We start from the raw sequence: 54,570 nt of genomic DNA, 5'->3' as shown, positions 1-54,570 counted from the left end.
ATCAGCTATATATATGATTATGATATGTATCGAAATCTTGCAAATAGATCTCGCCTTGATTCCCACGTCATAAGACTAACACGATACCACTTCATATCTTTATATACGGTAGTTATTTGAAGGCTAAGGTTATCCTTGTTTTGATGATTGTTTTAGCGCATACTCGAAATCTTTCGCTGTCTTCGTACACGTTATTAAAATTCCCCTGAACTCTCTGCCCCAGACAAGTATAGCTCACAGAGACAGGACATTTCGATTTGATCACAGAAAATGTTGTTTAAACGAAATAATACAAAAATAGAAAATAAAAGAGAAATATCAATGCACGAATGTTTACAGCTGGAACAGTACTAGTAATCTCTTATGCATTTGATGACGTATTCACCGCACCATCTGTAAATACAAGATAACGAAGATAAGTATAGAGTCGCCGTGAAGCTTTGCTCGAGGCGTGGAGGGAAGGCGTACAACCCCGAAGGTCTGGTTGAAACATTGCTGCGTCACGAAATTGTCACGAAATTCTCACAGTTATGATAAAATTGTCTCTCAATCCCATGCATTGATAGGTTCCGTAACAACAGCAATGAGTGTTGAGGGCACAACGAGGTTGCTCGAATCCGACTTAAGTGTCAATTGTAATGATTCGAGTCGAGTGGTCAGAGTCGATGTTTTCGAGTAGCGAAAATATACGACTTTCACAATGATTAAGATTATTTTACAAGCAAAAATATAATGCCTTATATACTTTACCGACCATGAGTATTAATATTAATAACGACAACATCGACTCTTATGCGGAGACTTACCAAATTTAAGACAAGGTGAATTGCATCGCTTGTCTTTCTTCTTCCACAGTACAAGCCATTTTAGTATATATTCATAGTCTTCGTTATCTGAAATATATATTCGTCATTTGATCTTGAGTAGGAGTCACCACTTTTCCGCATTGGAATAGCACACCGCGTGCATGATACACATTTGTGACTTTACTAGTCGGTTTTGGCACTTTAACGTCGTGTGAACAATCTTGTGATGTTTCGGAATGATAACACCCATAAACTGGCACACAGCCTACTACCGAACAACAGTCGGACGGCACATAAATCGTGCGATGCTCAGGACCAACATGAAAATTCACTATAGGATCTAAGGAAATACGACACTTACCTTTGAGTTTACTTTTCGCAGACCTTATTACGAAAAAATTGTAGACGATAATAGAAAAAGTTAAAATAAATAAAAACACGAAGACAAGGAGCCCGATCGTGACACCGACAGACTGGTTCCGCATGTCGAAAATATCTGTAAAACAAAAGAAATCATCAGTGAGCGCGGGCGATAGAGATTCAATGACGTCGATCACCAAGTACACCATCTAATCATAGAAGCGATTACAGTGAAGTGAGATGTGTGTGAAGAGGGAAATCGTGCATGACTCATTATTACGGAAGAATAGAGGAAGGAATGACGTAGAAGTTGGACAAGTGTACGGCAGGCAACGAAAATGGTTACGATCACGGAGCAAATCCATCCGTGCCGGTATCGCAATGTCTGGAGTTCCAGGAAGTGCGGGCAAACACAGGATTAAAGTAATTCTGACGTCATACCGACGCCACTGTGATAAATAATGTAGGAAAGAGATGACGGACTGTCAAATTTTGAAGTGTGGCAGAACGTTATTTGCCAGTTTTGCGTCAGTGTTTATGTTTATGATGTCATAGGTTTACTGCGCTGCGCATTTAAATAGTTGTAGTACTCTTCCATCGCGCTACCGTATCGGATCTGATGAGGTCAACAGTCTATTGCGGCGAGCACGCATGAAGATCGCAATGCGGTCGCGATAATCATAACGCGGCGGAAACAGGCTTGCTTAAGTGGCATTATGCCTCAAAAGCGATATTATTCCAAAACTCGCGGCGTGTTGAGTCTCATAAGGGGGGATTCCGTCATAAATACAATAACAATCTGGTCATAAAAATGACCAATAAACAGCAGAGCTGGAGTAAACGTGGATCATATTTTAATACCTTAAGGCAGAGGCGATGATTTACGACCAGTCTCTATTCAAACTTGACTAGATTATGCAACGGTCTTGAAAGAACCCGAAACCCGTTTCCCGCAAAATCAAGCGAATTTCATTCGGTTATGCCCACACGCCCCCATGGCCTAATAAAACAGTAGGCCATGACGAACCGTAATAGTAAAATTTATCATTCAAAAATACGTCGCCGGAAACGCACGTCCACGTAGAAAAAACGGATTTGATAATTTTTCCAGGATTTAACAATGGACTATGGATTTGACTATGGATTTCCTACTATTTTGAAGTCGGATTTGAATTGGACATGGAATTTTTTAATAATTTTCAATATTCTTGCCACTCTTGCACCAACTTCTGGCATTAACGGACGCGCAATTGGATTAGGATACGATATCAAACCAATTCTGAATTTGAACTTGGACTTAAATGTCAAGTCCGATACGCAGGATTTGGATTCGAAAATTTTAAATCAGCTGATCCACGCCGCAGAGACACTGACACCGTAAACCACCCTTGACATCAGCACGCGTAGCGGCAAAATAATCGAACGTGCGAGATGGATGAAACTGTACAAGGAAACGCAGCTGCGTGATACATGCATCAAGCTATCACGCCCGGTTCACCACCGACATCGTACACCGCTACCTGACGCGTCGTCCTTATTCGCCATGTATTCGGGAGCCGGGCTGCTGTCCGATTCCTCAACGCGCGCGCTATCGTCCGGTGTGCTCGTTACAACGAGTAAAACAGGCCGCGCTTTAAACATAGGTGTCGGGGGAGTTACTTCCGTTGTTGCGGTGGACGTGGGATGTTCAGTGTTGGCGTGCGACTGTTTAGTTGACTGGGTTGTACCTGACGGGCTCGTGTGCGGCGAGATAACCACAGTGGCTGTTGAGTTTATGCTTTCGTCCGACTCTGCGGTGACCGTCACGGTGTATCCGTAGCTGGTAGCGTACGGTTGGTAAAATGTTTGTTCGGATTCGGTGGCTCGAAACGAGACGTCTTGTAGAATTTTCCCGTCGGAATCGAAGGACTGGACTTTGTATCGCGAGGCTCCCGGCACGGGCCGCCACTCGATCGATACTATGCCGCCGACTTGCCTGTGCGTCACGGTTGGTGGATCTAGAGCTGAAACGAATCGATCGTTGATTCAGACGCGATCATTTCTACAGCAGACGTATATCTCAGTGGTTCTCGAGCGGGGTACCAATTGAAATGCTCATGGGTGCCGCGAGGTAATGAGGTAAACAGCAGGGTTGCAGTCGATATGTAACAAAAATTTAGGACACTCAACTATTTTGAGTAAGCCTATAACCTAACAGCTAAATTTGGGTAGCTGTTTATAACTGACAAAGGCTCCTCACTAATTATACTCCAATCTTTGTTATAGGCTTCTCTTTTTTATAGGTTTATCCGCGCTCATTGTGGTCACGTGATCCGCGTCTTACAAAGGCCTGGAAGTGGGCCGTGCTACAAGTCGGCAGATCAGGAATCATAATAAGAAATATCGGCCTGGAGTAAATGACCAATGACCATAGTAGTAGTTGATGTTTATGGTATTCATGGTGTTTGTCGACGACTATGGTCATTTACACCAGTCCAATTTTCTTAATTTTTATTCCGTAGCTGCCGACTTGCAGTACGGCCCACTTCCGGGCCTTTTATGAGGCACCGCTTACACGGATGGGACGGCCTTGATAACCTTCATCATTTAGGCAGGAATTCCGGAGTCGACCTCGGTCGGACTCGAACCCGCGACCCATTGGTGTTGCAGATGTGGATAATTACACTATACGCTATCTCGCCACCTACTCCAACTGGTAATGATGCCGTTATGAGGTACAGGGTCAGGTTTATGGATTAAAACGCGAGACAATTCTCGAATTTACCCAAAATCAGTGAATAAGCTATAAGCACCGTGCTATTTCCGTAAAAGTCGACAAAACAGTTAGTTTGATTGTTGGCAGTCATCGAATTCTTACCTATATGGAATGTTTCATTCACGTCTGAACTCATCGCATACTTATTTAGAGACGACACGGTGACGGCATATATGCAGCCGGCGGTAAAGTACGCTTTGCTAACCTGCAAATCGATAACATGAAACGTAAGCATGAAATCAAGCGCTCCAAAATCAGTCAGGCATATGCATTAACGAATTACACACGGCAGTCATTACAAATTGAAGAATAACACTTAGGATTAGTCGTTATTCTAGGAATAAAATTTAAGCTATGAGGAAACCAGAAAACGGGCGAAATTTCGTTGTTCTGTGTCTTGGACAATTGGAAAATATCCATGAATCAAGAAGGATAATTTGCCAACGTGTTCAATGTTCATGCTTGTGAATTGTAACCATCTTTTTTTCGGAGTTGTCTCAATATTATCTTCCCTTTATTGCATAATACTATTTGTGGTTTAAAACATGTATACGAAGCTGTGACGCAAAAAAAAACTTCAATTTGGAAAGCATCACTGTATTTCCTTATTTGGTTTTGAACAATCTCAATATTATCAATAATACTGAATGAAGAATATAATAATATGATAATGACATATCGAGTGTGCTACAGTGGGTTTACACCTCATATAGTTATGTCAAAGGTACCGGTAATGGTGACGCAGAAGTCTTTAGCCGGAAAACAACTTCTTTCGTCTTCATCGAAGAGATTGTGACGACGTAGAATGGACTACCCGTCCACACGACAGCATCCCACGACACCCGCACTTCCCCGGCTTGCACAACCGCACGCACATTCGTGGGGGGAGGTGGCGCCGAAGGGCAGGTTTTCGTAACTCTGCAAATATAATCGCGACCGAATAAGTGAAATGTCAATATATATTCTACTACAATATCGGTGACGGGTAGCATATGTGATTCGCGTGAGGGAATATTTGATTTGAACATCAACATTAGACATACCGGGTTTGTAAGCTATTATTTTCCACATTTGTGTTTCTTATAATTTTATGAAACCGGGCTTGAATTTGGAAAATCTTCTTGAATAAACGTCAATCAATCCTGGCCAGATGGAAATAGGGGGCTTTGTATATAAGTGAACGTATTGGATTCCCGCCACAGGCAGAATGAAACAGCTTCTCGGGGAGAATTTTTAAAATGTAGGTTGCATCCCCGATTTTAATTGTAAACAGTCCGCAACATCTTTCAAAAAGTGAAAGATCATTCTTCGTTATATGCTACAATTAAGGATACAGTCACCGGCTATCAATTACAAACTACATGCCACAGTGACCGAGCCTGCATAGTGAAGACGTATTTCCAGTTCGGAAGCACAATATATAATTTGATACCCAACTTAGAATCATTATACTGTAAGTCCGTATCGGAGATGATAAGGGCTTAGTTTGAAGAGCAACAACCGCAAATTTGAGTACAATACCGACAATTGAGATATCAACCCAATATGACCACGAAATAAAAAGTAGATAGCCGACACCCACAACAATTCACACTATGTCTGCAATTTAAAACTGTCTTGAAAAGAAGCATTGAAGTGTCGGTCAGATAATCTGTACTTCGAGATCTGAAAGTGTTTTTCCAAGTTGGTCATACAGCTGAAATACGAATATGTTGTTAAAGTCTCACGTTTTTTGGACCGTGACAGATCGTGTGCAGGAAAATCCCGCGTTGTCTGAATCCGCTATCCAGCGACAGTGCGGATCCAACATGCATGAATTACAATCGCGATGGTCTTCGCAAAACGACAAAGGTATAGATACCAGCGCGCCCGGCGTCACAGCAACAATCGCTGCCTTAAGACAAAATATAACCAATAAAATTGATGCGAACTTATCCCCTTGCGAACCAAGTCAAATGCTACCTTTTCTTCCACGAGCTTTGCGTTCAGTATGCGGCCTTCGTTCTAAAAATTTAATGAGTATAGGAATCATTACGTCAGAGTGCTCTGCAGCGCATACTAGTGTTAAGAGCAGGAAATAAGAACGAATTGATGGCGTAGGTCGTTGGGCGCGATCGATTTTCAAATCTTATACACCTCAATTAGATAAATATTGATTTATTGGAGTGGTATGTCAAGTTAAAAACATGCCGCTTGCATTATTAACCCTGCTATTAGCCATGCGGGGCATTTCCGCGTGGATGGAAGCAGTCACAATGACAGTCTCTTCGTTGCTATGCGATGTTAGACCACGCGCGTGCTGTATGAACTCTGATACACTGGCTCGCCTGCTATTACAAGCATTGCTCCTATGCTCTGCTCAATGCGCAATTGCACAATGCACTGCACAGTGCACATGCATTGTACACCATAATGATAATGGAGTGTGGCTGAGCGCGTACCAAACTGCGAAAGCGCGTTAAATTACGGAAAATAGCGGAAATCTGCCATACTTACTTCGATTACGCGCTTGTTGAATATCTCAGCGCCAGGCTTATTGTTCGTCACGACGATTTTCTTCATGTGGCCGTCTCCTGCAAGAAATATTTCAAAATTCTAAATCCCATAACACGGAGCTATTATAGTCATCAATATCGTAATGCCGCTAAAGATGACGGCATATTGACGTCAGAAACCGGTTTCAAAGAAATCAGAGACCTGCAAAATAACTTAGCAGACATGTAAGGATTAACGGCGTGATAAAATTCCAAATCGGACACGATATGTCCGCGTATTCGATGTCGTATCGCGCAGAACATCATGTTTTATACACGCTCCGCAGCCTTATTAATGTGCGGATTAGCAATAAAGAACATAATATAGGCCTACCAATATTATGTCAATTGACGAACCATAAATGAGAGCCGTTTAGTATACATAGCCCACCCAGCACGTGTATTGTAATGGCCAATAGACAAAGAGGCTTATTTAAGGGGCAGGTATTTTCAACTTTCGTATTAACAGATTTTTCGTCACGTCATGACGTAATCGATGTGCCTTACATCATTATTAGCAAAATGTGACATACAGTGCCATGTAAATTATGACATGAGTTATGCCTAAAGCGGCAGCCCAGAACTAAAGTTGTGCATTTCCGTTCGGGAAGATGATTCGATTTAATGCATAGTGTAACAAAAATGATGAGTGTATGTATGAAGGAGTTTGGCACTATACAAATGATTCTCTCGGTTATTTTAGTACTTTAAACGTTTGGAATCTTACCGATTTGCATTAAAACGAGTAAAATATTTTGCAACTTCATCACTTTAGCGTTTCCTAAGCACATAAAATCACGCATTCACACATACGGCATAAATGTATTGCAGAATATGCCATTCGCTTAGCGGCACTTCGGAACATGATCGATTGCGCATAGCAGCCATACACTGGTTAGCAAGCTACTCTCTAATGTGTATGCGCTTGTGCTTAGGGTTGTAAACACAGCAAAATTTTGTGGCGGAAGTAAATTGTTAGATGTGTCTGCTATGGAAATGGTTGGTGCTCTTTTCGGAAAAAACATGCAAATATACTTGGCGTTGTATAATTATTTTGTCGCACCTACCACTGACATGAAGGTACGAAATTTGTCTAGTGCACACTGCACATGCACAGACGCGGGTTACTTCATTGCGGTAAAAGTAGTTATCGATTGTATAGCACGTGATTATTACAATTCGTGCAATTGCTATGAGGCTAGACTTTGAGCGTAAGATTCCAGTTTGAACACCGAAGTTCGAACGTTATGACACTTTCCGTGGCATTTGAAATAATTTGAGTCAGTATGGCTATATTCGATACGGTTTGGATTCAAATGAATCGAGGGCTTGGAAATATTGAATCTGCATTATTAGAGTCGCGAGCGCGTCATGAACGAAGATGACAGCGTCTGTATTTACGTCCCCTGCATGTGCAATTGTGCATTGTGCCTTTTGCGGAAGCTGGCCTGACAGTTTCAGAATTTTTCCGTGAAAACCAGAGCGTCGCTCTCTATGTGCCAATTATTTGCAGGCGTGATAATTGTGCCTAAATTCCGGGAAACACTATACAAGGAGGCACCATGCAGTCCGAGCTTCAGATCCGCGTATATCTAACACGCATGCGAACCGAGAACTTCCTTGAAATAGCATGGCCTAGTAGGCCATGGAAATAGTCAATCAAGTCGATGGAGGCAAAACCGTTTGATGCATGTTATTTACATCAAGCTCAGATCGTTGGTCAGGTTTAAAGTCACGTCCAATGACGCGGCTTTAGCGCAAGCGGTAATAGTTGGCGCATGAAACACACAATACCACAACAAACAGGTCAAAAGTTGAGGTATTAGTTCTACCGTAGGATTGTGAATGCATGTCACGAGATTTTCTCTCAACGATGACATAATCGCTCGTGCGCACCGCGTAACTTTAATGTTACGCTGCATAATGTAAAATGAGACAACGCGTCGGAAAATCCTGACGTCTGACGCCTGCGCTTCGATCGGTATGCCGCTATTCCCAGGCGAAATGATGAATAACGAAATCGGCATTGTAGTATAACACAACGTATATAGCACTCAAACGCAGAGATCGCGAAAATGTAAACAATCTTCTCTTCGTGTTCATATGTTCACTGACTTGCGCGTTATTCATAAGTTTATACACAGAATTCATCCTATGTTATACAGGGGGTTGCAGTTGCAAGCAGCAAATTAAATTGTATACAATGGCTTACGACGATATAGGACTTTCGATCCAAGATGACCAACTTTGCTCCTGTCACGTTATATCAATCGGAACAAGTCAGAAAAATGATGAAAGATAAGTACTTTACGGACCGCTAAAAACGCAGTAATGAACTGGCGTGTGAGACGTGGTGCGAACGTCACGTTGGACTTCAGGTGATGTCTCAACGCCCGGAATGAATTTGATGCGCGTTAAGCATGCAGGTAACTAAGATTCGCGAGTACACAGTATGCGCCAACTAATCTATTTCATGAATTCTGCGCAGGCGTAAGTCCATTCCTGATCTAACCCGACTTCGTCAAAATCCATTAACGATTTAGCGTCAATCGACCCCGTTGTCAGTGTATAGTTAAGTGACTATACAGACCTTATTAAGAAATTGGCATTCGATAGACAATTGGTATAGCGTCTTCTATACTAAGGCGTACCAGGCCTATTGCAGATGCGATTGTGTATGCCAGCGATGATGTCGGCGTGCCAGGTCAATGCAGATGCGATTGTGCAATGTACAGGGCAGCGATGGTATAGTGCACACCGGGCTTATTGCAGATGCGATTGTTCAAGCCAGCGGAGCTAGGCTTGTTGGAGACGCGATAAATCAGGCCATAGCGACGACTGCCGAAGTGCCAATAGCCCGGCAATCAATGACCTAATTTCGAAATCATCTCTGCGGGAGATCGCGCCTGGCAACATTATGCACAGACGAATCTCGCTAATTGGAAACACGCTTGTCGCTAATTGGCCCTCCGCAATACTGATAATACGACTTACTGAATTGCAACCGAATATTGGCGTGAGAATGGTCATTTCAAAAGGACGGGGTTTTACGTTTCAAAAGGGTGGGAGTTTCGACCCCCGAACATCCCCCCTGGCTACGGGCCTGTCCACAGTCATCCATAAATTGGAAATTAGGGACTTGGTCTTGAACAGAAACCGGTACCCTGTCATATCATATTCCGATCCGCATATCCCGGGCGTTTCCAAATTCCTGTCGCACTAATTCATAAGACAAGTTAAATGCATCCCACAAGAGGTGGTCAGTATCGAAGTACTTGTACTTTTCGAATCACTCGAATAGGTTTTTTCCTACTTTTACTTCACAGGTGGCGATGTGGCGAGATAACGTGTAGTGGTATAATTCACAGCTACAACACCAGGTCGTAGGTTCGAGTCCGGTCGAGGTCGACTCCAGTATTCTACCTAACTGTTGGAGGTTCATCTAGGCTCCTCCTCGCCATATCATCTGTGTCAGCGGTGTCTTATAAAAAGCCTAAAAGTGGGCCGTGCTACAAGTCGGCAGCTACGGAATAAGAACAAATAAAATTGGCCTGGTTTAAATGATCATAATAGTCGACAAACACGATGAATACCACAAACAAACTTCACAGGTATATAGCATGTTTTCGCGCACAACCTGGCCCAAAATACTTGATTAGAATGTCGATATACTTTTCTCTACTAGTTACTGACGATTGCCCCGACGAGTGTCAGCCGAAAATATTCGGGTTTATTTCAATATGAATATATCATTCAATTGCTAATCAGAATAGTAGAATATTTGCCTGTAATACTTCGACTTCACTGCTCCTATACTTGTACTTGAGTAGTAATTTACGACGCTACCACTATACTTTTACTTCTACGACCATGACTACTTTGACCGACCAGTCGGCTACCACCTCTGTATCCCAAACGCATTCACATCGAATGAAATAGAGGAAAACTAGCAATCAAACTTCACTAGAATTCAAGCAAAACGGCGTACTTGATAGCAGAATAACAGTCGTGCTGGCGCCGACATCGCTCGCAAATATGAACTCGTAATTCACATCTTCCTCTCCAACGTAGATGGCTTTTTTGTCGATCGGCTTAACCGCGCCACGTATCAGAGTCTTCGTGGTGACAAACACTTCGAATCCGTTTCCCAGAGAGTACGGAATCGAGGTAGGACACTGAAAATGATGAAAATCGATGAGACTTTGTCAAACAACCGACCTTTCTTCGCCAGAGATTCGAGTCTCCTTTGAAAATCACAAGTTCTAAACATCGATCACACGCGTCATGTATCGCGCGCGATTGCCTGCAGACCATAAGGAAGTTTCTCTTGGGAAATTACCGCACGCGCATTCTGCTTTATGCGACCATAAGTAATCATGTTACAGACAACCATTCCATCCATAGTCCAAACTTTCATGCTAACACACATTTCAAATTTGCTCATCAACTGCACAGGCGCATTAGCACATATAATACATTAACAGCATTGGTCAAATAATTCTGCTTTTACAATATCGAAATCTTCATTGACAAATACGAACGACAATTTTACGCCTCATATTCCAATGTCACACTCAATGGTCCGAACAGTATATGTGTAAGGGAGCTACGAACGTAACAAATTTTCAGATACATATGGATTGGCATGACAGAATTTCTTACCTGCCCCGGGTAAAACGGCGGGTCGCCGCCTCTGTACTTCAGTGGGACGTCGGGATTATTTTTGTTGTAATAATGAGTGCTGTTGTCGTTGAAAGCCGAGCCGTCGAAATACTCGTCTATTTTCCTTATGTCATAACGGGCGACGGCGTAACTTGATAAGCCCCAGTTTCTGAACAGGGCAGCATGGTGAAAAATCGCCAGTTTTGATTTGATTAAGGATAGCTCAACCTTTATCGGTATGGTTAATAATGTTTTCCATGACGGAATCGATTGCGTAACCGCTTAGTTTCGCGCATTTGAAACAGGAAATTGCTCCAATTATCCACGCCACATGTTGGCGGATTAACGACACGCACAACTTTTCACCTAATCGCTAATTTCATCAGGTTAAAACAGAATCTCACTGCATCAACCTAATATACAAATCAAAACAGTGCAGGTGTTATCAAATGGCAATGTCATAAAAACAATTTGTTGCCGCCAAGTTGAAAGCTACAAAAGATCCGAATTACCGGGGAATCCCCAATAGGGGAATTTATTCGTCCAGAGTACATGCTGAGTTGCTGACATCTGGCAAACGGGTTTTAGAACCATAATGACCATATTGTACTAATAGAAATATTTCTTGTCGAGATATCAAAAATGAGATCGTAACTGTTTAAAAGACAAATGACATTCCACTTTATTAAATTAAATCATATTTTTCACCGTACCTATAGGCTATTCTACAACTAATTATTACTAATCTTACCTGTTCGGTCGAAACAAGGCGTATATCGTGTTGGCGTTCTGGAATGTCGTGACTGAAAATAGAACGTGGAACTCATCAGTCTAACTAGGCTTGTAAAAGGTCAAGTCGGTTAGATCTGATATATGTCACACCGCGCTGACACTCAATTAGAGATAATTCCAAGCTTGCGAAGTTTTGTTTCGGAAAGTTCGCCGTGCTTTAATTACACGGAAACACACTTTGTTTTAGATGGAAGCATTGCAATTGTACGAAACGAAACGTTCCAGTGAGTAAGTACAGCCTTGGTATGTTGGATCGGATTACATTGCAGACTTGTTGCATCGATCACCGACTTCGTTATCGCCTTATCGTCGATAGTTACCTTAATTTTGTCAAAATGTCTCGTGATTTACCTGGGAGATAGGTTATCTAATGATATATCGAGCTTTATGCTGAGAAGATCAATGGATGGATCAGAGAAAACTTGGCGAGGCATGTCACATATAACCACATGAAGTTGGTCGGACCTGATACAAGATGGCCACGTAACTGTAGCGACTACTGACGTACCGGTAGTTAGAACTTGCCCCAATTTTCGAAATAACAGCAAATGTCAGAGCATCGAGCGCAAGAAATTACTCCGCTGATAACATATCGATTACGTACAAATGTACTTTAAATTAGATTGGTTCAATAACGAGACTATAATCCAGCGCACATAGCCCTGTCATCATTTCCACTACTGCCACTTATATTCGTGCTTAGTGCTGCGCATAATCACATATATGTCACATATATTGCGAATCCCCAACAATAAAAGCAAGACTATTAGTCTCTATAGTGCAAAATATTCGATCACCATAATGTAAACCAACATAACCTACCCATTTCGTCGTAATAAAAGTTGACGAGGTCAGTGGCTAGTTTTCCCGGTGAAGGGCACAGCAATCGCAGCTTGTTGAGGGTCACCCATTCCTCTGTTTTGACAGAACCGCCATTGTCATTCTGGAAGATGTGTGTAACTCGTCTAATCCAATAATTGCACAATGCACATGTAAACACACTCGGTTATACCCTACGGCCTACGTAGCACGTAGGCCTGGCGCACGCAGATAAACCATACCAACAAATGAATGGAGTTGTCTTAAGGCTCCGTTACAGGCATTCCGCTAGATACAAGTTAAACAAAAATACATGATAACATCTGCCAAATTACCGCCAGTCCGAAATCCCCTAGTGTTGTCGGAGATTCTAAAATCAGCGCAACATATTGTAATATCGACACGGCAGGCATTTACAGTATCATGGCTCATCCTAGAGAACATAACGTGAATTTTTAAATAAATCGGACGACAGATTTGTGCAGCATAGAGCCCTTGATAATTCATATACTCATGACCAAGTATCGCGTGGACATTGAACAACAAGTGGGTATTTCCCAGTTTCAATACTTCCAGATCGTTGGAGATGATACACGAAGTTACAGGTATAGTTGCTACCAAAGTGAAATGCACATAACGGATAATATACATACTGACGAGATTAATATCAATACACGTTACACCAGACATGCGAAATTGCTTCGAAGGCGCCTCACCTTGCAAACGCGAGCAATCATGCTGTAATGCTGATATCGGTTGCTCTCCGACACGAACTTGTCTCCAGAGAAGCTGGACGACTTCTCGTTGAAAAGCACGTACACGAAGTTCTTCCGCTCGAATTCGTAGATCGCCTTGAATTCAACGTCTGCAACGCGACAACATAGGACGAGGCCTTCAATGGTGCTGGCACAGTTTAAAAACATACAGGCGCCGATACTAGTAAATTGGTCAATAAGCTGACGAGTAATGTATAGTTGCCGCCGACAATTGACTAGTCGTGTTTATAGTTTGGATTTCACAGTTCGGTATCGTTCACATTCAGAAGGCATAAGCGGGGCCTACGATACTTAGGCCGCCCCGGTATAAGCTATTGTGTATAGTACGTACTAATCCAAGAAATAATTTGGCTAACACATTTCAATTCGCATGAACGAGGTAATGAATTTTCCGAGCACCTTGAAGAAAGAATGTAGGGATATTTTTACAGAGCCGTATAGGTAGGATGAAAACTTGATAGAAAGAAAATTACGGGGGAGCAAAAAAAATCCAACAATGGCGTGACGTCACAGATAAATTGTTAAGTTATGACTATGTATCACTATGTATGATATAACAATTCATAAGTCGGACATCTAGAGGGATCAAAGGCGCATTCTCTTTCCTGGTGACTTCGCCATTGATTTTACAATAAGGGGTATGGATGCAATATACGATACATACACAACTTCCGGATGCGTCTAAAGTGGGCTATATATTTGTGTATTATTTATATATTTATAATTTATGCACTAAATTATCTATGCATTCCGCCATCTTTCTTTTTTCGTGCAGTCTAATGAAAGATCAATATGCAAATTACCGTCGGTAAAAACTACAGTACTTCAGACAGACTGTTTTATCAGCGTCTTTACGGGGTTTCTTCTCGGCACTTCCAGTCACCATAGGCCGAATACCACTATTCGGTCGAAAATCGGCACTTGACATGATAGCTATAGTACAGCGGAATTTTAGTGAGTAAATAAATCTGTGTTGAAGAGTTTGAAATGCGATTTTGAAATTAGTACGGATGAGGACTGACGTGGAGGGTGACATTTCACGCGCTTGGTGAAGCAGTAGGGTACGCGTCACAGTAGAATTGATAATGCCATTGTTCCAAGCGAAATCATCAAATGATAAATAAAAACTGACTTGACATTTGAACAGGAATTGACGATTAGCAGACGTACAAGCGATGAGCGTGAGCCGGTTTTCGACTTGACGGAACAGGGTCTGAAGGTTATGGTAGGATGCGGATTTTTCTGATCGGATTTGTGATTATTACCGCATTATGATTTCAATTCAGTCTCTTCAAATGGTTTTGATATTGATATTAGGGAAATTGGGAGTTGATGCTGAATTATTATTTGAAGTTTAAGCTTGATTTGGATTCGAATATAAATCAGCTTAGGCATACCATATCTAATGACCACGTTGGTAAATACTATACTATACTCGATAACCCTTGGAGGCAGCAGTAAATCTAACACGATACATGGTGGTTAGCCCACTGAATGATACACTGTTGTTAGCATTATCGAGCGATGAAAGTCAGGTCACGAACATTTCAGATTGATGACATTTGCGGCATGAAACATCCGCAAACGCAGAATCGCAAGTACACACAGTTCACATTCCAAGATAATAATAAATATTTCATGGAATATATAATTAATTGACTCGATCCTTCCACGCGAACATATATTAACCATCACAAGACTTGGTTTTCATTCCCTAAGGCGGTCCGACAATTTCATCGCATAAATACTTGTCAATAAATGTAATAGGCGGCTGCCAATCATCATCAACTACAGTTTCAATGTGTTATAGTTTGATAGGGTTCGCAACCAAACTCGGGCAATCACTAATAATTCTAGGTACAGGTTGGAAAAAGCGTCAGGGTGTTGTTGCTTTTCTTATCACCGGCAAACAGATTATTGAGAATTGCAAATATTGGATTACGCACCGGCGTTACGCAAGATTCAAGGCCCGGTCAGACATTCCGTCAGTAATTTTAGTCACGTCCTTTACGATCATATTTGACTAGCGCGGTTGGAATTGGATCACAGATCTTAATTCCAATCACAGCCTTAGCCTTACACATGCTATAGGCAAGTGAAACAGCAGCGCGGATATAGCATAAGTGCGAGTTCGACCATGTTCAAATATGACTTGGTAATGACGGCCTAGTTCAAATACGACGTCACAAACACCACAACAGCGGAAATCAGTGAATTCTAAACAATGAATTTCAACTGTATTATGCATATAGCAGTTAATCGGAGGTCGATGCTTCCAAAATTGCAAGACGTATGTTCGCAACAAGCACAAAACGACTAACGGCACTAGAAATACCGTATAGGTGGAAGCGGGTATAGGTAGAATGCATTAAATTACAGTGATAGAGCTGCTATTTCAGCGGTTCTTACAACAATTTCCTTCATAAAAGTGATGTAAACTTATCCCAAAATAGCTTTCTACGTTTCAAAATCCAGAGCGTAAAAAGTAAGTAGTTATACCTAAAAACTGTTCAAGTATAGAAGCGGAAGTAGTGCAAGAACATATTCGCTTGAGTAAATAGTGCAAGTATAGGCAAAATTTACTTCAGCACTCCAAAACCGTAGTGGTACTACTTGGTGACTAACCACCTCTGCGTATACCCTAGCCAAATCAGCCATTGGATATGTCAGAGGCGTCCATGTCCAAGCGTCTCGGTACTGTAACACTACACTTCTATCGTGGTTGATAATAATCATCAATAAATATTTTATGATTATGGCGAACTCGATGCATTTCTCATTAAGATCGAAATCTGTCACACTCGAGCGCCCGTGCGTGTCAGAAAGAACGTTAAGCAAGGCTTTACCTAGAAATGCGTTGTCGGGTGTTCTCAGTGCAGTGGGTAGAACCCGCCGAAACGTTCCCACGCTTGTATCTTTCGACGCCACGTAGAAAGAACGCTCTGTGAAAAGCACAATTTGGTTATTTTCGCCTTGATTACTCGAATTTTCATGCCATTTGGTGATACGATTGTTGACATACAACGTTATTTTCAATTATCTACTAACCCTGACGACTGTCAGCCGAAAAGATTAGGGTCTATTTTAATACGAATACACTCTTCAATTACTTTCTATCAGGAAATAGAGTATGCATGATAATCGCCGGACATAGGCCACGCAGTTCTGTACTGATTTCAGCACGCTGATAGCGAGAGTGCGTTCAGCACGCTGCAAGTATCAAATGTCCATTCATGTGCCATCTCATACAGATATGAAACGCATGCATATAATTTTAATTGCCTGAATCGCTGTCACATAAATGAGTAATCATATTGGACGTTCCACTCATCCAGCGTTCCATAGATGGTATTTTGAGTTCCTTGGAAACTCCAGTCTGTAAAACAAATTCACAGGGGTTATCGGAAGTGCAATGTGGAACGCAATATATTCACTCATCAGAAATTAAATAGTATTACGCCTATAGCTACTGAAACAAGCGCACTTCATTTCAAATGATTGTTCCGCATATTTTACATGTAACATTGGAACAATCAGGCTCTAATCTTAAATAGATTATAGAAAACATTGACAACACAGGGCGACGTTAGCCACTAGGTTGGAAACGCTGTAAGCGACCTAGTAATTCAAATCAGTTTCGCGGACATTTGAGAAGCATCGCAATGCCAAGCTACAAAAATCCATCAAAATTGGATATCATTGTACGCGTTGGAATATCCAAAGCTCAAATACAAAATGCGGTCACTAGTTTAAACAATGTTCCAAGTTATAGACCCCCATAGACGTAACGACTTGCATATGATTCATCTCATGCCTTGAAATGAATTCGACCGTGCCAATACTCGCAAGTTCACAAGTCATACGTTGACTTATGCAGACTTGCATAATGGTTCTTGGGGAATTCCTATTAAGACAGCGTACCGTCATTTTGGGGAGAGAAAATATCAAGTTCCTGTGTGCATTGCTTAGTAATTTGGTATCACTCCTATCTTCTCAATATCAACAGTATGTTTATCTAGGGTAGATTGGATGCGGCTATATTTACAATGCCCGATGCAAATCGAGATTAGTCGACACGACATGCAGTAGACAGTTACAAAGCAAGTTACCTCAAGGTGATAGTAGGCGCATTTGGCACTGTTCGCGCTGGCCCCACATACCAACAGCGTTCGTTCTGAGGCGAATTTCAGAACTTGTATATTGTTGTCGCATCCAGTAGCCTTCAAAATAAGAAAACGGTAATGCATTTGATGTCAAGGAAAAATTTCGTCAAGCAGGCAAATAAAGGTTTTCGACCATAATGAAGTTTCTATCAATTAATAACTGCGTGCATAGTCATTTTAGTGCATTAGCGCTGGACCGCTGACGTTGTATATCGACAAATCAGTTGATCTGACGAGATACCGAAACAGCTCAAAACATTATTCCTGCGAGCGATCACGCCTCACAAATATCTGATATTTTCTGTTTTGGCGACACAGATAAATCAATTTGGTTATGGGTATGATACAAAATTGTCACACTTGTTCATAAATGAGATCACCCCGAAAAAAGAGGCCGTCAAATTGATCAAGTTGCCTCATTATTTATGGCAATTGCGAGCGAAGAGTGTAGCCGAAGTGTATGACTGACTGAGTCAATGACATCATTGTGAATGTCGAGAATTGATGACATTTGTAATCGTCGTCCTAGTGTAAATAACACATCACGAACACCTCAAAAATCGGTGTTAATTTTTGTAATCGAGGAATTTATCTGCCGGCATAAAACCAAAAGCAACAGCGCACACGGCTTACAACACGAGATTAGCCACGCGCGCGCCGTTCGTCAGACCGAAAATAGCCGGAAGGTTTCATTGACGGCTGCTCATTCGGGCCGATTAAACTTGTTTGTTGCCACGGATCGTGGTCCGTGTGATCATAATGATTAGAGTGCTGCGAGGCGACCAAAAGCTTCGGAAAAACAGCACAGTATTCTCAAATCATGATTGCGGTTGGGCAAAAATCGAGCACCTTAGCGACTTGATTCCTAGTCGAGACGAGCATTTGAGTACCATTCATTATGACGTCACTTTCACACTAGTATGGATGATGTATGGCGTTGAATATATTGTCTGTAGGGCTGGGCACAATGATTCGAGTACTCGAATCTGAATCGAGTATTTATTCCAATGATTCGAGTCGAGTAGCAAGAGACGATTTTTTCGAGTACTGAAATTATACGTTCCTCGCCACTGAAAGTTATTTTAACGACGAGAATTAGGGTTTTGATACCATTTTCCACTGTGGAAGCCATGAAACCTTGATTGGCCGTGTCGCAGCATACGACACATGGTACAAAGCTACGAACGTTACTGGAAATAACACATTTCCGAAGTCCTGATCCTCCCACAACATTGTCAGAAAGTGAAATGAAATCGGTAGGGTCAAAATAATATCAAAGTATCATTAATGTGATGGATAACAGGCATTATATTCTTTGTGGTGGCATAAAGCTACATATTTGAACCTTGGCATTTGATATTACGTCACAATGAGTGATACTCGAATACTCGACTCGACTCGAAGCAAAATACGTGATTCAGAATCGAATCACTAAAGTACTCGATTTTGCCCAGCCCTAATTGTCTGTCTTACGCCACAAAGATAATGAGGTATTTATTCGACCAGAGTCTATTTCATTGCACTTTTTATCAATGATGTGGGCCGATCAAGATTTCCCAATAATGTCATTTCCACGCACAAAACCACGAGTTTTGTTTCCAAGTTGCTCGAACCGCCGTGAGTGTTAGGGATGGAAGTAGAATTACTTCGTCCGGAGGGTAATGATTTGAGATTAGATATCGAGTTTCCGAACAAATAACCGTATGCTACAGCTAGTAATTACTAAAACAGCAGATTACATGTTACGCAACGACGCAAAGAAATAATTTCGCAGGTCGCTGTGATCTGGCGGCGCGAGTCACAATATCGCATAATTCAACACAAGAAAAACCGACAAATATTTATGGAAAAAATACTTGATTAAAATGGAACAGACATAATGTTGTTCTGTTGTCGCATGGTGTACGATGACTAAATATCAAGGCATCGAAATTACTATCACTACAGCTATGTACTAGTAATAAATTATAAATTTACAACGAATATACAGCATACGCCACATATAGGTGTAAAGCAAGCCCGGGTCAGTTGCATACCAACTTCGATGATCCCTATATAACTATATATATCTTCGGCATTTTTGTGAAAACCGTAACCGCATTTGGATCATATTTCCATGTTGAGATATTATCATAACAGCGCCGGCATACACGAAAAAGACCATGTCTTGAATTCTTTTGTAATCTCGCTATCCAGGTGTAAGGTAAACATGCGGCTGAAACTGTGGATATGAATAAGCAGTAAGCACACATGGACATTGAACATGTCCGGCTGTTGCTGACAAGCAAAATTCGCTAGAGTCATAGAGCGCAACTGCGTCTTCTCATAGCTCGAAATATAAACACCCGAGGGAGATATCTTGAGATCAGTTGACAGAACACACTGTTTGAATGGTGACACAATTTCAGTCGACAGGCAAGGTTCGTTGTTACGAATTTAAAAGGGCATCGTGCAACACGGACCATATAAACAATTCTTTGATATGTATAGGTTAATTCGATGTTGCATTTGGAATCACCTAAATGAATTATGTGTTCTTAAAATGTAAGACATCGCAGTCCTTTTCTCCGTCAAATAGTAATACCCGAAGATGGAAAAATCTATCATGACTTACCAAAGATGGCGTAGTCAATGTTAACCTCTGCCACACCACCCGACCTTGAAAGATGGCTTGTCGTAAAACGTGACGTAGAAAATTCCCCATTTCTCCCTACCCAATTGGTCCTTATGAGATTTGATTGATACGTAACCTACGCTTGTGTCCCAAGTGTGTACGTATGTGATATACTAGAATGAAAGCCCACTGTAGTCGGCAAGCCCGCCAAGATATCGATTGACTGTTGTGTGTATGAATGTGTCATTTATATTCGCATCACACAACCGTTACATTGCAGGCGTTTTTGAGAATATATCAGCTGATTCTGTAACTCAATGAAACCTTTCCTTTTGCCCGTTTACTGGCCTTGTCGGAATGAGGGATATAATAACCATAATTATGCTATTTCTATCTTTCGCCACAACAAAGAGCGGTGAAGGGTGAGGAAAAACACATATCAATAAACGAGCTCAGACCAGGAAAGAAGCCACGATATAATTGCATATATAACACATGAGATGCAAGGCCGCCATCCACAAATTATAGCAACATCACATTATCAAATCTACATCAATCAATGGTGACACCGAGTGTTCTACCGGTAAACCACAGTTTCGAAACGGACCAATGATGATATGCTGCCTGATCGGGAATGACAAGGCAAATGTGCGTTTTCATGTGCGATTTCTTTCACAATGTGAAAGGTGGCTGTGAGAAACAGTCATATTTTGATTGTACAATGGTACAAGCACGACAATCGGGGCTACAGTCTTGCGGCCAATATCCGATTCACAATTGGTCTGAATGCTCGGATCAGTATTGGATGGGAACTACATAATTCCTTGCAATCTCCTCGGTGATAAAAGCGTTTGATGTATCATTGAATACGACAGTTATTTCCTGCATACCAGCTCATTTCGTGCGCCTTCATATATTCCCATGGAACTGCAAGGACGGCACAATACCGAAGCAGTGAGTGAATACTGAATAGTGACGCATAGCCGGAATCTGGCTTCCGGAAAATAGTACAATTACTTGAAAATGGCGGGATTAGCCATTAGAGTCAGCGCGTAATTGAAAATGGAACTGAGTTTCAGGAAACTTCGAACCTTTCAAATATGAATGAGAAAAGCCCCTTTTTCACAAGATCGCACTACTGCCTCGAGAATAGACCAAGCAACCCAAAACGTAGAATGACTAACAATATTATGACGCGGTGTTTCTGTTGGATGCGTTTGTGTGAGCCTGCCCGTAATGAGTGCATATAAATTTTTTGCTTACCGTACACAAAACTACGTGGGTTACTCTTACGTTACGTTCATGAAAGCTATCACATCATGTATACAGTTTTAATCATCAAGTGATCCTAGGACCTAGGTATAAACCAGCAATTTCACTTACTAAGAATTCTTTGCATTGTTTTATCTTTGTCGCGTCACCCTTGACGTCCGTCTGAATTGAAAATGACATTGATTTATTGATTTTGCTGATAGAGCCATAAAAAGTACCATGGTCGATCACTCAGTAAAGAGCCATCCTTGTGATTCTCGGCAGCCTTATGTCGAGCCCATACGTCCAATCAGAATTTTTTTGGCTCATTTAAGGATCGTACATTTATTATATAATTGGCGATAAAAATTTACGCTTCCCTACGTGAAGATAATGGCAGGTTTATCAATCTGCCTCATAAAATAATTATAAATTACCGTATGAATCCGTGTGGTCTCGTTGTACTGTGAGGAAGTATTAGAAAACCACAACTGACTGAAGAAATCCCTTCCACCAACTACGATCAAGTTTTCCTTCGCTAGCAGGGCACTGGAGAATTCTTTGCCTTCTCGGGGTGTTCGATATAACACTGTGGGCTTGGTTGGAGTTCCTGCGTAAAATCATGTAGTGCTGTAAACGCTACCAAGTCATATTTGACATGTATGGTATAAACCACGTTCTCTGAGCTACTGTGTCTATACTCGCGATTGCTATTCTCTGGATAACCGTTTTATCTAGATTCTATAAGCATATGGTCGTCATTAGATACCGAAAAGAAATCACAACGCAATCCATAAGCAATTGTCTTACCGGTTGTCACGCAAAGAACAATTTGGCAGACGCAGAGTAGAATAATTATGATTGCAACGCCATGCATTTCATTAGACGATATTGTTGTCATAACTTATGGGCGTACACTCTCTGCAACTATAGATAAACAACCGAAAATTACGCATGATCGTTACACCGCAAGCATTACTACCCAAATAGATATCTTGCTACACCGACAACAACATTGAAAGAGAAATAGATTCGTCACCAGTACAGCAAATTCTTATACACTTATCAATATCGCGAAACTGCCTGCCACACAGCGAATGGCCTTACCTAGTGTGCATTTACTATATATCCATGCGACATTGCCTCAGTGGCAACAGGTCTATTGCGACAGCTGGTGGATCATATAATATCTTCAAGGACGACGGTAATAATATAACGGGATGTTAACACTTGGCGATGTAAATATAACATTCGCTTGCTCAGCAAAATTTCTACTGTTATTAAGTGTGTTTGGTTTCGGATCCCCCCACTGAGTCGAAATTATCCCAAAACCCTCAACTAAATGAATGGACCGGGAATATGCAGCGTAAATTGCGAAAACTAATCCCGGTATGACGACTGCGACGAAAGACTTTTATCTATCTAGAGTAGGGTTGCCATTAGTGCGGAGCATGGACCGGAGCCGGATTGGATATCCAGCCGGATTCTTATAATTTTGGCCGGACCGGATCGGAGCCAGATCAGTACTTTTTCTGTTACGGCCGGAGCCGGATCGCAGCCCGATCACTACTTTTTGACACGGCCAGAATCTTTATGGATAAGCATGACTTTTATAACTAAACAACTACCAACCAAGCACACGCAAGTATCCGCCAAGCCAGTGCGAACATAAACGAGGGATATTTATCAATTCACGGAACCCCCGTACCGTGTAGGGCCGGATTTCTGGCCGGACTTTCTCTTTTTTGGCCGGAGCCGGATCAGTACTTTTTCCTGATACGGCCGGAGCCGGATCGGAGCCGGACAAGAGAATTGAACAACCGGATCGGAGCCGAGAGAATTTGTCGATCCGCTCCGCACTAGTTGCCATACGTCCGGAATTTCCCTGACATGTCCGGAATTTCAATGACAAAAAATGCGTCCGGGAGGAAATTCTAAAATATGCTTAAATGTCCGGAATTTTGAAGGCTTCAAGTAGGCTCAAAAGTTTTTCTTAAATGAACATAAACAATATTATTTTCAAGCATCTTTATGCTATTCGAAATTTTTCTTCGCGCTATGCGCGAGTTAATGGAACGTATATTATTAGGCCAACAGGCTAGACACGGCCCGTCAGACGATTTCATCCGGCCCGTGAAGAAATCTATTGCAGACGCTAACAAGTAGCAATCACTATAGCTCACATTACAGATGGCCCAATTAATGACCTATGTTCCACTCCATTCCTGTATACAGTCGATGGGCAATGATTTGCTAGTGTGACGTCATATTGACACACAATATGTCATACCTCATTTTTAAATCCGCTAGTGCGCGCTCAAGAGTGTCTGGAATTTGCTTTTCGAAAATATGGTAACCCTGGAGGCGTATTTCTTCACCTCCACTCAAAGTACTCCAGGTCCTACGCGCGTGCGATAAATCATTGTATAACCAGCGTGTACTCAAAGTACACGCTGGTCGCTGGCATAACAAATAAACTAAAAGGCAATTTTGCATAAGCATCGTCCTGGTGTGACCTGTTGTTAATCTCGTTCATCCATCTCAAGTTTATGATAGCGACCAGCTTTGTGTTCAGTCGCTACCTCGACATCCACTCTATAACCTATTCATCCCATGCAGCCACTCAGTCAAGTCAGTGGATTTACGTAACATCTTCACTTGTAGGAAGCTGCAAACGCACACAGTTCTTCTCGGATACTTAATCTAACCGATTTGAGTTCTAACAGGCTCTTAGAATTGAGCCCTTCATCACCTGTACCATATTCCGCCTTGGATATATGATTATTATCCGTGAAATTGGGCTATGACTGGTATGATATAAAGACGAGGTCGATGAGATCTCCTGCTTCGTTGTTTTTGTATGTATAGGATACTTCTTCGTAACTCGCGATGCGCAATTAGAGGTGTAAAACTAGTTAAACGTGCATTCGTTAATACGAGCAGTGCATTGTAACAAGATACGCGGATTGTTGTTCGTAACGTTGATGGTGTTTTTCGACTACAATGGTCAATGGTCATTTGCGCCAGGCCGATATTCGTTATTTTTGATTCCGTTACTGCCGACTTGCAGCACGGTCCACTTCTAGGCCTCTTAAGACACCGCTTACGTGGATAAGATGGCAAGGAGGAGCCTAGATAAACCTCCAACACTTAGGTAGGAATTCTGGAGTCGATCTCGAACGGATTCGAACTCGCAACCCATTGGTGTCGTAGCCGCGGATAGTACCACTATATACCATCTCGTCACACTGTTACGTGGGTCTTGTCGTACCTTCGATGTCGATAATTAGCGAGGCATAAACCAAATTGCATCTCCCGGATAGGTAAATGCGTCTTCTCCATTTGGATTGTCATCGTATAGTGTACGGCAGCGGCGCTAAATCTAGCCTGTTTCCTGGTCAAACCTGTAGCACTGCCAGGAAGGAGTCATACTCTTACCCAAGAGCAGTATAGCCTGATATTTTAAGTAAAAGTTTCAGTGCTATTCTCGATTACGCAAGCTCCATGTACAACTTCATTTTTAATGTCACAGTGACACAGCCAGTGACAGGAAATTGAAACTCGAGGAATTTGGATCCCGATGTTGGGATTTCCAAAACCCTATGTGTGTAAATGTTGTGTCAAATCTCAGGTGTGGATCTCGTTCTCGGTAATGTTGTTCTTGGTAATGTCCATTCTCGGTCGTGCCTTTCTCCGTAATGTCCAATGTCGGTCGCGTCTTTCTCGGTAATGTCTATTCTAGATCGTGTCTTTCTCGGCAATGTCCATTCTCGGTTGTGTCTTTCTCGGTAATGTCGATTCTCGGTAATAGCATTCTCGGTATTAGTAGGGAACCACCAAATTCGCAAAAACTTGGTAATTGAATATAAATTCCGAATTAGCAAGAATATAGAACAAAATCAAGTTCGGTTCATTTTCAAAATCATGAGAATTACGAATATCTGTAGGCCTACATCAAGCTTGACTCGTTCGCACTATGCTGTTCTGCTGTAGCGTTTTCAGGAAAACCAGAAATTAGATTGGTAGGCCTACCTACATATAGGAATATTTCTCAAATTAGATCATACAATTAAATTACCGGCCATTCACTCTAATTATTCTATTTAGGCAAATAGAATTATCTAGTTGTCCAATGTCCATGTCTGCTATAGGTAGATACTGAGCTTGAAGTCCGGCACAGATTGACTTGCACAAGTCTGGTGACGAAATAAGTTTGGAAAGTTCTGAATCCACTTTGGCGGTAATTTTTAGGCTTTAATAAGCCTGGTCTTCGTTCATTCCAGCCTACTTTTTTAAAGCTACCGTTATTGAACGAAATACTGCACGAAGGCTGTAATGCAGCGCCGACTTCATATTTGTACAGAGAATAAATTATGCTTGAGCAATGAGCTTGTATTGAAATTTTTAATCAAAATTCGTCGAAATCGTCAAGAAAGGATCAACTTTAGTAGGCTACTTATGCACCCGGCTGAATATGTTTACGCAATGATTTTTAAATGACATTAAAACGACAGTTACGGACGTCATCCCGATGCTGTTTAATCTGTAATGTCACAGCTGACTGAACTAAACATACCGTAAACAGAATCCAGAAAACGAAGGCTAGAATATTTGATGACTTGAAAATTGACTCGGAAATTCGTCTCCGAGTCATTCCATACATATTTGTTCGGATTACGTCCAGGTCATTTTGGGGCAGGTATCAAGTCAAGACAAGTCCTCCAGAAAGTTACTCTGGTCAAGTTATGAATCGAGTATCGAAGCACTGCTATAGTGATCCGCAAACTGTGCTGTTATAGGTGGTACGCGAGTAATTTATCTTGTCTGTAAATTCAAGAAGTTATGCCGTGGCGTCTGACGCTGTTCTAGGCCGATATAACGCTGGTGACGTGGTGGTGTGGTACTCTTTGTAGGTTGAACGTGGAACGGAAGTAAAATAAATGTCTGGAGTTGCTGCCATACACTGCCTGAAATAGTCTGATGTTTCTGCTTGGAGATGAGATATCGTAAGATTGCGTAATAGCGCTGGGTTGTATTCTGAAGAGACATTAAGAACCTATAATCACTCATTTAAATTGCCGATATACAGCATCGTCATTTCTTAGTATTAGCATGGCGAACTGCAGCGGCTATAAATGATATAGCCTACCTCGCATGGTTCATAGCGAAATATGATCACCTATATTCGTCTTGAATCACTTGATCTTGAGAACGTTCGGTTTCAGCTAATCATTATTCATCATGATTACTGAACCGTTCACGGAGGTCTCAAATTATTTTCAGAAGGATATCGCAAATGATTATAGGAAATCACAAATCACTAATAACCGAATATGTAGGTTGCGCTGCACAGTGCACACTGCATATATGAACAACGGAATTATGTCACTGGCACTCATTGTTCTGTTTCTTCGACTCTCCGTATTTTGGACGTTGATGGTTGCGCTTTACTTGACGACCTCGCCTTCCTTGCAATTCTGTCCTCTGCACAATACAAGAAAGCTTATAGGCTACACAACGCAATAGCTATATCGGCTCCACTACAATGGTATTACCCAATGCTTTCTTCTGTACCAAAACTTTAACTGCGAACTGCAGTAGCCTACGGTGCGTTTCCATACTCGTGTCAATAACTAATTAAATAAGTGAATGAACTTCGTCGCGTCAATATAGCAAATCCCTGTCATGAAATGTTAGACCATTTTCTAAGCTGCTTGTTGCCGCCTTAGAAGTGTCTCACCGATGCTCGACTAGAAATGGGATGTGCTAATAAGGAGCCAACAACCATCTACTACTAAAAATGTCCACTATCCTTCCGAATACACTTCTTGATCTGTACACTGTACTCACGACATACACAATACACCCGTAGTTTCAAGGCATTGGTAGACTACTGTCTAGTGTCTACGCTGCATGTTGAGACGTGAATCTTGGTTTGTAGGAATTGCACTAACGTTGCAATTGGTATTAACATGTTCCATTCTACCACTTACCGCGATTCGTGTATGCTTTTCGGCGTTTTGCGTTGTCTTTTCTCCAAAATACGTAAAATATTCGACGATACCTGAAACCGTCTTCATCTGCATTTTCAAAAATGGTTTATATTAATAATATTCCTTACATATGCACGACGATCAAAGCATTTATAGATAATTGCCATTCGATTTTGCTAGCTCGTATATACAGAACGGATAGTGATACACTAATGGATTCTTAGACAAGCAGGTGGCTCCCAACCGAGGGTGACTCCTCACTTTGGGGGAGTTTTGTAATTGTAAGGCGGAATCTGGCTTTAGGGTTGTAAGGGAAAATACACCTGAACTCACCACAATTTCCTATTCATGACAGAATAGTAATTTATGAAACTAGTTCTTTCCAAATGTGTGTATCTTTTTGCTGATTTTAGCTAGAAGTATGTTTAAATGTTATTTTATATCTTCTATTTTATCCTCTCGACTGAATTTCTGCCAATCCGGGAAGGTTATGCCGAGTCCATCACAACAAAGGACGCTAGTAAACTCGTGTGTCCATGTTGACTACAATGGTCAATTGGTCATTCACACCAGCCCGATTGTCTTCATTTTGATTCCGCATCTGCCGACTTGTAGCAAGGCCCACTTCCAGGCTTTTTAAGACACCGCTTCCGCGGATCAGATGGCGAGGAAGAGCCTACTTCTATTGGCAATTGTATAGAAAGTTATGGTTTTACTTTTAACTAAATACATTCAACTAAATATAAATTTGAAGATTGAGCCTATTTGTGACGACGTTAGTCATTTTTTTCTCAGCCGCGATTGTTAATCATTTGTGATTCTCCTAATAACCTCTAAAAGCGAGCGATCTTCCGACCAAATCTACTTTTTGCAACTGTGCTTACTCAGGTATCCAGACCTTTCATTTTCAAATTGCACTTGAAGTAGTTTTGTCGGGTCTTGAAAAAAATAGCTACTTCTATACTTGAGATTAGAAATTCACGGCGTTACTTCTACTACTAACAGAGTAGTAGCGCTAACTACTTTGACCTCCTATGTCAAGGGCGGGCAACATACGGCCCGCGAAGGGATTTTGTCCGGCCCGCAGACTGTTTTCCGTCTTACATGATAATGTGGCCCGCAGCCGCAGTCTGCCGATATTTCCCACTACTTGCTTACTATGTCCAATTTTAGTGACTGTGTGTTATTATATACGTGTATGCACGCACGCTGTGGAGCTCGTCCAAGCGATAAGACTTGCATTATCGGCATTTAACATGTACTCAACCCCAATGTCGTTTGCGGTAATCAAGGTGTTTGTCGACTACAATGGTCATTTACACCAGGCTGATATTTCTTATTTTTGATTCCGTAACTGCCGACATGTAGCACAGCACACTTGTAGACTTTTGTAAGACACCGCTTATGCCAGTGGTTGCCAACTCAAAACGGGTCGCGGGCCACTTTTCAAATTTCGTAGAGGACGCAGGCCGCATGAATTCAATATCGAGATTAATTAGGCCACACAGTTGAACAACGACGCTATCTCGTCACCTACTCCACCCTAATGAATTGATATCTTTGTAAATTTGGGGTACTGGACTCATCGAACGCCTTGAAATCTTTATTAAGAATTGCACCGAGTGTTGATTGATCAGAGAGAACCAGACATGGCGGCGCCTGTATGACAACTCTATTCTCAAATCCACATTGTCCTCGTCATTATCGGCGAGAAATGGCTGTGAAGTGACCATGCTGTCGTTAAAACACATTCATTAAATACGATTCCTTGTATATGTGGATAAATGGGCGAATAATGCATCGATTCAGTAATCCGGCCCGCCAAGTACTTAATTTTCCTATATCCGGCCCGCCGACTGGAGAAGTTACCCGCCCCTGTCCTATGTCATTATGACAATAGCTTCCTACCTACCTCGCAGAGTGGTCTTTTCCCGACCTATCACAAAGAAATTGGTATGAACTACTATCCAGAGGGTGATAAGGAGGAGGGCTGCCAAGATCGCGATTCCCCAAACAAGGCTCGTTGTGGGTGCGACGTGAATGGTCTCTTCCTCGTCCGAATCTGAAACGGTTGAGCACAGTAAATGCGATAGCCCGTAAAAATATGACATGGACCATATGTAACGATAATATGACACTAATTTACAAAGGTGGTCAGCGACGAAAGACATGTACTTTTTCGGAGTACTCAAGTAGGTTTTGCCGACATGCGCTGCTCATGCAAGTCATGTTTTTGAATTATACTTCATTTGGGTTTTGTAAACTAGTTTTGGAATACGTTTACAGTGCAATTTTCATAACAGCGTATGGCGACATTCGCCCTCGAAAATATTTGTAGTGTCATTAGTAGGACAAGTTTTTGCATATTTTGCAATTTTTTTTACAGATTCTGGCAGTTTCCTAAATACTCAGAATTTATACAGTATGATGTTTTAAGCTGTCTGTAGGAATTTTATGCTGCAACTTTTCTCTATTTTCCATGTAACTTTTTATTGCAAATTTTAAGTATCACGAAAAATGCAAAGGAGTGATTTAAAAACATGCTATAAACAATTTCTAGTAATTTCTGGTTTTATTCTCGTCGATTTGTATAACAATGAACTGCGTGATGGATTAGCTGCATCTCAATGTTATTTATGACGCAACAGTTGGCTTGTAACAGTATGAGAGCTGTTACTCTCTCCGTTGCCTTTTTTTTCTTATGGGCGAGTGAAGACAGAAGAGAGATTGTCGTGCGATAATGATTACGAGACTGATTAAATTAGCCTGGACTGCTAGCTGTCACTTAGGATACTTCTTTTATAGTGGATTATTGATTGTGCATAAATGTAACTTTTTACTGCAACCTTGGTTAAAATAAGTGCAGCTCTCACGATTTTAGTGCAACGAAAACTTGTCTTAGTCATTAGTCATTTTGCTTCAGCCACGAACATACACCCTGCAATTTCGTAAAAAGCCATCTACCATCAAACGCTGAAGTATGCGACCCCTCTATACCATATTTACCAGGGTTGTAATGACTCGAGTCGCGATTTTTTGGTGACTCGACTTGACTCGAGTCATTTTCTTAAAAATGGAAAATGACTCGATTCGACTCGAGTCAATTTGTGCATTGACTCGACTTGTACCCGAGCCATTGAGCATGACTCGTACCAAGTCATATGACTCGAGACTGGGTCAACCAAGACAGGCATTTCATTGTATTTACGAAGAATAGTAAAGTTATTACACTATTAGTTTTTCGTCTATCAGTACTGGTACTTGAAAATGCTTCTAGAAACTTAAAAGTGAGGAAAATTACTTTATTATGAACGCGAAGCATTCGACATCACCGGGCAGAGCTGTAAAAAGTGGGTTTCACGTGACATTAACTCGGAACTGAACGGTCAACACAATGACTTGGACTCGGACTCGAGTCAAAACACTACGACACGGACTCGAAACTCTACTCCGTGACCTGGACTCGGACTTGACTCGGTGCTGTATTGAAAATGACTCGACTTGACTCGATTTACAACTGTAAAAGTGAGATTGACTTGTGACTCGGAGCCTTGTGACTTGGTTATAACCCTGATTTTTACTTCTTTAAAATACTAGTAGTAATTTTCACTGCAGTAGTTTTGAAAAGTCTTTTACTTGTAATTGAGTCGAAATTTACGGCATTACTTCTATTTCTACCCGAGCGCGAACGAACGGACATTTTTGCATGCGTAGGTTACGCGTCGACGAGTATTCAGTCGTTTGTTAATATCTGAAGAGATTCTAGGAGGTACAGAACTTTAATATACAATTGAATAGTATGTTCATATCGAAATGAAAATGAACCCGAATATTTTCGGCTGACACTCAATAAGAATAGAACAATACAATACAATGTTCCAATCTTCCACCAGTTGCTGATGATTACCCCTGACGAGTGTCAGCCGAAAATATTCGGGTTCATTTCAATATGAATCAATCGTTTAATAATATTTCGCGATAAAATGAAAAGATGGGAAGGAGTTGCACCTCCAAACTTGGCACATAAAACATGTAAATAAGAGACGAATGGCTTGCTTGAAAGTGGGTGCAGCCAGGATTGAAATTTACGGGATAGAATTCCTGCATTGGCGCGTAACCAATACGAATGACGTCTAAACGTACGTTATTAGAAGCTAGGACAGGTGGGTGCACTTGTGGTTACGAAATGACATCTCAACTCGCCAAAGGTGCTGAGCGCGTACCGCAAACACACCTGCATTCTGTAAATCCATGGATCCCGGAGCTACTAGGCGTAGCGTGCAATTCACGTGCACCATAGGCGTCGATGTATTCTCAGACTCGGTAGCATTCAAAATCGTCCCGGATTCATTTCCAGTCGGACGCGAGTCATCAAACGGCAGAGATGTGACAGTGCCGTTGAACACCCATTCTGAATTAATAAAACGCGAGTTCGACGTGGCCACGTCGCCGCGTTCATAATAATTCGTTCGTTACCCGAGCATATGTCGCGCGACTTGAAATGTACCGCGGCCACGGAGCTCACCAGGTCCGCGGACGACGCGCGGACGTACGCCGTGAAATTGTGTCGCTTCAAATTGGAATGGTAATATTTTCGGCTGGAAGAGGTGGCCGCGAAGGCTACCTCTTCGAGTTTCCTCATTTCGGTGTCGACGATTTGGAGTTTGTAAGACGAAGCGCCCGTGACCGGCGACCATTCTATGCCGACGAAATAGTGAATCGGCACGATGCTGACTTCGGGTCTCGGTAAGGCTTGAGAGAAATTCGTGACTTTTAGGTCGCGATTTCAGTAATTAATGTTATTTAAATATAAATAAATCTGTGAATGGCGACGAACAATCAATTAAGAAGAAAGCATTTGAAGAGTCTGATGGAGGTACAGAACTTCGGTATGCGATTGAATAATATATCTATATTCAAATAAACCCGGGTATTTGCAGCTCACATTCGTTTTTTTTTTAAATATGAATAGATTATTCAATTGTATACTGAATTTCTGTACCTCCAAGAGTTGTATACTGAAGAATACAGCAATCATACGAACGATATAAATGAAACTGATATGTCGGGCACATAAGGCCCAAGGTGCACATTGGATTAATCGACCGCACATGTTCGTTTCGATAGTTTCCTATCTGTTCATTGGATCGCAATGCGTCTTGTGTATTGCAATGTACATTGTGTCTCGGGTACAAATTTAAAATACTATCGACGATTATTTACCATGTAGCAACATTTAGGTTCTTTAGTGCCTCATCGCATGCAGGCACTAGACACCGCCGTGGAGTTGGATTGGTCTTAGTGCGCCTCGCATCGCTGGTTGATAATAAAATTTACAAGGACATACCCATTTGGAAGGACTCGACGACTTGGGCGCTGAGTGCGTTCCCTCTCATTGCCACTATTCTTACTTCATACGCGCGGCCTTGTAGTAACTCGTCCCGTGGTATCTGCAAACGCGATACAACATTTAAATTGATCCGAAGTGACCAGGCTCGAATTAGCTAATTTGGTAGTCTACCTACGCAAGTGGAGGTGTTATAAAATTATATATAGCGGCAGTCACTACACCAAAGTGCTACTATACTACCTTCCAGTTGGCAGCAGGTTTTCTCTGATTGCACCAGTTGGGTCTATATGTGTTTCGACTACATATAGTCCATTTTAATACTAAGATTTTTTCAATGAAAACGGAAATTTTTTTAGATTTGTGGGATTTCCGCACATCAAGTGGCTCAAGTAGTCATTTACTTGAGTAAAAGTAGCAGTAACGTCATAAATTTCTACTCAGTTGCAGGTATAAATAGCGATTTGCAATACACTGCAAAACTACAAGTGAAGGAGCATATGAAGATCTGAAAAATACTCAAGTAGTTTCCAAATATATATCGACTAGGCGAAATAGCACCGTTGTGCAACCGCATATCTTCTAAAATGCAACGTTCATCACGAAGATGCACCCAGCCATTTCTACTAAACGTATGTATATTTGGAAACTACTTGTAACTGCAGTCGTTACATTTTATTAATTAAGACAAACAATGAAGGAAATCTAAATACTCTTATAGGCAGGCCTGCAGCATGGAACGTTCGGACAATCAACCATTAAATAATAACAATCGGACAATCAACCATTAAATAATAACAAAATAGTAAAGACACGATTGCGATCACCACAGTCGTTATGATAATTTCACTCATAAACGTGATGAAAACATAGGCCAAAACTAATTTCTACTTTACAAAATCGAACGTTTAAACAGTAGTAGTGTAATAAAAGTGGAAATAGTTAAAAAACAAAACCACTTGAGTACAGGTAGCGCTAGTCAGCAAAAGCTATTTGAGTAATCCAAAAAAAATTTCGTTCTCTATTGTGAGATAGTTGGGACGGACTTGAGTTTTGTCAATATTATTATATTGAGTTAAACTTGCTGATATCAGCTGTTAAAATATATTAACCATCCTCACTCTATACACACCTTCGGCAATAGCGCGACATAATGACTAGTTATTCGAGACAACACCAATTCCATCAATTCGTCAGCATGATCATGGCCGAAGCACGGCTGTTTTAATTTGAACTACACTGATTGACATTATCTCTTCATTTCGCAGAATGGCACAAAACTTGAGACATTTGAGCGTCGAGTAGGTTAAGGTTGACACTTACGGTGGGTATTTGCATCTCGGTTTCGTGATGTTTTTAAATGATTAAAATTAAAAACAAAGGTATAAAATACTGTACCAAAGTTTCAACCGAAGTTTCATTTGCAGCAGCCTTGACTTGCATCACCACATCGTCGTTGTTCTTAAATACGAGCGTGATAATGTGATCCAGATCGGTTGTATCAATGTTACCGCTCTTCCAAAGTACAGCTATCGAATTACGCCGGGGAGCGATGATAATATCTGTCGGCGGATCGGGTTTTGATGAACATGAGCTGTCATTGAAACGTAATATATATCAGCCTTACCATAAATATATCAGCAGTGGTGGCCCTACGATTGGGGGGTCCCTGGGCGAGACTTCCGGGGGCCCCTATAAGTATGTAATCGCAGCCTCTGGGGGCTTCGCCCCCCAGACCCCCCTTTCGCCTACCAACTTAACCGGCATGCAGAGTCTTGATGGTTGTCGTGATTTGGGACTTTTTATAACAAATGCGGAGATTTGATGATTGACTCATCTGAACACAATCATCTTCTTGATTGGTACAAGGATTTCCACATCTATTCGCTACACACCTTGAAAAAACCGCTAAAACCAAAGGGGGGGCCTTCGACCAAGGGGGCCCCGGGCGACCGCCCACCTCGCCCACCCCAAAAGCCACCACTGCATATCAGATTTGGTCTACTGGTCAGTGATAAGCAGGGATTTCGATTTGGACAATAACGATAGTCAGTTAAAACCCGATTGGGATGGTATCTGGACTTGTGCGAAATCTGAGCGAAATTTAAAAATATTATCACATTTGCTCATACAGGCAATCTTTGTAACACTTGAAAAACAGTTAACTGATGTAACCACCAAGACTTTCCGATCTATACTGCGGAGATGTCGACAGTCAAAGCAGTCATCGTTTGTACTCTATGAGAAGTATTAAGCGTAGGCCACACGTAAAATATTCACTAGCGACATCACTCGCGATAATCTCACTTTTTCACTAAGGCGAGTGTTACGTCATCATGAGGTGGGGAAAGGTTAACCGAGTACAGTACGTCTTTCTCGGAGCGAGAAACTATAACGGTACGGTACTTACGGTACGGTACTTATTACAAAGCTTCAACATTGGGCATCATTCGAAAAGGTATTCCGCCGTACAACCAAGATATGTTAGCCGACCGGGTGATATGGTAGAAGTTGAAAACAACAAAAAATGCTATATGCACATTGCACGCACAGTCCAAGGCATTACTGACAGCTATTTGCAGAGGCAATACTTTCATTGGTAGTGGCATTCAATAAATGAACACATATTTCAGCAGTGAAATGCGGTATCATAGTGATTTATTCAACTGCGATTGGCTTGGTGTTGGTCAGTTGTGGAGAGCTTTGTAGGGCACTACGGCTGCTTGATGAACGAAGTGACCACGATGATCAAATCAGAAATCGGCGTAATAAAATATCCAGTAGAAGCCCTGATCCCTTCATATCAAGCATGAGTTGGGTCAGATTTTGTAATATCCTCGTCCATCATTGCATGGCCCTTGTCGTAATCGATTTACATACCTTTGTGTTCTAATTTAAACATTTGAATTCTTGTTGTTGCAAGAGCCAACATTTTCACCTATTTGAATGTCATAAGATTTGTTTTTGTTATTACAAATGCCACACAGGTCTGTATGCTACAATGTATCACCTACTAGGCTAGGTCAGTACACGGCGGAGGTTTCCGAACAACTGATCCCGATTTCACAGTAACTTTTTCTCCGCTGTGACGTAATACTGTCACAACAAGATTCACTAGCGAGCTCGCGAGTGAAACGCATCGGTAGCGTCTTGACTAGCGACCTTGCTAGCGACCCCGTTAGCGCTCGCTAGCGAAGGAGTGGAGCAAAGAAAGAAACGAAGTCGCTAGCGAATTTCGGTACCGTGTGACCTACCCTTTAGTACCGTCGTAAATGCTTACCCAAGTACAGTAGCAATAGTGATTTTCAGGTAAGTAAACAAAAAAAAAGTATATTAGTCTTAGTTTTGCCAAAAAGACTTTAAACTGTAAAGTAGAAGCCGTAGTATAAAATCATAAGCACTTAAGTAGGTTAGTGCAGGTTGGCAAAACATACTTGAGTAGACCCATAAAGTATAAGTGCTTCGTTACTGACCAGGTCAGGATTTATTATCTAACATGAATGCAGTTTTTGAATTATGTTATGCACTGAAATTGCAGCATTAAAATCACGGATTTCTCTCCAGCCTTGCAAACAAAAGAAGTAAAAAGCAGAAGTAAAGTCGACTCCGCTTATTCAGACACCGGACAACCCCTTGATTCGGTCAAAATGCTCGGGAAAGAAACAAAAGTAATAATTGCTCGTAAAAAACTCCGGTAAATTATCCGCTTAATTCGGATACATGCTCGCAATTTCTATCGTTAGGTTATGGCACCATAAATATTGCTCCGTTCGTTTAATACAAAACGGGTGATTATATAGTGATACAGCATTTGCTAAATGGTTTGGTATCGAAAATACCATGCAATACAACTAACCTGAATGTATAGCTAATGAGCGTTTTATGCGATATAAGCCAATTACTACAGTATAGCACATATTGGGGTGTAATGTTGTTTATTCGTTCCATGAATCATGGGAAGGAGTCGCATGAAACGTAAAGAATATGTATAGCACAGCTGCAATTAATTTATTTCGCAACGGTACCGTATTTTGAATAGGTTGCGTGTCGTTACGTGCGACCACGAAGCAAACAATTGATTTCCCGCTTAATTCGGACAAAGCCGTTTCTCCGATAAGTTTTACCCAAAGTGAGAGGAACGAAACTGTCCGAATTAAGCGGGGTCGACTGTACTTCGTTACTCAGCATCTCTGGATTTATCGCAGAAGTACTCACTTTGGTTCAGCGGAATTCCTTATTTCACAGTGGAATCCAGTCGCGTTTGCGTTTGCCACCCAGCGGCAATGCGGGTCGGCATTACAGCTTTCGCAATCGGGATTTTCCTCGCAGAACGCCATCGGTATCGTGACGACATAGTTTTGCGTGACAGCGACTATAAAATTCTTCAGTTCCGATGTCATTACTGGACGCGTTAGGGAAAAAGATAAGAACACTCACGTCATCGGCAACAGGTTTGGCGCTGAGTATAGAATCGCCGGTCTGGATAAAAGAAAACGTAGAAACAACAATCAAATTGCTAATGTGTCAGTTACAGCAGCTGTAAAATTGCAGCAGTAATCGCACAAGTGTTTATATGGCATTAATTGTAGCCCCGAAATGAATTAACATAGCCCTAACCCAACTTTAATACAAATGCTCATTGCTCAAGTGTCGAATGTTCAGCAGTCCGTGGACCTTGAAAACGGAATAGAATTTATAGCGGCATATCGTAAACGAATGAATGCCCTGTGCCCACTGGCTGACGCATGTATCCTCACAATGATGGTAACTCGTTTAGTTACTACGATCTATATCAATCACTCGTTCGCTCAACACAACATATATGCCTACACTACATACTTACATTTATTACACGTTTTTGAAATATCACCACGGCAGCGCCATCACCATCAACAATAATCTTTTTCATAACCCCGTCTTCTATAATATTGCGTGCGTGAAAAACAGAAGAATAGAATTTCAGCCCAAACCGCTCAGTCGCTCGTGAATATAAACCACACAATCAATAGCAATGCGGTACGGGCCATAAATTAGTTTCGTTCACCATAGGAAATTACGATATGCCTACAGTCAAGGGGTCGCCAACTCAAAACGGGTCGCGGGCCACTTTTCAAAATTCGTAGCGGCCGCGTGACGCACGAATTCAAGATCGATATAAACTAGGCAACCATATTTTAAAACTCTACGTCAGTATAACGCCGTGCTACCTATAACATAGGCGATAGGCATAGTGACCACAAAAGAAGTAATATTTCATTAAATGAATACAGATACAAGAAAAAATCATTATCATCAATTTCATTTTATTTTGAACTCTGAGCTGTGCATGATACCCGGAAACGCTATTCAGCGGCTAAGGAATCGACATTGGGGCTAGCGAGGTATACGTTACTAGCTGAAAGACCATCTCCACGTAAAGCTTCATCTTGTGGGGATGAGAGAATTCTATAATATGAATTTCGGACTATACAAAAACTTTGAAATTGAAGTACAATCACGCGGTGCACGGAAACATTTTTAGTTGACCGCTGCTCCGCGCCCCTTCAGATACTTTCACGTCCCCACAAGAGCGACGTGCCCCCAGTTTGAGAACAATACTGCCTTATGCCGTTATCTAACCGTCTCGGTCTTGGCAGTGTTTGGGACATCGCACGTCAAAGCAATATACCTAGCCCATTCGTATCAGCTGATTATTCTCCTTCGATGGAATGCATTTGCCGTCGCCAAAGCCGTTTTAGCTAGTGACGAATAGTGATGTTGGGCACAGGAGAATAGTTTATTTGAAATTGTAGTCAATTTCAGCATTTTAAAATGGCTTTCTTAGCTTTCTTCCGAAATCTCAAATCAAGTCGCAGGCCGCAAAAAATGACCCCTCGGGCCGCGTGTTGGAAACCCCTGCTATAGGCAATGCTGAATTACTGAATTCACCTGACAATGAGAGTGAACGGCATAGGTCACACTTCCGCTATCGAGTTTACATGCTTTCATCCAGAGGTGATAATTAACGAAGTACTTCTACTTCTTCCAAGTATACTCAAGTATAGATTTTGCTTACCTGGACTGCTTAGTATATTGGTCATGATTTCGACTATACAACCACTTCTACTTAACATTTTTGTTGCCGTCACTTTTACGAGTGAAACTGTCCCAACGTTTATGAGAGATGTCATAGTATCAGGGTATATTTAGCGTCATTAGACATTTCACCAGGGTTATCATGTAAGGACTCAACTCGACCAAACGGGGCTCCTGTTTATATTGCTATGGCTCAATTTCGCGCATAAGATGGCAACCTAATATGCCTGCAACTTGCAGAACTGAAATATTCAATCTGCACCAAATATTCACCTGAAATCAGAAAAACGGCGGTGGCCGTTGCAAGCTCTTGAGCGAGAACTATTTTGTAATCGATGTCGTCGTCTCCAACGTGAAAAGGCGCGTCGTCAATCGGCAGTACAATCGCTTTCACAAGACTATGTGACGTCACAAAACTTTCAAGTACGTTGGACATCGTATAGGGAGTATTCGCAGGACACTGAACACGTAACCAACAATAAGTCAGCCAGGTAGATTATATGAGATTGTAACGTGCCCGGTAATAGCTATATGAAGTTAAATATGAATGTATAAGGTCGGGATATCTCGTTAGGAGTCCTTGGTCGGACTTCTCAGTGTCAAAAACTCTGTATATATACACTATGCAGTCAAAGGCTGATACGATAATATAAAGCTGAATCTTACGGGGTGCAAGTTCGCACCGTTGCTCATTATGCTGGACTTATGAGTATATGAGTCGCAGTCATAGTGACGATTTTATAAATTTAATGTGTCGAACATTAGCATAGGAGATTATAGGCTCGAAATGGGGTCGGCCCTTCAGTTCTTCTTGTACTATACGGCTGACCAGTTAATCAATTCCATATCGAACAGTAACTATCACTAACTATAGACGGCAACGTAACTATCTCTTTAAATCGAAAGTGGCGCGTTATGGCACTGAAACAAACTTGTATGGATTCGTGATTTTGCATTTTTTCTTTATTGAGAACATAGTGTCCTATATGGTGTCGACACAGGCAAATCTCACGCCTCGTGCCCTGGAACTCCCACAATCAGCTTCGAATTTTTCATTGTTATGGAGATTGGCATTGGGACGCAACAATGCTGTCTGGCGAAACGAGATAGTAGCTCAAGAGAAAAAGAGCCAGGCAGCATTGTTCAGCATTGTTGCGTCCCAATGCCAATCCCCATAACAATGAAAAATTCGAGGCTGATTGTGGAAGTTCCAGGGCCACGATCAGAATGAAATTTATATTTTTGTAATCAGTGCAGAGTCAGCTTTCGATTGACACCCGTTTTACCAAATTTAAGGCTCGGCAAGCCGGTCAAAATTGACCGTCAAATTGCCTGTAGTCATATGGAAGTTGTGACGTGATACAATTTCACTGAGGCGTGAGATTTGCCTGTGTCGACACCATGTAGGACACTATGTTGACAAGTGAGAGAAAATGGCTAAAATACGCTGCGTCATGCAGCCACTGATTTGACCCCGTCCCCTTTGAGTAACTTGACGAAAATGAATACTTCGTCATTTTACTTACCTCTCCCGGTGTAAACGGCAGCTGAGGTCCGCTGTAGACAATGTCATTATCCGGGTCATCGGAATTCACGAACGTGCGACTTCCCCCGCCACCATCCAACTGCGCGTCTATGTCTGACAGATCGTATCGAGACACGGCGTAATTTGTGAGTTGCCAATTCCTGCAAAATCGAGTTGCTTTGGTGTGCCATAGGATGTCGCGAAAAGCTTGGATTCGTTGTTAATTCTTCAAGAAGGCAGCTATAATATTTGATAGTTGTGTGACAATTACCTGTTCGGTGTTGAGAGAGTGTAAACCGTTGATCCGATTTGGTACGATGAAACTGCAAGACAATATAAACAAAATTCCCATTTACGCATCTGCATTTGCAATTGTATGCGAAAAAGATTCCAATTCATATCAAGTAATTCTAGATTACTTAAAAAGCCGAGATAAGTTTGATGAAAGCCAAATCGAGACGATGTAGCCTACTTCTATTTGATACGGGTGTGGCCAGACTAGTTGACCTATAGGGTCGTATCGATCATCCAATACCAATTACCGTGCTGCATGTTTTCGATGTCAACATTGTTGCCGTCAGTTTGTTTTGTATTTTGGTTGTATAAAGATAAAGACTCTCTCTGTATCTGTCTCTCTCTCTCTCTCTCTCTCTCCTCGCTTTACTGTACTGTCAGCCGATCTACGGATAATAAATCCAGTTGACATACCTAATTCGTCATAATACAGATTTGTGACGTCACGATCATCTCCATTTCGAGGCCGGGCGCATAGCAGTCGAATCCTGGTGAACGTCACCCATCTTGTTCCAAAATAGGTACCGCCTGCATCGTTCTGTAACACATAGACTTCACAATATCGAATCGGGGTAACGTTTTATTAGGACGAACACTTTGTGTATAACAGTCAACAAAATTTCAGCGAAAGCTCAAATCATAATTTGGGACCCAAGACTGAGTCTGCTGGTTATGGGATGCCTACATGCCAAAAGTATCCATCCGATGAGTACAGCAAGATCATCATTACTACACCCACGCTAGCGATAGGTTCAAGCTTACCTTACACGCACGCCCGACTAGAGTGTAGTAGTTGGTGTCGCCGTCGCCGCCGATAAAGTCTTCGGCGGAGAAGTACGATAACTTTTCGTTGTAAAATACGTAGATGTGCTCCGTCGAGTGGTCGTATATCGCTTTAAACTCGGGCACTAAACGGGTGAGAACATTTTTGTTCATTTTTTCAAAATAGAAAAAACGAACTATGAGAAATGATGCGAACCCGGCAAACAAGGTATATCTATAGAAAACTAACCTACGATCTGGCTTCCATCCGTAGTATATCAGTTCAGGCGATGCGTCATATTAGAGCGCCACCTACTGGCCATCACTATGAAAATAAAGGGCCGGATGCATAGGATATGACGAGAATTCGTCCTTTCACGAAAATTACAAGTGAGACTATGTGTTAACAATAATCCCACAAACACGCACGGCGCAGCCGAGCAACATATTTATCGTTATCTGTATTTCGCGCGAGTCAGGATTTCACGTAGGACTATCTGACTACTTCGATTGGATAGAGATAGAAATCGTCCCAGAATACCTATACACGTTGCTATGGTCTTCATAGACGGAAGTTGACGAGTTTATAATTGCATATTTAATATTACTTCGCACATAGTAGCCAGCATCCCACATAGTTCGTGCGTAGGTTTGGGCGAAGGTACTGACCATTTTTTAGTAATCAGCACGCCAAATTGAGAGGTCTTCGCAAAATATTTTCAAAGGTTGCGAAGCCCTAATCTAGGGGTAGGGGAATGCATATATACTTAATTCGTTAACATGTCGATTTCAGGTTTCTTATATTTATGAAGAAAATAGCACAGATTATCATGTAATCGTTCATTTCGTAACAGCTATAGCAGTAAAATCTCGTAAAAACCAAGTCATTCATTACCTTGAAACCACCCGTCAGATGTGTCTAACTTCGTCGTTGAGATTCTCCTCCGAAAGTTGCCCATCTGTCCGATAGTAGCACCGATATATAGAGAGTGGACTAATCGAAAGTAAAGCTCTATTTAGGCGTTTCTAAGGTAAAGATTCAATTCAATTTATTGTTAACAATTTTATCATTTCATTATATCACAAGACTGCGATACAATGAAAAGATGGGAAGGTGTCGAAACGACCTGGAGTAGCCTTTGAAATCAGACACCCACCTGTCCCAGGCGATGTAAAAGGGAGGCATGTGCATAGTGCACACTGAATGGAAAGTAATAGAAGATATTATATATCTATAAAAGGAAAGGCGACAAAAAGAGGTGGCATATGCGTCGGAAGGCGAGATCGATATATCAGGTCGTGGTCCGGTACACTTGAATTCTAAGAAAATACCGATTTGCTGGTACCAGTGGGATGTGAGGTTACAGGGTTAATGAAAACGTAGTCAGTGGACAGTTTCAATCAAGGGTAGATTCGACCTGATTCGACTCCCTAATGACCCGCTCGAACGTCCGCATTACCTATTTCGCGTAATTTATGACGATTTTCAGTTGAACCTGTCCCTTAGCCTAGCTATAAAAGCTGTAAAGTAGGACGAATGGCCAAAAGGAAGGACATTTAGGCGTCCTCGGATGACATTTTCAGTTTTCTGAAAGGAGGACAAATCCGCCTAAAGGTCATATGGTGAACCCACCCCATAACCACAAAGTCGTCAAAAATAGAAGCAGTGTTGTACCTGAAAGGGAATTCTGATCCAGAAAAACTGCCTGTTGGTTAGATGACGTAAGCCAATCTTCGGCGTCGGCATCAACTAGCTCGAATTCGGCAGACTGTTAACGAAAGTATAACGCTATTATATAAATCAGCTACACATTGCTTTACATAGCTTAATCCAAAGAGTAGTGAAGCTTTTGTCAAAGAAAATCATACAATATAATCACCTCTGTATCATAATAAGAGCACATGGACTGTCCAGCATTGGTGCCGCAGAACAACAAGCTTGTGGCGGAAGCAAATTCAAGAACTCGGACCTTGTTTTTACATCTTGCACTTTCCTGAAATCAAATGCGTAGAGGTGGTCGTTGAATGAGCTCATCATCACTTTTATTGAAATTTCTCGATTCAATATACTACAAGAATTGCAATACATTGCTATGAGATTCAGTGTTGGGATCAAGTCACTACCTTCGAGTCACGAGTCATTTCGAGTCATTGCAGATTTTGAATCGAGTCAAGTCAAGTCAATCGATTTTCGATGGTGACTCGAGTCAAGTCAAGTCACTCGATGTTTGGAAGTGACTCGAGTCAAGTCAAGTCAAGCCACGAGTCAAGTCACAATTCAAGTCAAGTTGCCTTTTCGGCGTATGAGGCATGCTTACGTCATTGCATTTTGCTAGCTGTCTGATATACATATTGCGTGGTTATTTATTCTGAGCCGATGAACGAATATAGAGTCAAATATACAAGCAAGAAGGCGCTGTATCGCTCACATATACCTAGAAATGCTAAACTACGTAAGTAATTATATAGCCTCAGTTTAGTTACCAGCCAAAATAGAGACTATAGAGAAGCGAATAAATAAGATGCTATGCATTACCCATTAACAAATTGATATGACCATATTCGAGTCTGCGCCAATGGTTGAGGACTATAGAAACTATATTCGAATTCAATTTCAATAAAACAAGAGGTTTGGTTAATGTGCAAGAACACAGAACATAAATATCCATTTTGCGTAAGCTGTATGCTTCGATCACTTCATTTGTGGTTAATTTATTTGTGAGAGAACAATGGAGCTTCAGTAAAACGCACGATTATTGAATGATTGGTCGCTTTCACAGGTTACACCAGCGTTTCGCGAACAATCCGACCATCTGCAGGATAGAGTGATTTCATCGACATCGATTGCTTGATGACTTGAAATTGACTCGTGAATTTTGCTCCGAGTCACGAGTCAATCCGCATTTCTGATACGCCGAGTCAAGTCAAGTCAAGTCATTTTAGCAAAGTGACTCGAGTCAAGTCAAGTCATACGAAAAAGGTGACTCGAGTCTGACTCGAGTCAAGTCATGACTCGAGTCATCCCAACACTGATGAGATTCAGGCTGGGTAATATTATACGAAAAGTTGAAGTAGCCTACGAAGGAGGTAGTCCATGGGCGATGTCTCATACTAGCCCATGTCATGCTAGCAGCCGATCGCCTTTTCTGCACATGGGCCACACAAATTTTGACAGCTTTGTTTACTTTCAAAATTTATAGCATCGATCGAGTCGTGAGGACCAACGATGTCGGTGGACTCACCAAAAACATCAAACAGAGTTCAAGTTGATCTTCCAAACTTTTGTAATCGATCTGAAAAGGTGAGAGCAAAAGATCGGAGTTTGCCATTTGCTATAGATAGCTGCATCTCCGGGGATTTACCAGCGTGCTGTTCACTCTGCCGTCCGTGAAGGACAGTCGAAGCACGTGATCAAAGCCGCCGATGAACATATCATTGCCTTTGACGACTGAAGCTTCGGAAAGAATGTTATCACTTGACGGCACGCGATAGACCACCTTGACTTTGCTTACAGCATCCACCGGTTCTGAGGAAAGAGAACATCGTTAGTTAAAATCATTTCAACTACGACTCTTACGGCTAATCATAATCACCAATCACCATGTTATCGGTATGAGGCGGTATAATGGTACAAGTAGCCTACATTGAGACTGGGGATGGGGATTCCACAAACTCAGCACTGGGCAAGGGGCATAGCCTTTGGCAATCCCATCACTATCATTATTCCGAGCTATAGGAGATACAAGTCATCATTTATTATAAATGTTGTTCGATCCAAAAATATCGCGGTATCTGCGAAACAGTGTAAGGAAAGGAAGCGGAGGAATCTAGCACGCACACACCGACACATATTGCTAAGTAATCGGAGATTTAAAAATCAGAAGTTAGTAATCAGTAGGGCAAGTTTTTGTTACAGTCAAATCCGTGGAAAGTTACATTTTTCACACGGTTGGACTAAAAAGTTGCATTTACGGACAAGTTCCTCGAAATAATTAGGGTATGACTCAGGGTTGTAATGACTCGAGTCCGACTCGAGTCACAATTTTCTGATGACTCGACTTGACTCGAGTCATTTTCTCAAAATACGGAAATGACTCGACTCGACTCGAGTCAATCTGTGCATTGACTCGACTTGGACTCGAGTCATTGCGCATGACTCGAACCAAGTCATATGACTCGAGACTCAGACGGTCAAGACCGACATTTCATTGTAATTTCATAGAATAGTAACGCAACCACCCTATTGGTATTTCGTCTATTGGTACTATTATTTGAAAATGCGACCAGAAACTGCTAAAAGGGAGGAAAATTAGTATCTTATAAAGCAAACCATTTGATATCACCAAACACAGTTACAAAAGTGGGTTTAACAAGACTTTAACTGGAAACTGAGCAGTCAGCACAATGACTTGGACTCAGACTCGAGTCATAATACCATGACTCGGACTCGAACCTGTGATCGATGACTTGGACTCGGATTTGACTCGGTGGTGAATTTAAAATGACTCGACTTGACTCGAGTCAAAACTATAAAACTGAGATTGACTTGTGACTCGAAGCCTTGTGACTTGGTTACAACCCTGGGTATGAGATACTCGAATCGTGCCGTATCCAAAGCACTGTAGCAAAACTCAATGTGCCCTACTTCAACGAAGGCAATAGCCTGAAAAAATTGACCCTGTGAAAGTATTATTTTCGGCGGTCTAGCCTGAATGTAGATCTACATCCAATCAGAACGGACCTCAAATTTAAACGATGGTGAAATAATCAAGGGATTTATTTACAAATGGTGCCAAATATTTCCAGTAAAAAGTTAGTTGCATGAAAAATCGAGAAGAGTTGCAAAAAGTTGCATGAAAAAAGGAAGCAATGTTGCAATTTAAGCCAGGGGCGCAGCCAGCCGAAAAATAAGGGAGGGGTCGATTTTTTTTCGAATTTAGTAAAATAGCATCAATTAATTAGGGTTAAGTAAATGCGTGAATAACGATTATACAACATCCTCGTGTTGCCGTTTATACGCGTATGATAAGCCTGACGAGTCCGGAAGTGCTGTTATAATTAGCGACTACCTGGTCTGTCGTGAACAATTAATTACGCGCGCTTATCAATGCGTCTTACGTCTTCCGCTGCCTCGGCGACGATTTGCGCAAGTCAAAATGTACAAGTTCTTATGGAATATGTGCTATAGTGACGCCGATTTCAGTTGGTTCAAACCTAGACTCTTTTATAACTCAATAGTCTTGACACACACCTTCTGATGGTTGGTTATGTTCAAGTATTAGCGAAAATCAATTACGCATGTACGCACGCGTTTGCGGACATTCGATGTCATTCAGTTTCGAGATGCTTTTTAATCACAATCGCTAATCAGCATATAATTAACGGCATTGTATCCACGTCATCGGGAAATAGGAGCCAAAGCATGGTAGGCCCGAGACGCGGTAGTTAGGCTAGCGATATCTTTCGTATTAGGCCTATTGCAGATGCGATTGTGTAGACCAGCGATGATATCGTGCGCACAAAGCCAATGCCGATGCGATTGTGTAGCTCAGCGATGATATCGTGCGCACCGGGCCTACTGCAGTTCCAATTATATACAAACAAGCCAGCGTAACTAGGCTTGTTGAAGACTGGATAAATCAGGCTAGCAACGATTGCCGAGCGCGCGGCAATCGAATGACCTAATTTCGCAATTATCTCAGCGGGAGATCGTGTCGCGTTACATTGTGCAGTGCAATGCGCAAGGACGAATCTCGCTAATTAGCGACACGCGTTCCGTTAATTGGCCGCGCAGCGCAGCACTGATAATACGACTTATTGAATTGCAACCGGGTATTAGCGTCAGAACGGTCATTTGAAAAGGACGGGGTTTCGGGTTTAAGGAGGGGGTTCCGACCCCCGAAACCCCCCTGGCTACGCGCCTGATTTAAGCTTCCTCCAAACAGCTTAAAACACCATTTTATACTACCTAACTTCTGAGTATTTTGGAAGCTGCCTGAAATTGTAAAAAAAGTTGCAAAATCCTGCCCTAGTAATCAGCATAAGCAGGGCCTACGATAACTTAATTAGTTATCGTAGGCCCCGGCATAAGTAATCGGAGATTTCAAGACATTTGTGGCTGGCAATTACACAGCAATCGTGAATCATTGAGCAGACGTACCATGCTTTTGTAGTTTTCATCTCATCGACATGCCCGTGTTTTCGACCCGCGGTACTTGTACTTGTACCAATGATTCATGGGATTTACAAGATTCACGGTCACGTGCCTTAATAAAACTAAGCTGATTCCGTAATTTCTGAGACACTTTCTAGATTCCTTTTGCTACTGTTCCACTTCTGCGGGGTACGGCTGTTAAGTTGAGCAATCGGTAAGATCATTAGCCTTGTTTATGAATACATGCACGAATACAATATTTATCAAACAAGTAACTTCGTCTTAACGAAGCCCAATTCCCTTCCTTACATCCTCGAGTCTTCAAGTCGTGAGTACGATAAAATAACGCCAATCTAACATCAAACCTGTTTGCGCTTGGGGAAGTCCAGCAGTCACAAGCAATGCAAGCCAAAAAACCTTGAATTTTATCATCGTTTCATCAACTATTCGCTTGCCCGATGACAGCCTTGTCCTGCTTCATCAGGTTTTCAACCCCTGCACAATCATTAATCTGGCCCCAAAGAGGAATCAACCTGCACCAACCCCCTGTAAGCTTACATCTCTCTGTAACGGCTGATGAAGTGCAATAATTCTAAAAGACGTCTTGGCGTTTACACATGACATTGTTCTGTGACATCACAATTACTCAAATGAAACGACTTCCTAGTACTTCTGTATATTGAAGTATGCCAGATAGGTTGTTCCGTGGTTGCCGACTGATTGCAATAAAATCATTTATTCGCATCATTACAAGCAGGTTCCAGACTATTTCAGCCATCGTATTGCCCAGGTCGAAATGAAAATAACAAACAGAAGAAATACAAAATTGAAGAGATAGGTTTCAAATTGCGCATGGAATAGTGCATAAACTGTAAGAAATCACATCATAGCAGGACAGCAGGTCCAAGCAAATTAAATGGAAAAACTTGAAGATATCGGCTAGAACGTGGAAATTCCATCATACAATGCCAAGAGCAGAAATTGAAGCACTTATGCAAACATATTTCTCAAGAAAGGCTGAGAAATTGAGACTCTGCCTAATTCTATTACTTCAGTTTACAAATGAGTGAGTATATTTGAAGATCAAGATCGGTATATAGCAATGTGTAGAACTGCAGCAAAACTAAGAGACTGTCACATTGGACCATTATGAGCAAGCATTGACCATTGCGCTAAAACTAAAAGATAAGCACGCTAGTACTGCATATTTACGTTTGCAGAAACAATTTAGACCAGAGATCTCTAAACAATATTGTATTAAAGAAGTATCTGATTTTTGACGGAATGTGCCAAATCCTTGCCAGGTAACACAATGGCGTTGAGAATGATGACTTCGGATTCTACGGTAACATTTTCTCCTAGTACCGTTATAGAAGGACTTAATTTTCCACTGTTATCAAATAGACTGCCACTGACTAACTTTGCGAATTGAGCATTAGGATTTGGCTGCTGAGCAGTGCCCTCAATGCGTGCCCAGTTGCCAACCGAAGAATGCCAACCTATGATGCTATTTAGGACACAGCTGTGATGACATAATTTGACTTCATTCAGAATGATGGCGTTTCGGATCCTCACACCGGATTCCACTCTGACGTCTTCACAGATGGTCACATTGGGACCAATGACAGCTGAGTGATCCACTTTTGCAGACGGGTGGATGTACACATCACCGATAATTGTAGGGCCACCCTCTTCTGTCTTGGACAGGCGGTGGAGATGCTTCTCTCTATACAGGGATAGGTATAACTTATTAGCATATACAGCTGATGCAGCGGACTTTATTTGGCTCCAGGTGGAGTCTGATTGATATGCAAATAGCTTTCCCTTTTCGGTTAGTTTCATGATGACATCTTGTTCCAAGCTGATTATCAAACAATCTGGATCGCCTCCTTGAGTGTAAATTTCATCCTGTTTCTGCGCTATGGCATCAGCAAGCATTGAGAATATGTTAGGAGAAAACAAGTAAACACCACAGTTCATGTTATTACTGACGTAAGATTCCGGCTTCTCCACATAATGCGTGACTTGTTTGGTGGCCTGGTCCACCACCATACATCCATATGATATAGATTCGTTTTTGGCGACATGGGTGGTCAGTATCGTTGAACCCACACTGGACGCTTTGCTCTGATGGAATTCCAACATTTCTTTGAGAGGAAAGTCACAGCAGACATCAGAATTCATAACGAATATCCCCGACGGATTGCCGGCCATGATTTGGTCACGGAAGTGGTACAAACCACCGCCTGTCCCCATCCTGGAGTACTCTTTCAAAAACCGTATTTTAACATTGTATTTCTTGCGGCATGTGTTGATGAAAACTTTCATATATTCCTCTTCATCGTAAAATCCAAGAAGAATTATTTCGCTCAAATCCTCCACAGCGGCGCAAGCTTCGATGTGATGTTGGATCATGGGCATTCCACCGACAGGAAAAAGCGGTTTCGGTTGATTCAATGACAACGGCCTGAAACGGGTGCCTTTATCAGGACCACCAATCAAGATCACAGCCTTCCACATATTAAGGACTGAAAGACTACAACTAAACAATGCAAGTGAAAATTAGAATGCCGTGAAGCAAATGAATTGTTGTCAACAATTGCCGAGATAATGGAGCTACACCGATTACTATATGCTTAGGCCAATCACAATATTTATCAACTATCTAGTCTAGCAATATCATGTGTTATTAATGCTCATAGGATAATTATTCCTTAACGATTGCTCAACATATAATATTCACATGTGTAGGCATGTGTCTACAACTATCAAGCTAGCACTGGATGAACTGTCATTAATTAAGGATTCGATGCATATGGTCGAGGCAGGGGGCAGGGGCATCTTTCATCTGGTCCAAGCTCCATCATCGGGGACCATAATGATTGCTTGTCTCCATTGTCTGAATTGTGATCGAATCAGACCTGAGTGTTAAACTACTTGGACAGAAGCATAAAACACTCTCAATACCAAAGATGATGCGATGATAATATTTGAATTCTAAAACGCGATCAACGCAGGTTCCCAACTACTGAACTTCTTTCTTACTTTACATCGCCTAGGCCAGTGGTTCCCAATCTGGGGACACGCCCCCTTTGGGGGGCGTGAAAGCATCTGAAGATGGGGGCGTGAAGAAGCGGTCAACTGAAAAAAATTTCCGCGCTTTGCGCGATTTACCTCCACTTCACATGTGTTACTCTATACATAGACCGAATTTCATATTTTTTAATTCTCTCATCAACAGTTATAACCTTCCATGCCATCAAACAATCTGTTGAGGTTGCTATCATCCCGGTTGGATTTTGTGATATGACGATAAGGGGGGGGGGCGTGAAATTTTTCACTATCATAAAGGGAGGCGTCTAAAAAAAGGTTGGGAACCACTGGCTGTTTCCATAGACTACTCCAAGTCGCTTCGACACCCTCCTATCATTTCATTGTATCGCCTTTTTGTGGTGTATTGAACTGATAAAAATTGCTAATGAACCAATGATGAACTGAGACTATATTTCAACTACGGCACTGATCGTACTATTCACCCATAAAGCACAGGTTCATATAGCTAACTTTTCATACAATAATCTTGCTTGGTGTCAGAGTATAGTCTGAGGCAGGCGCACTGTCACCACGGTCACCACGGATACGGTAAATCACTAATCAGCTGCACAATCAATCGATCGCACAAGTCCAGTCTCCGACCGCTCGACCGTATAAAATATTGACGTTGGCAGATTTGCGATTTGTTGTTGCACCGGTTGTATCCGGTTAATATCGGAGTTGAAACGATAGGGCTCAGTCATTCATTTATTGATATTTTTATCCATTCAGAAACACCACAAGATTGTGATATAATGAAGAAAAGATGTCGAAATGACTTGAACTTGACTTTCATGCTCTTACTTTGCAAATGACCAAGTTATGTTTCAAATCACGGAGGAGTAATTATAGCCTTTACAAAGGCTACAGAGTACGTCGCAAATCACCATGAAAGCTGCAAATTAGTGAAGGGATTAACATTTTTGCAAAGACTGATTTTCCTATTTTTCGGTTAAAACTATGCCAAATTGCAGCTCCAAATCAACTGACGTCGGAGTCAGTTGACCAGAAATAGAAAGGAGTAACCTACTTCTTCAAACCACAATAGAAACATGGCTACCAAAGAAAAAAGAAACAATTGAAGTCATTGCAGTTCTAGTTCTAGATATCCCTGGTTTTATCAAATCAATACACCACAAGATTACGATATAATGAAAATATACGAGGGTGCCGAATAGACTTGAAGTAGTCTTTTTATCAGATACCCACGTGCCACGTTGGGGCCTACATGTAGGCTAAATATGACGCATGTAAACATGATCTATAAAAAAAAAGGTAGCGACTAAAATGAATGCGGCATATGTCGGTAGGCGAGGTTGCCGGATGTCTATCATCACTATCCCTGGGTCCTGATAAACAGTGTTAATTATTCACTGAGTAACCTAGGTTAGTAGGTTAGTTATCTATACTGAGAAAGCTTGAGTTTCGATAGGAGTGATTACCGGACCACGACCTGACCAATCGATCTCGTTTACGTGACATGCCACCCCATTTTTGTCGCTTGCTTTTTACTATTTTCTTTTACTTTTTATTCAGTGTGCATGCCTCTCTTTACATCGCCCAGGCCAAGGTGGGTGTCTGATTCCAAAGACTACTCCAAGTCGTTTCAACACCTTCCTATCTTTTCATTGTAGCCTATCGCAATTTTTGTGGTGTACTGAACTGATAAGTTGCTAATATACCGAACCGAACCGAGTGGACTGACCATACATACATCCATGCAGTGTATTGATCAGGAGGCCAGTATATTATACTGCAAATTCTGTTGCAAAAATTGTCCGCAATGCCAATCATTTTCTGAAGCAGATTTCACTATAAATACATTACTTGCAGAGGTGCGGTCGTGCAGTAACGAAGTACTTCTACTTTTTGAAGTACTTGAAGCAGATTTTGCCTGCTCACACTACTTTTTAAGTAGTTATGATTTTAGACTACTTCTACTTCTACTTGACAGTTTTTAGTTTTGTAAGCAAAAATAGGCGTAGAATACCTACCTACTTACGTACTTACTTACTAGTGAAGTAGTGAACCACCGCTCCTACTTCTACTTGAGTAGCGACGATGACTACTTTGACCACCTCTGATTTATTGTTACGTATCAATGTTATATTCCAATTTGAAAACATACTAATTAAATTCCATTTTGGCTTGAATGCCATAGTTTATTCAAAGGATTTCAGTTCATCGATTGCTTCAGAATTGGAAACTTCGGATCCGTACTGGATGTACTGGATGTTCTATCCCGTGTCAGCAACTTTTTCCCCACATAACACAGTCTTGCGATATTACCGGCTGTGTGAACAGGCTGAATCCGATCACTACGATGAATTCTCAGAGGAATAGATTTAAGTTTTGTATTTGAGGAAATGTGACAGAATAATCAATAATACTCGGATTATATTTTCATCTAGTCAAGACACTCACTGTACAATGCAATAAGACACACAGGCGATGTAATGAACAGGTAGGAGAATGCCGAACGACCGGTTGTGGTCTCTTATACTGGCATCCACCACGACCTAGTGCCCGATGTCACAGTCTCTGCGCCATGGGCGGCAAAACGTGAGGAGATTACCTTATTTTTTCTATTTAGTCAACAATATACAGAATTACTGAAAAAGGTGGGTAATGCGGGGGTCGGAGCGAAGTGAGGACCTGTTTTTTTAGTCAACACAACAAGATTTCCAGTAAAAGTAATTGAAAAGATTGAAACTATATTTCAAAATTTGGGCGGCATTTTAACGAAAGGCAGGAGCGGCAGCATATACTCGTACTCCACTGGTCACAGTTTTTCTTCGATGAGCTTCTTAGAGGTACAGAATTCTATATAAAATTGATTAGTATATTCATATTAAAATGAAACCGAATATTTTCGGCTGACACTCGTCAGGGGTAATCGTAAGCAACTACAGAAGAGAATTGAAAATAACGTTGTATATCAACAATCGTATCACACAATAGGACGTCACTGACATGAAATTTTGAATAATCAGGGCGGAGAGAGCGCGCTCAGTGTACTATTATTTAGATCAGTGGTTCTTAACCTTTTTTTCTTCAGTGCCCCCTTTCAAATTTTGCCTGGGTCTGGCGCCCCCCTATTTTAAGGACTGTAGTATAAAACAATGGGCAAGTGGTCGAAGTCTGGTTTCCGGTTTGGAATTCACTATTAGAAATACTTCACGCTTGAAATGCGCCCGGCGACCACTCGACCAATTAACGATATAATAGTTGCATGTGCTGTTTTCGGGATCAAATCAAGGTTTTTATAACAACCATCGAGTAAGGTCTACTGGCTCATACCTTTTGGTTCGAGCTCGATGTACATATCCGGAATTCACCTCTGCGATTGGCAATACGGAGAAGTTAATTGTATGGGGTTTTGTTTCATTGCTTTGTGTGACTAATAAATCAACTGAGAATGTGGTAGAGATCTTTGCTCACATTAAATTTAGTATTACACTAAGCTCTTAACTTTAACATGAATGTGGGTCACAATACTAAGCAGTATCATCCTTTATGATACGATGAAGAAATATACTGACGATGTAATTTTGTAGCTCTTAAATACAAGTATATTTAGTTGATGATTTTGGTCAAAACGTTTCAAAGCATCTTTAATGCACATATGACATCGCTGTCAAAAGCGCTATGGGCTACAGTGCCTTTTCGATTTCGACACGCTGTGCGCTGCTGGATACAATAGTCCGAAACATTTTGTGGAAAACAACCCGAGCTAGCGTTACGGAAGTGTACGAGTGTACGCCCAGTTCATTTTACGCGAATTAAAAAAAACCA

At 41.5% G+C, this 54,570-nt stretch overlaps 4 protein-coding genes across 9 annotated transcripts; all 4 read right to left on the bottom strand.

The window, feature by feature from the left end:
• Positions 1 to 250: 250 nt before the first annotated feature.
• On the bottom strand, positions 251 to 16,500 carry LOC145455012 (uncharacterized). Its single transcript, XM_080332966.1, has 15 exons — positions 16,351 to 16,500; positions 13,445 to 13,593; positions 12,732 to 12,852; positions 11,869 to 11,920; positions 11,118 to 11,286; positions 10,444 to 10,630; positions 6,418 to 6,494; positions 5,884 to 5,925; positions 5,649 to 5,815; positions 4,650 to 4,839; positions 4,024 to 4,126; positions 2,687 to 3,169; positions 1,168 to 1,302; positions 807 to 893; positions 251 to 393 (listed from the first exon to the last, which is right to left on the bottom strand). Exons 2-15 carry the CDS (start codon positions 13,463 to 13,465, stop codon positions 362 to 364), a joined length of 1,866 nt encoding a protein of 621 aa, XP_080189092.1. The 5' UTR covers positions 13,466 to 13,593; positions 16,351 to 16,500; the 3' UTR covers positions 251 to 361.
• Positions 16,501 to 16,625: 125 nt separating this feature from the next.
• On the bottom strand, positions 16,626 to 22,577 carry LOC145455014 (uncharacterized). The gene is made up of 5 exons (XM_080332968.1): positions 22,343 to 22,577; positions 21,970 to 22,142; positions 21,665 to 21,715; positions 17,614 to 17,724; positions 16,626 to 16,880 (listed from the first exon to the last, which is right to left on the bottom strand). The coding sequence occupies exons 1-5, from the start codon at positions 22,431 to 22,433 to the stop codon at positions 16,779 to 16,781; spliced, it is 528 nt and encodes a 175-aa protein (XP_080189094.1). The 5' UTR covers positions 22,434 to 22,577; the 3' UTR covers positions 16,626 to 16,778.
• Positions 22,578 to 26,735: 4,158 nt separating this feature from the next.
• Positions 26,736 to 48,256, bottom strand: LOC145456002 (semaphorin-1A-like). 6 transcript variants are annotated; one of them, XR_013920473.1, is made up of 22 exons: positions 48,048 to 48,256; positions 44,891 to 45,054; positions 44,771 to 44,821; positions 43,409 to 43,522; positions 43,204 to 43,297; positions 42,424 to 42,522; positions 41,529 to 41,674; positions 41,181 to 41,304; positions 40,744 to 40,795; positions 40,474 to 40,633; positions 39,221 to 39,407; positions 37,716 to 37,792; positions 37,310 to 37,351; positions 37,088 to 37,254; positions 34,271 to 34,466; positions 32,873 to 32,975; positions 32,002 to 32,277; positions 31,760 to 31,936; positions 29,438 to 29,587; positions 27,526 to 27,612; positions 27,088 to 27,212; positions 26,736 to 27,016 (listed from the first exon to the last, which is right to left on the bottom strand). XR_013920473.1 is itself a non-coding variant. In XM_080334034.1 (21 exons), exons 1-21 carry the CDS (start codon positions 48,112 to 48,114, stop codon positions 26,928 to 26,930), a joined length of 2,622 nt encoding a protein of 873 aa, XP_080190160.1. In that variant the 5' UTR covers positions 48,115 to 48,256; the 3' UTR covers positions 26,736 to 26,927. The 6 variants fall into 6 exon arrangements, 4 of the variants coding, with proteins under 4 accessions (XP_080190160.1, XP_080190161.1, XP_080190162.1 ...); XR_013920474.1 differs by having other exon boundaries at positions 27,526 to 27,596; XM_080334034.1 differs by lacking the exon at positions 27,088 to 27,212.
• Positions 48,257 to 48,380: 124 nt separating this feature from the next.
• On the bottom strand, positions 48,381 to 50,259 carry LOC145456008 (mannose-1-phosphate guanyltransferase alpha-A-like). Its single transcript, XM_080334044.1, has one exon. The coding sequence runs from the start codon at positions 50,200 to 50,202 to the stop codon at positions 48,940 to 48,942; it is 1,263 nt and encodes a 420-aa protein (XP_080190170.1). The 5' UTR covers positions 50,203 to 50,259; the 3' UTR covers positions 48,381 to 48,939.
• Positions 50,260 to 54,570: the final 4,311 nt, after the last annotated feature.

This window comes from Botryllus schlosseri, chromosome 14 (assembly GCF_051294905.1).
Source record: "Botryllus schlosseri isolate E-star chromosome 14, Bs_hap1, whole genome shotgun sequence".
NCBI classification, from domain to species: Eukaryota; Metazoa; Chordata; class Ascidiacea; order Stolidobranchia; family Styelidae; genus Botryllus; species Botryllus schlosseri.
Note: the sequence above shows the minus strand (reverse complement) of the source record. Positions and strands in the feature narration are given on the sequence as shown.

Coding starts and splice junctions, on each gene's coding strand:
- LOC145456008 (XM_080334044.1), bottom strand. CDS start 50,202: ATGTGGAAGGCTGTGATCTTGATTGGTGGTCCTGATAAAGGCACCCGT.
- LOC145455012 (XM_080332966.1), bottom strand. CDS start 13,465: ATGATTGCTCGCGTTTGCAAG. Junction 12,853..13,444: donor TGATTGCTCGCGTTTGCAAG/GTGAGGCGCCTT, acceptor CACATCTTCCAG/AATGACAATGGCGGTTCTGT. Junction 894..1,167: donor TGCGAAAAGTAAACTCAAAG/GTAAGTGTCGTA, acceptor TATATATTTCAG/ATAACGAAGACTATGAATAT.
- LOC145456002 (XM_080334034.1), bottom strand. CDS start 48,114: ATGATAAAATTCAAGGTTTTTTGGCTTGCATTGCTTGTGACTGCTGGA. Junction 42,523..43,203: donor GGATCAGAATTCCCTTTCAG/GTACAACACTGC, acceptor ACTTTCGATTAG/TCCACTCTCTATATATCGGT. Junction 41,675..42,423: donor ATCTGACGGGTGGTTTCAAG/GTAATGAATGAC, acceptor TCACCCGTTTAG/TGCCCGAGTTTAAAGCGATA.
- LOC145455014 (XM_080332968.1), bottom strand. CDS start 22,433: ATGACAACAATATCGTCTAATGAAATGCATGGCGTTGCAATCATAATT. Junction 22,143..22,342: donor TGTTCTTTGCGTGACAACCG/GTAAGACAATTG, acceptor GATTTTACGCAG/GAACTCCAACCAAGCCCACA. Junction 21,716..21,969: donor AGACCACACGGATTCATACG/GTAATTTATAAT, acceptor TTTTCAATTCAG/ACGGACGTCAAGGGTGACGC.